Source organism: Pogona vitticeps, chromosome 2 (genome assembly GCF_051106095.1).
Source record: "Pogona vitticeps strain Pit_001003342236 chromosome 2, PviZW2.1, whole genome shotgun sequence".
In the NCBI taxonomy this organism is placed as follows: domain Eukaryota; kingdom Metazoa; phylum Chordata; class Lepidosauria; order Squamata; family Agamidae; genus Pogona; species Pogona vitticeps.
Window position 1 is genome coordinate 26,987,369 of NC_135784.1, and position 61,036 is coordinate 27,048,404.

The window sequence follows — 61,036 nt, forward strand, 5'->3', positions numbered from 1 at the left end:
TAGCTTGAAAAATACCAGCAAGGAGACTTTGGCTACTGTCCTCGAGTTTATTGTGAGAACCAGCCCATGCTGCCTATTGGTGAGTATAGGTCTATTGGAAAGGCAAAGGTTTGGAGCTAGGTAGGTTCTAATGATAAAGAATATTTGAGAATAATTGAGTTAAAAAACAAATCAAAAACAAAAGCTAAAGTTCATTAGAGGACATAGTAGGGGAGGTTTGAATACAATTTGGTTTAAGAATTAATTCTGTTGAGTCACCACTCAAGAAAGCTTGCTGCTTGATATATCTTGGGATTGAAGTAGGAAGAAACATTGCTGGGTCTCTTCCCAGAAGCCCCCCAAGTCCTGGCTTCTTTGAATCACCTTACTTCTGAGTTTTAATCTCCTCTTTCATTTTTAGGTTTATCTGATATCCCTGGAGAAGCCATGGTTAAATTGTACTGTCCCAAGTGCATGGATGTGTACACCCCCAAATCTTCCCGCCACCATCACACAGATGGGGCCTATTTTGGGACTGGATTCCCTCACATGTTATTCATGGTGCACCCTGAGTATCGGCCGAAGCGGCCAGCCAACCAGTTTGTGCCCAGGTAAGATTCTCTCAAAATGTGTCAAAGGGAGAAGATTCAGAACAATGTGGAAACACAGGTGTAGGATGTTGCTTCTCTTCTGTGAAAGTCATCTACCCAGATCTAGATTTTTCTGTTGCTTGTTAAACACATCCTTCTTAACTACGCTACTTGAGGGTCAGATTTGTAGTGATGTCACTTGTACCCACTTATGTCCCGATCACTTAGGTCAAGAAGGGTCAGACCCTTGAGGGTTGTCCCAGCACTAAAGGAGAGAATGTGTCGGGGTCTTCTGAGAGAAAGGAGAAACTGCTGGGATATGAGAAGGCTTGGAGATTAGGGATTTATATAAAAAGGGTCTGATCTGTCTTAGAAGGGGTTGTGCTTCCAGTGAAATGTCATGGCTGTCGCTTGAGATTGCTCCTTTGATTCTGTGCTTCTGTGGATTTTTACATGAAAGTGGCAACAAGTGTTGTGTTTGCATAGTTGGACTGAGTGCATCAACTGTGACTTTTTCTTTATGGGTTCAATATGGGAACTGTTATTACATAATATATACTTCAGCTGCTGCAGTGTACTGTAAGTAGGGCTGCTCCTAAAGAAGCTCCAGTTAATGCAGTACCAAGCTCTTATTACAGCAGTATTGAAAGACTTTGCATTTGTTATGGCAATATTCAAAGACCTGTTTGGTTGCCAGTTGTTTCCTGGACTCTATTCAAGACATTGAGTTATAACCTCTAAAGCCCTACATAGCTTAGAGCCTGGTGATCTAAAAGGAGGCTACCTGTCTCATTAGGAATTTATCTGACTTTAAGATCTGCCAGAAAGGCCCTCTTGAGGACATTGTTGGCCATTGTTGTGTGCGCGAAAGGGAGCTTTCTACTGCCCAGGTATTCCCAGATTTGGAACAAATTCCCTTCAGAATTACAATTGGTCCCCATTCTCTTGGCTTTCAGAAAAAAATGTTAAAACATGCCCTTTAACCTAGCATTTTGAGCTAATTTTAATGGGCTGTTTTAATGTTTTTTATTGTGGGGTTTCATTTTTAGATTTGTTTGACATAGCCTTGGTAGCTTGATGACAAAAACAATAATATAGGAAAAAAAAAACAGATGGCGTGGAAAAGGGAACCTGAAAGCTTTTGATGGTCCAGGGCCATCTGACTCTTTGCTATCCTTCCTGCATCACCAGTACCCCTTTTAATGCTGGAATTGAGAGATTCCTTAGCAGTCTCTAAATCAATCCCCCCCCCTTTTTTTTTGGTACTAGGAAGGCTGGATGGCAACTTTGCGTCTCACTCCATCTTATGTTCAAGTTGGACTGCCTTCTTCCCATAATTTCATTCAAAAAAACTATTGTAGGCCAGGCTCCAAGAGAGAGTTGTGGCTGTGATTTCTGAACTGGCCACCTATCTCAGAGCTTTTATAATAGTGAGAAAAAATTGAAAAATGCTCCATTTCAGAGGCTGCAGAGGTTGAGATTGGCTGCATAAGCTTGGGTTGAACCATTGCCTGAACAAAGCCTCGGGAGGCAGCACTGATCAACATAATAAAGCAAAGGACAAGGGTTGGATCTTCTCCCACTTGTGATTTGTAGGCTTTTCTTATAAAAATCTAAGACCCTCCCTGCAGCTCCACCCCTCCCCCCACGTGTTCCTTGTAAATGTTCCCTTTGGTATCAGAGAATCCTCCAGTTCTTTTCTTTTTTGGGATCAAGAAACATCCATTAGAAGGAAGGTGAACATAGTTTTAAAGAAAGCAAATGATAGTTTACAAAACTATTTTTCTTTCTCCACTAGCCTTTGCCGCATGCATAAACATTCCTGTTGGTTGTCAAAACTTGTACCAGGCAAAGATTATTTTCACTTGAGTTGTGAAAAAGTTTTGCTCATGTGTTAGATAAAGGTAAAGGTTCCCCTTGACATTTTTAGTCCAGTCATGTCCGACTCTAGGGGACGGTGCTTATCCCGTTTTTCAAGCCATAGAGCCAGCGCTTGTCCGAAGACAGTTTCCGTTGTCACGTGGCTAGCGTGACTAGGGAGCGCTGTTTTACCTTCCTACCGAGATGGTCCCTATTGATCTACTTGCATTTGCATGCTTTCGAACTGCTAGGTTGGCGAGGAGCTGGGACAAAGCGACGGGAGCTCACTCCATCGCGTGGATTCGATCTTAAGACTGCTGGTCTTCTGACCCTGCAGCACAGGCTTCTGTGGTTTATCTAAACAGAACATGTAATGTTTTTAAACACAAGGCTTTTAGGAAGTCTATACCTTTTATAAAATGGGAATTATTTGGGAGGTGCTTGGGGTAAGGTCTTTCATATTCCCCCTCCACTACCATTTTAACCCCACTGCTTTTCTATTTCAGACTTTATGGATTCAAGATCCACCCAATGGCTTACCAGCTCCAACTTCAGGCAGCCAGCAATTTCAAGAGCCCAGTCAAAACGATCCGTTGATCTTCTGCCTCCAGGGTCCTTCTCCAATAACTCCTTTTACTCCAGTCAGGGCTGTTCATACTTTGATTTTGGTGATGTCCCCTGTGGACTATTCTTTGTCACCTTCCAGCCTGATTTTAGTCTTATTTCTGGTGTGTGGTTTAAATTAACAATCAACAGTTTCTGTTAATTCCCAGAAACACAATGATACACAGATTCAGTAACCAACTTGAATGTCATGATTTTGTGGGGCTTTTTTTTCTTTTTAAAAAGTAAAACACATTAAAAATATAAGATGATTGTTGTGTGTTTTTCCCCACTGGCTCTGGAAAACTTGATAGGAAAAAGGGTGTGAAAGGAAAAAGAAGGTAATTCAAAAGAGAAGAAAGATTAATTTTGTGACTAAAGTGGAAATACATTCCAAGTTGGAGGCTGTGAATTAAACTGGTAGATTGCTAGCCTTATCCCATGGAAATGTAATATTGTTCACCATTACTGTGGTGGATGATATTATACCTCTGTTACAATGCTCAAACCAAACTGTGTAAGGGCAGGTTCTATTTTAAGTCAGTCCTTGAAAATAACAATACATTGGTCCATTCTGATATTCCAGCTTATGGTACATTTTCCAACATTTGCCCATTTGGAAAAATACTGCATTTTGCTAGAAGGGGAATATTAGCTAATTCTAGAAACCTGGGTGCTCTGAGAAAAGGATATGAATTGGAATGTGAGTGATGGGAATCAAAAATATCTTGGGAACGGATAATTATTTTTATTTGTAGACCAATGTATTTGTGGGCTTTTGATTTACTGAGAAGCTGAATTCACAACACAGAAACCACAACCGTAATCTTGGAACAGTAAGCTCTTCTCCTTAGCTTTGATATGTCAAAAATATATCAGATTTTAAGATATAAACAAGAAACACACGGCAACAGCAAAAAATTGGTGCCTTAGGTTCTAACTGCTGTATTTTAATGTAAGCTTTCTAGTCCTTCATTGCCTGACATTTCTCTCATTCTTAATGATGATACTCCTCTACCTTTGTAGCCTTTATCGTAAAAACAAAGCAAAACATGCTTATATATCTAAATAGGTATGATAGCATTTTCTCCCTCCCATGCAGGTGCTGGTATTAAGGACTCTTAGTGTCACAGAGGGAGAGAGAGAAGGGATTTTACCACTCCTTTCCATATCAAACACTGATGTGATGTGCATTGCCACTGCAGCCCGTAATGGGTGCCCTCATTCCCTGGGAGGAAAGTCTGTAAGAAAGGAGTCACAACCTAGGCGGGTGGATGAGTCTGTCAGGACTGAGAAGGAGGTGCAACCTACCAGCTCTCTCATTTTCTGGTAGAACAGGTGCACTTGAGGCTGAAGATGGCACACATTTCTTTTGTAATATTCTCTGCTAAGTCAGTGCTGACCTGGCTAAAAATAGACACAGCCAGGGAGGTGTCTTCTCAGCAAGTAAGTAGGTGCAACAGACATCCAGCCAATCTCTTATTTCTTATTAGGAGGTGCAGTGTAACAAAGGAAGTGATTCTCAAAGTGTGTCTTCATCTTTCTGATAGCCTTCCCTGTCCCTTTCTTCAGCTCATTAAGAATTGTGAACTCACCTTTCCTGTCAATAGCCTGAGATCATAGCCTGGAGGATTTGATCTTTGAGCAGCTTAGGCAGCCGGGATCTGCTTCTTCTCCCCACCTCTTTTACTTCAAGAAGCTGGACTCCCTTGACCTAAACTCTTGAAATCTCTCTCAGCATATTCACACACTTTGACATCATCTGTAGCAAAATCTATAACAAAACAGGTAGTGGATCCCGCCTACTTGCACTCTGCTATTTTCCAACATCTGGAAGCCTTGTCACTGGGGATTTAATAAAGAAATGTGTCGTTAGGACATCCTAGCTATTCTAGTGTTTCTAGCCCTGAAGGTTTCCAGTATTTATTTTATTTATTTATTTGATTTGTAACCCGCCCATCTGGTCTTCTGACCACTCTGGGCGGCAGTATTGAATGAAGCAAAAGATCAGTTTGAACCAAAGGTTCCTTGTTGAATCTTATGATTACAGATCACAAGGCTAGCATAGCCTGTGTTTTAAATGGCCTTAGAAGAGGACATGCATCGCCTGCTATTTCTCCAACTAAAAATGTGATGGAACAGAGAAAATAGGATTTAAAAATATCTTGAGGACAGAGAGATTTTCTAAGTTCAGTCTTCTCATCTATCATGTGAAGCTGCTGCTTCAGCCCTTGTTACTGAACTGATGATGCCAAGGAAAAGGAGAAGGAGGGAAATTTTCGTGGGAACTGATGGCACATCCCACTGAAATTTTGTTTTAAAGTAATTTCCTAAAACTGAAAAGTACCTTCACATTCAGGTTTATGTTGCTGGTTATGAATTGCCTTGAGGAGTGTAGGAAGATGATTTGGACTTGATATCTTCTTCCGACTGTACTATTCTATGAATACACAACAAAGCTGCGAAAGGTACACAGTTGTCAAATGCTGGACACATTGTACCCAAGCCATCTGACCCAGGCCATAGTTGCTGGGAACTCTATACACACTATATTCGCGAAGGCTTTCACAGCCGGGATCTAATGGTTGTTCTAGGTTTTTCAGGCTCTTTGGCCGTGTTCTGAAGGTTGTTCTTCCTGACGTTTCGCCGGTCTCTGTGGCCGGCATCTTCAGAGGACAGCAACCTGTGCTCTGGTTGCTGTCCTCTGAAGATGCCGGCCACAGAGACTGCCGAAACGTCAGGAAGAACAACCTTCAGAACACGGCCAAAGAGCCCAAAAAACCTGGAACAACCATCTATACACACTCATTACCATGGTACTGCTCTATAAACTTTTAACAGCGACAATCCTATGCAGTGGTTAGGAAACTCTGCTATCTAGTGGCTGAAGATAGTTCTGCAGGCTTAGCTAATGTGTGCTTTAGCGCAGTGATCCCCAACCTTGGGCCTCCAGATGTTCTTGGACTTCAACTCCCAGAAATCCTGGCCAGCAGAGGTGGTAGTGAAGGCTTCTGGGAGGTGTAGTCCAAGAACATCTGGAGGCCCAAGGTTGGGGACCACTGCTTTAGCACCCAGATGTGCCCTCCCCAGGTCCCTCTTAGTATGCACACTAAGTTTCAGGTACCAGAATTTCATGGTTTAGTTACTATTGCTAAGATACACCCTCCCCTCCTGCCTCATTTTATACAAGAGAAAGACATATTGCTTCTATTGATGTCCCAGCCATGGGACTGATCAGGTTTACGCTGGATTTGTTTCTGCAGCAGATACACACAGACCACTGAGTCCAAGACAGACTTTTCAGATAAAGTGTAGAAACATTTAAAGCCTTCTTTTATTCTTTACACTAATTGCTGCACAAGGTAAGAGAAAGAACATGTGTGTATGAATGAGAATGAATGGGTATACGGGCATTGGGCATTCCTTATAAGTAGCTGGTTTCACAGCCAGCACGTTTCCACTATAAACTTAATAATGTTCTATTTTGGCGTAAAATGTAGTTGAGTGACAAGAGCAAAAACAATAAACCTGGCAACTATACATTTCCATTTGGAGTTTGTAAACTGGATTTTCCATTTTTTCAGTGCCACAGATGGCAGACATTTGTCATGCCAGATGTTTTGGACTACAATGCCCAGAATCCCCGGCGTTTATTGCCAATGATAAAGAACTGTGGGCAAAATCACTGAAAATGTCTGGCTTGACAAAAGGTTTGCCCCCCACCCCGTGGCACTGAAGAAAGAACAAGGTTAGTTTACAAACTAATTTTTTGTGAATGTACTATACTGTGTTAGGCTGCAATAAGAAGTCACTTAAAAAACCTACCAGAACGTTGTTCTATTGGTTGTACAAGCAGTTCAAGGCCTTTAACCTCTGCTATGGCAACTCCAATAGTTTCAGGCAAAGTGTTGAGCTATCGCGACTTAAAGAGTTGCGGGGGGGGGAGGATTTGTCCTTCCCTTTAATGGCAACATTAAATAGCGACGGGACGCCTCCAGCAGCACCTTACAATTGAGTGGAAAGAATGACAGAAGGAGAAACTTACGTGGAACTACAATTCCCGGCATGCCCTGTACCCAGGTGGGCGGTGTGGTCGATGTCTCCCGTGTTAGCCAAAGTGACTACAATTCCCAGCATACTCCTGGGTCCCGTGGTCAATTAGAAGCTCTCTGTTGTTCCGAGAAGCCAGATCAAAACTGGGTTCCCGCGGCGAGGCACTGAGCAGCATGTGCCCTCCGGGGGCATTTTTGGAGCCGCCTGAGCAATTTTATTTTATTTGCTCATGAGGTCACCGTATTGGGTCAATTTTACCCCGTTTTGAGCGTCTCCCAGCAGCTCTGTTCCTCCACGTACAGTACCTCCAACTTTTAAAGATTTGTGTTTTGCTTCATTGTGGCCAGTAGGGGGTGCGGGAGAGCTTTTGCCAGGGCAGCAAACTGGTTTTAAAAACTAGGTAGGGTGATGCAGAGGCGCTGTACCTGATAGGGATTTTTAAAAAATGAGATTAAAGAGAGAAAAAGGAGAGAGACTGGGGCCAACCAGTGGAGCGTGTTTAATAGGAAGGCAGGGCTTTCCCGTCTGGACCGTGTGTCTCTTTTAAGGCGGTGTACATAAATGGCTATAATCAATCAAATCAAATCCATCAATCAATAAAAATTGGGAGAAGTGAAATCTTTTGTTTCATTTCTCTGGATGTTGCCTGATATACATGCTCGGCTTGTACATGCCCTTGCCTTAAACAAACAAACAAACAAAGACCAGGTGCTGCCAGAGTTTTGTAGATCACGGAAAGAGGCAAAGAAAGGGGTAGATCCTGCAAAATTGGATTAGGAGTACGGGGGGAGAGAGAGCGTTTTCCTGGCAAGGCTGAATTTCTATGCCGTGCATAGGTCCACCTGGTCTCTCTCTCTCTGATCTCTCCCCATTCCCTGCCATCACCATCCCAGCCCTGAGCAGGGAAATCGCCCCAGAGGGAGACCACAGCTGCGATACAAGGATATCTGCAAGTGGGATGTGAAGGCATTAGGAATGGCCCTCAAAAGATAGGAAACCCTGACATCTGAGCATTCAGCCTGGAGGCAAGACGGTGCATCATGGCCTCTCCCAATTTGAAACTTGAGTTTGCGAGAGCTAAGCAGGGTTGTTGCGGACAAGATCATTTGGAGATCTATGTGAGGCCCCCAAAATGGAGGCCTTGGAGGGAGTGCCGTTGCTCTCGAAGAGAACCCTTCACACTCAGACATCCCCACTTCCGTCCCCAACGCGCGTCGGGAAGAGAAAGGTGTGGAGACCCCAGATTGGGAACAAGAGGTCATCGAACCCCTTACCTTAAATAAGGGGGTAGATACGGGAGATTTGGAGGCGACTATGAAAGGGTTAACCCTTACCTTGGAACCCGGGGGATCTTTGGCGGGAAGACGGAGGGAGGAGATTGAGGCAGCGGCGGGAGATATAAGAGGGAAGCCGGCAGAGATACCGGGGGGATGGGAGTGGAGCTGGATGGAGGATCCCTGGACCCACAAGTGGGAGCAGGTCCGTGTCCCCCATGAGGAGGCAGAGAAATGCCGTCAGCTTGGGCTGAAGCCTCGTCCTTCGTATTGGGGCGAGACCGAGGCCAAGGAGTGGAGAAGGAAGCTCCGGGAAGAAAGGGAAGCTGTAGCCCGAGAGCTAGAAAGGAAAAAACAATGGCATATAGCCGAATTGAGGAAGCTGGGGGGTTACCCGGTCCCTGGGGAGTCGAAGGAGGAGACGGGTCGTCCTGGGGTGAGTGGAGCGGGGATGAAGAGATTTTACCGCTGATATCTCTGGACGAAGAACTGGACCATAGGCAAGGGACTGTGCCGTTATTAACAGGACCTTGGAACCCAGAGACGACAAACCCTTTTATAAATGGTTTATGGACCCCGTTAAAGCCGAGCAATATGTTGCAAGAATCTTTGAACCCCTTTTTAGTGGTGAACCCTGTTGGAGTTGATGTTGCAATAAATACTGAACCATTTGATTTACCTCCACCGACTCGTCCTTTATTTGAAGAACAGACAGCCCCGAAAACTGAATCCTCACATATTGGCACCCAACACGAGGGTGTGTGTGTCACAACACCAAAAGGAAAAGGACGGTTGGATAAGACAAATAACCGAGGGGCAAGAATCCCTGATGCGACAGTTGGCAGACCAGCAAAAGCTCATCATAGAACAATTAGGCCGAACACAACTAGGACTGTCCCCCCAACCGGTATCGACGGAAGGGAGAAACCCCATTGCGACGCGTCCACCAATCAAAATAGAAAAGATGGGCCCTCAGGACGACCCGGCGGCATTTTTGAATACGTTTAAAAGAGTAGCGGTATCGGCGCAATGGCTGAAAGAGCAATGGGCACTAATTATAACCCCATCCCTGACGGGGTTGCCTCAAGAGATAGTGGACACGCTGGACCCAGAGGAAGCAGGAGACTATGAGAAGGTGAAAACCGCAATACTGAACACGTTGAACTTGAATGAAGAAGCTTATCGCAAGCGCTTTAGAGAGTTACGATTGAAATCAGGCACTCACCCCCGAACCATAGCCCAAAAGATGAGGGTAAACGCCACGAGATGGATACAGCCAAAAGGGAAAACGGTGGAACAGGTGCTTGAGTTAATGATATTAGAACAGTTGATATCGACATTGAGTACAGGACCCAGGAACTGGGTGGTGAAACATAAACCCACCTCAGCAGAGGGCGCTGTCACCCTCTTGGAGGACTATCTAGGAGCTGAGGACCCATGGTTGAACCGCCCCTCAGTAGGGGGAGAGAAACCCTCTGGCAGAGAGAGAGTGGCAGAGATGGCGAGCGCAGGAGCTACGCGCGGAAACCAGGCCGTGATCCCCAAGAAGCAAGGCCCAGACCGGATCGAGTTCGTTAACCCGACCGGATAAAGGATTCCCCGTCTGATGATCATGACGGACCCAGCAAAGAGCAAGCTGGCTCCGACCTGGAACCAGGGCAAGGAAAAAATTGTGGCCTGTTTCGGGTGTGGCCAGTTCAGCCATATAAAGAAATTCTGCCCAGCGGAGGAATGCGCATGGACAAATATATATGCGAACATGGCCAAGGTGGGTGACCAACATCATCCCGGGTGGGTCATAACGGCTGAGGTCAATGGACGAAGAAAACGGGCCCTAATAGATACAGGATGCACCCGGTCACTGGTGAGGGAGTTAGAGGGCCCTCGGCTAGGAGAGACTGTAGTGGTAAAATGCATCCACGGGGATGCAAAGGAATACGAAACCGCCCCGGCGGATGTGACCATCGGAACCCAGAAAGCGGTGCTGGAGGTTGGAGTGGTCCCAGGCTTGTCCAGAGAGATGTTGCTGGGCAGAGACTGGCCAGGCCTAGAGGACCTAGCCCGAAAAGTAGAAGATGGATACCTTAGCGAAAAGGACAGGGAAAAGGGGGAGTGCGAAGTATTGCAGCTATCCCGAGATCAATTAAGGGGATTGCAGCAAGATGACCCTTCCTTGGGACCGTAGTTACAAAGGGCCACGGCGGGGGGTGAAATCCCTGTCAATGGAGAGGGGTTCGAATTGCGCCAGGGTTTGTTATACCATGTGTACAAGAAGGAACAGAGCGAAGAAGCCGCCTTGGTGGTCCCTGAACATTTAAGGGGCTGGGTGATGCACTGGGCTCACGACCTACCGGTAGCTGGACATCTGGCAATGCAGAAAACCCTGGCAAAAATTCGACAGAGATTTTCCTGGCCTAACATGGTGAAACAAGTAGAGGAATACTGCAAATAGTGCCCAGAGTGCCAGTTGACACAACCCAAGGCTGGTCCAGGGGCAGGGTTGGTGCCTATGCCCTTAGTCGACAGACCGTTCGACAGAATTGCCATGGACATAGTGGGCCCCCTGACCAAATCTGAAGGCGGCCACCAGTATATACTGGTAATCATTGACTATGCAACCCGATACCCCGAGGCTTTCCCCCTGAGGTCAACTACCGCTAAAGTGCTGGCGAAGGAGCTTCTGGGAGTTTTCTCAAGGGTGGGGTTCCCTAGGGAGGTGTTGACGGACCAGGGGTCCAATTTTATGAGTGTGACGTTTAAACAAATGTGGGATATGTTGGGGGTCAAGCCCCTACGAACCTCAATTTACCACCCGCAAGCCAACGGCTTGGTAGAACGGTTCAACCACATGCTAAAGGGGATGTTGAGGAAGGTATCACTGGAACACCCCAAAAAATGGCATGTGTTTGTAAATCCTTTGATGTTCGCGGTGAGAGAAGCCCCTCAATCCTTGACGGGCTTTTCACCTTTTGAGTTATTGTATGGGCGACAGCCCAGGGGTATTTTGGACCTGGTAAGGGAAAAGTGGGAGGAAGGAGAAGATGCATCACGGACTGCCTTGCAGCAAATAGTAGAGATGAGGAACAATCTGAAGGTAGCTTGGGAGGTGGCTCACGATAATTTGGCCAAAGCTCAAGGGAAACAAAAAGAGCGGTATGATAAAAAGGTCAAGCCCCGCGAATTTGAAAGGGGGCAGAAGGTGCTAGTGTTATTACCAACTGAAACCTCTAAATTTCTGGCGAAATGGCACGGGCCATACGAGGTAACCCGAAGAGTTAGTGAGGTGGATTACGAAGTAGAGACCCCTGACAGGAAAAAGAAACTACAGATTTTCCATGTAAATCTACTAAAAGCCTGGGTAGACCGTGAATGCTTCTTCGATGGGGAAGCTGATGACGATTTGGGACCAGAGGTGGATGAAATGGAAAAGGAGGAGGACATTATGGTGGGAAAGGTGCTTACCCAAACCCAGAGGGGACAGGCCCTCGCCTTAAAGGAGTTTCCCCAAGTGTTCTCTAAGGTCTCCAGACAAACATCACTGGTGGAACATACGATAGAGATGGCACCGGGTGTTGTAGTTAGGGAAAGTGGGAGAACATGGCCTCACCATGTGGTATCAATTATGGAGAGGGAGATAGATGAAATGTTACGCATAGGAGTTATAGAACCGGCTAAGGGGCCATGGAGAAGCTTCCCTGTGATAGTGCCCAAACCCGATGGCTCCTTGAGGTTTTGTGCAGATTTCCGGAAGGTGAATTCAGTATCGAAATTCGATGCGTACCCTATGCCCAAGGTAGGGGATCTATTAGACAAGCTGGGGAGTGCGCGATACTTGAGCGCGATTGATTTGACGAAGGGGTACTGGCAAATCCCAGTGAGACCCCAAGATAGAGAGAAAACGGCTTTCTGTACCCCAAAGGGGCTTTTCCAATTTGTAAAAATGCCTTTCGGGCTCCATGGGGCGGCAGCGACCTTCCAAAGACTTATGGATAGGTTGTTAGAATCCCAGAGAGGTTGAGCGGCCGCTTACATTGATGACATCATTGTGTTTAGTTCTAGTTGGGAGGAACGTCTCGTACACCTGAGAAAGGTGCTGAGGGAGCTACAGAAAGCTGAGTTAACTGTGAACCCCAAGAAGTGTCGAATTGGGCTGGACAAAGTGGAGTACCTGGGGTTTAAAGTAGGGCAGGGGGAAATTCAGCCTCAAGAAGAGAAGGTCACCAAGATATCAAATTGGTACCGCCCCAAGACTAAACGAGAAGTTCAGCAATTTTTGGGATTAATTGGATACTACCGTCAATTCATTCCACAGTTTGCCTCAATCACTGCCCCGCTTACGGATCTCACAAGGAAAAGAGCCCCAGTAAAGGTTAGGTGGGCTGAGGTCCATGAAAGGGCGTTTGAGACCCTAAAGGGAATCATTTGTGAATTACCCATCCGTTTCTCTCCTGATTTCAATCTTCCCTTTGTGCTGTTCACCGATGCCTCCGACCGCGGGTTAGGGGCTGTTTTATCTCAAATCAGGGAGGGGATTGAGTATCCTATATTATATCTAAGCAGGAAACTCAAGCCAAGGGAAGAGAAATATGCAGTGATAGAGAAAGAAGCCCTGGCCATCAGATGGGCAACCCATGCTTTAAGATATTATTTGCAAGGAGCCCCATTCACGTTGATAACGGATCATTCCCTCTTACAATGGTTCAACCGTATGAAAGAAACTAACCCCAGGCTCACCCGCTGGTACTTGGCTCTACAACCTTTCTCCTTTCATGTAAAGTACCGTAAGGGTCTAGAACATGCTAATGTCGATTATTTTTCCCGGCAGGGTCCATGGGCGTGGAGCGAGGAGGAGTGAGCGGCACTCTTGGATGGGGGGGGTATGTGAGGCCCCCAAAATGGAGGCCTTAGAGGGAGTGCCGTTGCTCTCGAAGAGAACCCTTCACACTCAGACATCCCCACTTCCGTCCCCAACGCGCGTCGGGAAGAGAAAGGTGTGGAGACCCCAGATTGGGAACAAGAGGTCATCGAACCCCTTACCTTAAATAAGGGGGTAGATACGGGAGATTTGGAGGCGACTATGAAAGGGCTAACCCTTACCCTGGAACCCGGGGTATCTTTGGCGGGAAGACGGAGGGAGGAGATTGAGGCAGCGGCGGGAGATATAAGAGGGAAGCCGGCGGAGATACCGGGGGGATGGGAGTGGATCTGGATGGAGGATCCCTGGACCCACAAGTGGGAGCAGGTCCGTGTCCCCCATGAGGAGGCAGAGAAACGCCGTCAGCTTGGGCTGAAGCCTCGTCCTTCGTATTGGGGCGAGATCAAGGCCAAGGAGTGGAGAAGGAAGCTCCGGGAAGAAAGGGAAGCTGTAGCCCGAGAGCTAGAAAGGAAAAAACAATGGCATATAATCGAATTGAGGAAGCTGGGGGGTTACCCGGTCCCTGGGGAGTCGAAGGAGGAGACGGGTCGTCCTGGGGTGAGTGGAGCGGGGATGAAGAGACTTTACCGCTGATATCTCTGGACGAAGAACTGGACCATAGGCAAGGGACTGTGCCGTTATTAACAGGACCTTGGAACCCAGAGATGACAAACCCTTTTATAAATGGTTTATGGACCCCGTTAAAGCCGAGCAATATGTTGCAAGAATCTTTGAACCCCTTTTTAGGGGTGAACCCTGTTGGAGTTGATGTTGCAATAAATACTGAACCATTTGATTTACCTCCACCGACTCGTCCTTTATTTGAAGAACAGACAGCCCCGAAAACTGAACCCTCACAATCTATCAGAGGCAACCCAATGGTACATAACAACAACAACGGCAACAACCAAGAAGATGACATGGGACATGCACTAACAACTAGCGTGTCTGGAGGCCAAAATATACAGTTCAAGATCCCAGTGTTCTTGGAGGTCAACTTATCTAAAGTAAGACAAAGACAGGAACAGGCAATACCTTTAATCAACCTTTAAAAATAAAAAATAAGCAGTGAGCTTTTGATAATAAATCATCTTCTTCAAGGCTGTGCATCAAATTCTTATGGGTAGTTTGAAGTTGTGTTTCTTCTGCAGCACTTACTGTTTTTATTTTGTGGGTTTTTTCCCCTGTTATATATTTACTGCTATATATTTACTGCATTTCATCAAGAAGAGGTGGTAAGAATACACAGAGGAATTATACCAAAAAGATCTGGATATCCCGGACAAGCCAGATACTGTGGTTGCAGACCTTGAGCCAGATATCACCTGTATCTACCCTATGTTTTCATTCGACCTCCTGTTACCAGCTCTATCTTGTAAGTAGGAATGACCGACATTGCATTCTGCAATCGTCCTGTTTTGACACGGAGGTCTCTGTGTCTTGCTCTGGTAAATCATGTACTGTACGTACTTCTTTAGTTGTGTTTTTACCTTAGGGAAATATTTCTGGGAACAAGAGAAGACAGTTAAGGTGCCTCTGACTATTTCAAAGCCTGTGAAATGCTACAGCATTTGAGGTTAACCTTAAAACACTTCAGACACTTTGCAGGCCGTTACAAGTCCCTCTTGCAAACTTTGCTCCTTTCTCTTCGCTGTCTAAAGTTGCAGATTCTTCATCACAGGATTCTTCTTCAAAAGAAACTATCATCCTTGCCTCATTCTGTATAGTTACTCAGTATGTTTCCATCTTCTCTTTAGTTTAACCTGCTCAGAAACACATTTCTCTGTTCAGTAACACATTACATTTCAATCTAGCTTCAGGCCTGATTATGGGATTGCGACTGTTGGGTCACCCTGGCAGATGATGACCATCCTGAGTGTGTCCCTTTTGGTTCTGCTGGACCTCTCAGCAGCTTTCGATACCATCAACCACAGTATCTTGCTGGGCCGTCTTTTTGGGATGAGACTTGCAGGCACTGTCTTACAGTGGCTCCACTTATTTTTCTACAAGTATTGACTGTTTCTGTTACTAATTTCTTCCATTTAAAGAGTAATGTACGAGATTGTTAACAAGATATTTGTAAAGTATGGCTTTTAAATCGATGTTTTTCCCCCCAAAAGAAATTAATTTAAAATATCCAAAATGGCCCAATACAATCTATCAAGGATCCCTCCCCAACAATGTGCTCAAATACGAAATAACATTATTCTGAAGAAGTGGATGATAATCCATAACAGCTCACACTGAAGTACATCATTACTCTTAAAGCTATCACAATAATTGTGCTTGTGTGTTTGTTTTTATTTTTGTTGTTGCTTAAACAAACAACCTCTCTGAAAATTATTAGTCCCTCGTTATGTCAATGCTATTGTTGTTATGATGGTGTGTGTGTGTGTGTGTGTGTGTGTGTGTGTGTGTGTGTGTGAGAGAGAGAGAGAGAGAGAGAGAGAGAGAGAGAGAGAGAGAGAGAGAGAGAGAGAATTTAGCCCTTTCCCGTCCTGGTCACAAGAAAAAGCCATCTCCTTATGCTTTTTGTGGTGGAAGAAAGCTCTAGTTGGCATTCATTCAAAATAAAACTGCCTCCATTTTCTTGCAGCACACGAGGTATGGAGTTCTGGCACATTCTGCCTTTCTTGTTTACCATTCAGGAAATCAACCAGAACCCGAAGCTCTTGCCCAATATCACCTTGGGCTACAACATCTATGAGAGCGGCTTCAGTCCAAGAATGGCTTCAGAAGCTTTGGTCGATCTGCTGAGTGAAGAGCAGCAGCATGTTCCAAACTACAGGTGCGGAAGGCAGAAAAATGGCCTTTTGGTGGTTCTGGAAGGGGCCAGCTCTGAAATCTCGACGCAGATTTCAATTGTGTTGGACATCTACAAAATCCCACAGGTAATGAAAGGGGTGGAGGATGTTCAATTTCCACTGTTCAATTTCTCCAGAGAAGTCTAGACTGCCATACTGGTGGGCATCACCATATAAGGCTACAGACGGACGACCATTATTAAAATAACGGGCTTTGTTTTTCTTAGTGTTTAATATACACATTTCATTCCCCCCTCCATCATCTTTGCATGGCATTTATATGGCTTTTATATATTTTGTGGGTCAAATGCTATAGAAATAAGAAATGTATTTTAGGCTGAAAAAAATAATCATCCAACCCACTTCTGAAAAGTAAGAAGATGAATTATTTTACAGTAGCTAAGAGCTTGTGAACAGTAGAATTAGAAATAATATTAGATTAGTCTTATATAACTTTTGTCCTTAAACAGCAGTCTCTCTCTTTCTTTCCTGACCAGCTCAGTTATGGCTTTCTTAGTCAAATTCCTAACGATAGACATCAGTTCCCTTTTTACTACCGGGCCGTCCCGAACCAAGAAGCCCCTTACCTGGCGATGGTCAAACTGCTCTTGTACTTTAAGTGGACGTGGATCGGCCTTCTGGCTCCCGACAATGACAACGGACAAAGATTCTTGAGGACTTTTCCATCGGTGGCCACAAGGAATGGCATTTACATCGCTTTTTCAGACATGACCCCTACTGTCAATTTTTATGGAAGACGCGATTTCAACTTGCTGTCCAGTCTTTTGGAGACCAAAGCCACTGTATTTGTTTGTCAAGTCGACTCTCAGGCCATGATCGCCCTGGGGGTCTACCTGCGACTCGTGGAAATCATGAAAAAATCGACGGCGGGAAAAGTTTTGGTTGCAACCACTCTGCAAGACCTGAGCGTGAGAATGTTGTACACGATCGTTGACATACAGCACAGCCATGTCTCTCTGTCCTTCTCAACTGGCGCAAGCAAAAGGACAGGGTATGACGATTTTGATGAGTTTTTCCTTGACGTTGAGTGGTTTGGCGAGGCGGCTTTTCACTGCTTATATTCCAGACATCGGTTGTCTGTGAAAGTATGGACGAGGTGACTGGAAAAAGAGACCTGGGAGGATTTGCCCCAGGATATGATGGAGAGGATCGTGTCTCAAGACAGCTACAGCATGTACAAGGCCATCCAGGCTGTGGCACAAACCTTGCATACGGCGCACCTCTTCCGATCAAATTGGAGGAAGGAGAAGGGTGGGGACAAGCTGGCCCCTCTCAGGATCCAGCCATGGCAGGTATTTCTTTTCTTTCATGGATGGTTCCAGGGGGAAAAAATCACTGTCAGCTATTTACATCTAGATTAGGGAAGACCCTGTAAGTAGCAGAGCTGCTATGCTGGATCAGATGATTCACTTATCCGTTATGTAATTTCAAATGGCTGGACTATACAGTGGTGCCCCGCTTTACGATTACATCGTTAAACGACGAAATCGCTTCATGATGATTTTTTTGTGATCGCTATTGCGATAGCAAAACGATATTTCAAAGGGCGATTTTCGTTTGACGATGAACGGTTCCCTGCTTCAGGACCCGTTTCTTCGCATTATGACGATCTAAAAACAGCTGATAGTCGGGTTTCAAAATGGCCACCCACTGTGCAAAATGATTCCCAGCTGTTTTTAGGACGGATTTTTCGCTTAACAGGGATCGGAAAATGGCCGCCCTATGGAGGATCTTTGCTGGACACTGAGGTATTTCGCCCATTGGAATGCATTGAACTGGTTTTCAATGGGTTTTTTTCTCTCGCTTGACAACGATTTTGCTCTACAGCGATTTTGCTGGAATGGATTATCCTCGTCAAGCGAGGCACCACTGTATTGGAAAATGTGCCTGTGGCGAAATGGTGTGTTTGTGTGTGTGTGCACTGCTGATTATGTTGCAGAGTTTTGCATTTTGCCATTAAATTCCTCTAGTGGCACAGCAGAAGTGTAGAGAGTCACAAAGCAGAATACTGTAGCTTCAAGTTGCCCAGAGGTCGTCCACCTTTTTTTTTCTCATTAACTGGCGCTTATAGATTCAGTAACTCACTCGGAGAAATCAGTAGGAGAAAGAACAGTTTCATAACTTACAAATGAACCAGTCAAACTGACAAAACATGACTGCAGAGGTGGGATTGACCCGGTTCGCACCGGTTCCACAGAGGTGGTTGTTATTTTTTATTTTAGTTCGGAGATCCGGTTACTGGCCTGAGATGAATGAAGCCGGAGGAGCCAGGTGACCAGCGATGAGCGGGGGAGGGAGGGGGGCTATGTGTTTTTTTTCAAGTTAAAGATAACTAAGGCTGTTGCTCTGACAATTTGAGGAGACAAATGGCAGGCAGATTGTTTACTCAAAAACAGGAAGACAGCTATCAGTTTTTTAACACTAGTAAGATTTACCATCAGGCCAGGGTTGAAGAAAGCAGATCAACATATCAAAGGGGAATTGAAACTATCCAGGCTGGGGGCTGGAGGGACTGCAGGAGGAGGAGGGACTAAAGCATACTAATCAAGGATTTGTGACCAGCATCTTCAAGAGGACTGTGTTGAGATAGGTTTAAGTTTCAAGCTTTCATTTTTGAGATTATTCAAGTAAGTAAGTATAATACATAAAAGGCAAACTATGTTTAAGTATAAAGCTGGCTTTTTATTAACTATTTCCCTGCCTTAGCTGTTTGCCATGCAGTCTTGACTCTGGCAGGCAAAGACTTTTGTGGTAGGCTTTTTTAACATGCAAACTGCTGTGGAGAAATGGAGGGAGGGAAATGAAATGGGATTGCTTTTTAAAATTTTTATCATGTAAAATATATTTTCAAAATTATTTCAACAGGATTCCCTTTAGAACCTTTTAGCATTTATGTATTATTGCATCTTTATGCTGCCTTATAGTGGGATGTAAAAAAAAATATTTATCATTGTGTCAGGGTTTGTGAACCACTGGAGACACTCTGCAGGGAGAAAGATGGGTTAAAAATAAATACAAACAAACAAACAACCCAAGGCTCCAGGGTTTTAAAAAAACTGATACTTCTATTTTTTGAAAGAAATAAATACCTGAACTTTGGAGAAAAAAGGTCAGAAGCCTGTTGGTGATTAATTAGTTATTTAGATTTTCAGGGAGGGAACATGCCACTTTTTCCATTGGTATGCAGAAATCTAGTATTTAGGATCTATGGAAAAACTAATGGGGAACCAGGCTCTATCAGGTATTATATTTTATTATTATGATAAAAAATTTAAAAGTGGCTAAGGGCATCTATTTGCAAAGGCTTTCACGACTGGGATCTGATGGTTGTTGTGGGTTTTTCGGGAAGAGCAACCTTCAGAACATGGCCAAAGAGCCCGAAAAACTCACAACAACCAATTAAGGGAATAACCTTTCAACTTTTTTCGAATTGGCAGTTAGATGCAGGGAATCCATACAAAGCCTGTGGTTTCTACTTAGGGTGACCCCAGGAATGAGCAATCTCCAACATGGCCTGGCCTCAACAGCCCTGCCCATCTGTTGCAAACTCAAGCTTGTGGTTTCCTTAGGGAGTAGGTCTATCTTGCATTTAGCCTTCCTCTTTTCCTGCTGCCTTCCACCTTTCCAAATATTATGGTCTTTTTCAATCTATGCCTGCCTTCTCATGATGTGCCCGAAGTAGGACAGCCTCAGGTTTGTTTGTTTGTGGTTTTTTTTCTTTTTGCCTCTGGAGATAATTTAGGCTTAATTGGATCGAGAACCCACTTACTCATCTTTTTTGGCAGTCCAGGGTATCTGCCATACGATCTGATCAGGCCAAGGGTGTCTGCAAAGATGATCGTAATTTTGTTAATTGGGACAGTCCTCTTTGTGTCAGCAAGCTGTTTTAAGCTTCTGTTGTTGTTACATGCTATCAACATTGCCCCTTTGTGCTGTCCTCAACAGCCCTGCACAGCTGCTGCAAACTCAACCCTGTGGGTTCTCTGATGGTGTCAATCCATCTCACATTTGGTTTTCCTCTTTTCCTGTTGCCTCCAGCTTTTCTGCAGAACCTGGAATGGGGAGGGATTAAATGATTGTGACGTTGTTCAGAGACCAGTTCCAAATCCCAGGGTGGCAGCCCTCTCTTGCTTGTGCTACAGAAAAAGCTTTGTTACTGTTGCTTTGTGGTAAGAACTTTTTCTTCAGAAGGGGTCAGAGAATTTGAGAGTTATTCTCAAGTTCATCTTTGCTTTACATGTGTGTTATGTGTCATTCAAGATGACCCTAATGGGCCTTTCAAGGCAAGTGAGATATTTAAAGATATTTGAGATATCTAAGGAGTGGCTTTACGTTTTACCAGTTCCACGCCCTCAGTGAGTTTCCACGCCTGAATGGGAATTCGAATGCAGGACTCTGGAGTCCCAGTCTGTCCCTCTCTGAATTGCATTACTTAATGTTAAGGGTTGTTGTGAAAGGCAGGATGTTATTATTTGCAAGCATATAAGCATGTCCTATTTTGTCTCTGTGAAAAATTTGATTTCTCTTGAAAAATTTCTCTGGAGAGAATTCTACTTCACTGTCATCATTAATACTACCAGCCTACAATTTCGTTACAAATGTGGTAGCTTTGGGGCATGAAATAGGAGCAGTCTAGAGGTAGCTTCCAGTAAACATTTATGGAAACAAGTCATTGATAATGTTAAACTGCAGTTAAGAGAACAAAAGCCAGAGGAACTTCGACAACCACATTGTTGGTGAATTGGGGGGTGGGGGGAGGAAGTGTCTGGCAGCCTACTGCTGAGTCAACATGTTTTTACATCCCTGTCTTGTTCCTTTTCAATCTGTATATTTCCATAACTAGATAGTGCTGTAGTAGATAATAATGTACTGATGAAGGTATGTGAAATCATTCAGGGCCACCCAAAGACAATTTGTGAAGTAGTGTTAATGACACATGAAGCAGAAAATCCCGCAAGCACCTCTCCCCAATCCTGTCAGTAAAAATACAACAAGTAACCCTAAGTTACTAATAATTTCCTGCCATTTCATGACATGAGGTAGTTGTCACACTCTGCATAACTACAGGCTTGACCCTGAGGCAGTGGTTGCTGAGGTCTCCAGGCTTAAAAGGAAGGTCCTTTCAAATTCCAGATGCAGGGAAGGGGGATCAGGAGACAGGAGTCTAGTTGTCTCTTTGCTCCCAGAGGCATCTGATGGGGCCACTGAGAGATCCAGGATGCTGGACTGAGATGGGTCCTTGGCCTAATCCAGCAGGGCTCCTCTTAGGTTCTTATGCGGTTTTACTATTTTCCCATGTGTGCAGATATGGGGAGAAAAATGTGTCTAATTTTCTATATTTTAGACACAGACTGGGTTTTAGCAAATTAAAGTTTTGTGTAGCACAACAGCAGTTTAAGGAAACTTATGAGAAGCATAATTCTCTTGAATAATTTAAATATAATATCTATATACAGCAGGGGTGAGCAACGTCTGTTGCCCCTGATCTCAATTTTTGCCGCAAAGTCTGTAAGTTGCAAAGTCCACCTCCTCCTTCTTCCCAAAGTGGCTAGAATTCTAATTCTGGTTTTCAAAAAGAGTTATTTTTTTTGTGTGTGTGTGTGTGCGCGCGCATGCTCAGTAATGCCAAAGGGCCCTGTAGATATTTTGTAAGTTAAATCCCTACACCTGGAAGAGCAGTTGTTCACATTCTTTTCACCAGGAATCTTCTGAAGTTTTAAATTTCTGGTCAAATTCCTTTGTGTGTTGCAGTAGAAGTACAGAGATCCACAGAGCAGATGTGACAGGGTTCGTCACTAGGGTATGACAGTTCCTTGATTTTTGATATGGGGGGAAATGGAGAGGTCGAGTTCTTTGGAATAGAAATTTGATTAACAGCTTTAATGGATTTGTCAGCAACAACTTCTGCAGGTGTGCAAAGGTGGCCTCCAGTTAACAACAAACTGAGCTATCAGTCATTTCAGGAGCAGGAAAGGGGAGGGAAGCAATTTTTACTGGTGAGCTATAGGGCGAAATTGGAGGTAAAGGAAAGATGTGTCAGTTCTCTGTCAAACTTGGTCATAAGCACTCACTGTGAGGTGTGTGTGTGTTTGTGTGTGCGTTTTTGGCACAAGCCCATGATGAGGGTAACAGTAGTGGTATGCCCAAAGAGATACAGTACAGTTATCCAGATGTCTTAATCATGTGAGAGGTAGTTGTGATAATAGGCAGTAGGGAGACCACTATGGAAGAAACCCTCATCAGATCCCACAGTCCTGGGCATTTATTTATTTATTTATTTATTTATTTATTTATTTATTTATTTATTTATTTATTTATTTATTTATTTATTTATTTATTTATTTATTTGTTTGTTTGTTTGTTTATTTGTTTGTTTATTTATTTATTTATTTATTTATTTATTTGTTTGTTTGTTTATTTATTTATTTATTTATTTATTTATTTATTTATTTATCAATCAATCATTAGGACATAGAACCGGTTGTTAATTTATTTGAATCCCACCACTGCATGACTGCTTTTATCAACAGATTAGAGCAGACCCAGTGATTGCTTCCAACAGACAAAAGATGAGGGGAAAAGAGACACAGAGGAAAGATTTCTCTTTGAATCCAGAGGCAGGGAAGGAACGATTCATTAGTGCTGCATAGATTGACAGTCACCCCAGCCCAGAAAGGTCCCTCCCAGCCAAACCTACTAAAGGCAGCATGCGAGGTTGCAAAAATGTCAAGAGTTTATGTACAGTTCAACAATCTGTTGTCCAGATTTCTTTCAGAAACAGTGCTATAATATCCTAAAACGGTTATGTCAGTTCACTTCAGCATCCATGGCAACATCCATTACCAGTGTTTGACTTGGACCCAAGGGGTTGACATTTAGAAGATGCAAAAAAACCTGCTAGGTGGTAGGAAGAGGGCCTGCAGGCTGTAAGTGCGTACAGTATATCCCTTCCACCAGCAGCCTCCTCCCCAGGCAACAGGAAACACAAAACAGGTGGGCCCATAGCTGATAGGATGGTCACGCCCTCAAAGTCAGATGTCCCTCCTCATTTCTCCATCATCTCCCCAAGTACAGTGCTGCCTCACTTAACGATTGCCCCGCACTACGATGAATCTGCTTTACGACGATCCGCCGTATGGAGGATCTTCGCTGGACGGTGAGTTTTTACCCCATTGGAGCACATTGAATGGGCTTCAATGCGTTTCAATGGGGTTTTTATTTTTGCTTTACGATGTTTTCGCTTAACAGCGATTTCCTGGAACGGATTATCGCCGTTAAGCGAGGCACCACTGTATACTAATCTCACATGTCCCAAGCTTAACCAATCGGAATGTGAAGCCTCCGACACCAGGTTGCTAGGGATGGCTCTGCATTCATGCACTGGCTTCCCTGCAGGGAGTGGTTTGGGGCTTCACACAAGCCACCATGATCCTTTCTTTAGCCTGAGGCAGGCAGCAGGACATAATGTGTTTTCCATTGGTGAGGACCACTGGCCCCTGATAGTGATCTTGGTATGGTGGCCATTCTATCATAATAAGAATCTTAGAACGGCACAGCTAGAAGGGATCCTATAGATCATCAAGTCTAGCCCCTCCCAAGGAAGCAGAGTGGGGGAATCAAACTCCCAACCTCTGGCTCCGCAGCCAGAGGCCTAAACCACCGAGAGATCCAGCAGTTCTTTATGGTTTGCTTGTCACATACATACCGATCACTAGGGGATTCCATACAGCACAATGTGGAAAAGTTAATCTTTGGCACTGCAACTCCCAAAGCCAGTCTACTAGTTTTTCATGTTTCAGTTTTGTGTGTTTTAAACTGTTCTAATTTTATATTTTAAAACTGCCTTATAGATCTCTGTCATCTGCCCTGAGATCTTGTGATACAGGTCGGCCCTATGTAAGAGCTAGTCTGCTACTCTGGGCAGAAGCACAGTCATAAACAATAATGATAAGGATTTAAAAAATGGTAAAAATTAATGGCAGGCTACATCCAATTAGGGGCAAACTATTGAAAGACTTGGGAAAACAAGTATTTTAAATACATTAAATAAATTAAATAGTCCCAAAGAATAATGTTATGTGCTGTCATGCAGTTAGACTTGCAGATTGAACCAGTGTTTCCATTGGCCAGTCACAATCCAAAGCATGTTAAATACAAGATACATAGGGGAGGAGAGGTCCATTTTCACTACTTCAGGGAGCACCTCTTCCAAACATGGGCTAAGAATTTTGTCATGTGTGGCCCCGTGAAACAACAACAATCACTAGAGAATTGAGCTTCAGATGGACAGGACTAAGATGGACACAAGGATTTCCTGTTTATTGAACGTTCTGGCTTATTATTCTAGCTTCACCCCTTCCTGAGAAACTCCTGGCTTTACAATATTTCCATGAATGGAATTTACCTGGACGAGAACAGAGATTTGGCAGCTGACTTTCATATTGTGAACTGGGTCATGTTTCCTAACAAGTCCACTGCTGGAATAGACGTCGGACACATAGAGAGACAGGACTCCTCCGAGATCAGAGTCACCACTGATGAGAACGCCATTGTGTGGTCCACGTGGTTTAATAAGGTGGGAAATGCTGGAAGTTCCCAGCCCTGCATCTTTCGTTATCTGGAGGTTGGGAATTAAGTGCCCCACTGTGTCTCATGTTAATAAAGCCAGCCTGGGTGGCCTTGGGCAAGCTGCACAATCCCAGAATTACCCCCAGAAGAAGGAGACGGTACACCTCTTCTGGTATTTTTTCCTTGGAAAACCCTGAAAACAGTCACCATGAATCAGAATTAATTTGATTGCACATGATTATTATTATTATTATTATGGAAGACTACTGGTTCAAACGCACTCGGCAGCTCATAAGCAGTAAATTATTACTCTTGGGTCTAAGTCAGCAGGATATATCTCCATTTCCTCTTTGAGAAACAGGATCCTGGATAAGAGGAGGTTGGGGGCACGCTGGGATGTAAAGCTAAGAGTAGGATTAGAGGCTCCCCCTTTAGGCCTTTCCTAATTCAAGAATTCATTTCCAACTGTACGAAAAAAAACACGTCCCAGCTAACCCATTTTCTCACACATTGTTTATGGTTAGACAGTGCCATTTTCTCGATGTACCCAAAGTTGCCAACTTGGGTCGGTCAAGCTGATTCGGGAAGGAGAGCCCATTTGTTGCTACGATTGTACCCGGTGTCCTGGAGGAACAATTTCCACTCAGGAAGGTAAGTGGAGCAAAGAACTGTACTTGGGGAAGAGGGAGGACACTCTCTCCCATGTGGTCTGGGTGTCAATACCCTGTCTCCTCAAAAATAAGACCTAACCTGAAAAGAAGCCCTAGCAGGATGTTTCAGGATGTTCGTAATATAAACCCTACCCCCAAAATAAGCCCCAGTCAAGTCAAACCCTGCCATCCACCCTTGTGCAGCAACCAGAAAATGACATGACTTTATTGGAATAAATGTAGATTGCTGTACATGATAAAAGCAATACATCCCCTGAAAATAAGCCCTAATGCATTTTGGAGCTAAAATTAATATAAGTTCCCGATACAGTGGTGCCTTGCTTAACGAGCGCACCGTTTAACAACGAATCCGCATAGCAACGTTTTTATTGCGATCGCTAATGCGATCGCATTGCAATGTTTAGATAGGCTAAACATCGCATTGCGATGATCAGTAAGCGTTTCGCTTACCGATCTTCGCATTGCAATGTTTAGAAAACAGCTGATCGGCGGTTCCAAAATCGCCGCTGGGTGCAGAAAATGGCCACCCACAGTGTTTTCGCACCCTGTCCTTGCTTACCGGGCAGCGAAAATGGCAGCCGGATGGGGGAATCTTCGGTTACCTGTGAGCTTTTCCCCAATAGGAACGCATTAAACGGAGTTTAATGTGTTCCTAAGGGTTTCCCCCCCGCATAGCGACGTTAATCCTGGAACGGATTAACGTCGCTATGCGGGGCACCACTGTATATGTTTCCCCATATGTTTCCCGCTCTATAAGACTAACTTCCCCCCCAAAAAAGTGGGGGGAAGTGTCTGCATCTTATGGAGCGAATACTGTAAAACAGCGCTCTCCAGGGCCCATTGGGGGGGATGGTGGGGGGAGCCTCGGAAGGGTCCGAGAGTGCCTTCCAGGACCCTTCGGAGGCTCCCTCCACCGCCCCCAGGGTCAGCAGGGGTGAAATCGCCAGCTTCCAGGACCCTTCTGAGGCTTTCCTGGAAGCCGGCGATTTCGCCCCTGCTGGCCCCGGGGCGTGGGTGGAGGGAGCCTCCAAAGGGTCCTGGAAGGCACTCTCAGATCCTTCTGAGGCTCCCCCTACCACCACCACCTCGGGCCCAGCGGGGCGAAATTGCCAGAATATTTTTTCCTGTTTTCCTCCCCTAAAAATGAGGTGCGTCTTATGGAGAGGTGTGTCTTATGGAGCGAAAAATACAGTATATATGTATGTATATGAATGGGAAGAACTCATATTTAAACCTTCCTTGTCACCTGTATTAGTTTGGTTCCAACAGGATAAAGGAGGCAGGATGTAGGATGCCTGCAGAGAATTTTATCTGGACTGTGGACACAATCTGTTTTAGGCCAATGTCATAGACTAGGAGTGCCTTTGGCATAGCCCTTCCCGTGGTCGGCTTCGTAGAGCCTCCCGGGAGGTTTACAGGGCTCAAACAGGTGTGATGTTGTGTGTCCTACTGCTGCCCCCTGCAAAGAATTGTGTAGGTATATACAAAGCCAGAGGCCAGAATTTCTCTAGGTACAGATTAGGTGTGAGAATTCTTCCCTGTAGCTCCCCCTTGTCCTCAGACCAAGAAGAATGAGGGATGTAGACCTTGTCTAGGGGGGTGGGGTAAAAATCTAATAAAAGTAAAAGTAAAGTAAGTAAAGTACTGTACGTGCTTCGGGTTTTTTCTTATGGGGAGATAAGGAAAGAGGAATCATGTTATGCTCCACCTGCATAACCCTAATAACAATTACTACTGTGCTGCTCTGAGTCAATTCCGATTTTTTCAGGGTTATTTACATAGACAGTACTCAGAAGTGGTTCCCCTTTCCCTTCTTCCTAGGGGCCACTCTGGGACTGTATAGCTTAGGCAAGGCTGCACAGACGAGCTATTCTCCGCCGAGGCATTGTGCAGAATCGGACTCTTCTCCTCTGGTAGCCAATTCGCTGACCTTTCCAGCTGGGTAGCTCTCTTGACTGTTGTTGGCGTGTGCTTCCAAGTGGCCTCCAACGTATGGCGACCCTATGAATGAGCAACCTCCAGAATGTCCCGTCTTCTGTCTACAGTCCTGCTCAGCTCATGTAAACTCAAGCCTGTGGCTTCCTTTAGGCAGCCAGTCCATCTCGTATTTGGGTTTCCTCTTTTCCTGCTGCCTTCCACCTTTCCCAGAAATACTGTCTTTCCCGGAGAATCCTGCCTTCTCATGATGTGCCCAGAGTAGGGTGGCGTCAGCTTCAACATTTTTTTGCTTCCTGCGATAGTTCAGGCTTGATTTGATCTAGGACCCACTTGTTTGTTTTTGTGGGGGTCCAGGACATCCACAAACCTTCTCCTCCAGCACCATATTTCAAATAAATCCTTTTTTCCCTTGTCAGCTTTCTTTACTGTCCAGCTGTCACATCCATACATGATGATCAAAAATACAGGAGTGTGGGTGGTCTTGATCTTGGTTTCCAGTGATGCATCCTTACACTTGATGATCTTTTCTAATTCCTCCACTGCTGCCCTTCTGAGTCTCAATCTTCTTCTGATTTCTTGGCTGAAGTCTCAATTGGGATTGATGATTCATCTAAGGTACACAAAAAAACAGTTTCTACTTCTTCAGTGTTAATGTTAAAGCCACGCAGTTCTTCTGTAGTCATGATTTTTGTCTTCTTGGCATTCAACTGTGGTCCTGCTTTGTCACTTTCACTAAAAGTCTTCTCAAGTCATCGCTGCTTTCTGCCGGTGAGATGGTGTTATCTGCAAATCTTAAATGATTGAGGTTTCATCCACTCCTCCTTTATCTGAATCTAATCCAGCCTTCTGTATGATATGTCCTGCGTACAGATTGAACCGATATGGGGATAAAATGATGTCCCTAAAACATCCTGTCCTGAACAGCCCTGCTCAGCTCTTGTATGCTTGGCTGACACATTTGCCTATAGGAAACCATTCTGTATGATGCGTTCTGCATCATACAGAACAGATAACAAATGCCCCCCTTTCCTGACACTTTTGCCTGTTGTAAAACCATTCTCTCTCTCTCTCTCTCTCTCCATATTCTGTCCTAACAATACAAGGGGTTGGAACTTGATGATCCATAGGGTCCCTTCTAGCTCTGCAGTTCTAAGATGATGATGATACCGGTTATGCATCCAAACAACCAAGTGCTGAGGCACACAGAAATCTTTCAGAATAGCCCATAGTTTGTCATGATCCACCCAGTCAAAAGCTTTGGTGTTGCCTATAAAGCACAGACTGATCTTCTGAAATTCTCCGATGCACTCTAGTACGTAGCCAGATATTTGCAATATGATCTTGGGTGCCTCTTCCTTTTCAGAATCTAGCTTGAACATCAGGCTCTTCTGACCACCTCCTCAAATTCCAGACCACATCTGACAGAACTTTTCTTCTTTGACTAGCAAAGACTCCCGTGTCACCAGAGGAATGATATTAAGACATATCCCATACAATTAAAAGATCCCATACCATTACTTTTTAAAAAGAGGGACATTATCTGAATCGCGGATTCCTAGTGTGGTGTAGTCATGGACAGAGTGACGGACTAGGACTTTGGTGAGCAGAGTTTGAATTCCCCCTCAGCCATGGAAGCTCACTGGGGGAGTGAAACTCATTAAACCACTCCTTAAGTATCTCACTTACCTTGAAAGCCCTATTTAGGGTCATTACTGTATATCGGTTCCGAAGTGACAGCACTTAACATTATCTAAATGAAACCATCTTAATTAATTATATGTTGTCAATTCAGCTCTGATTTATGGTGACTCTTTTCAGGGTTTTCTAGGTAGAGAATATGCAGAAGTAGTTCACCACTCCCTTCTGGGGGCATCCTGAGACTTTGCAGCTTGCCCAAGGTCACACAGGCTGGCTCTTCTCCCAGAAGTCACAACGGGGAAATCGAACTCCAAGCCCCTGGCTCTCCAGCCAGATGCCTAAGCCATGGAGCTCTCCAGCCAACTATCTTAATCAAAACCACCACGAAAATAGAAGGCTTTTTAGATCTGGATGTTTCCTGAACTTGAACGGATGAAGAGCCCTATTGGTTCAAGTCAGAGGAAGGCCTGTTGAGTTCAGTGAACAGCCGGATGCCTGCCTTTCTGGGAAACCTCAATTGAGGGCAGGAAACTCAGTCCTTTGGCAAGACTGGGCCAGGGCTCCCAGTATATATATATACTATATAGTCACGAAACACAAAACGTTACAGTATATACAGTATATACAGTGTGTGTGTATGTATGTATGTATGTATATATATAGAGTCACGAAATACAAAACGTTACAGTATATACAGTATATACAGTGTATATATATACAGTATATACTGTATATACTGTATATACTGTAACGTTTTGTGTTTCGTGACAATAAATGAAGTCACACACACACACACACACACACACACACACACACACACTTCTGAAAAAAATTAGATCTGCTTAAATTATTCTTTCCCTCTGGGATTAAAGCTTGTGTTATTTTTGCGGATCTAGTTCTCCTCTCGCCTTTAGCTGCATTTTCATTATATCTTTATAGGGTACTTTTTTTTCACCAGTTGATTTAGGGACTTCTTTTAAAGGCCAGAGAAAGACATAAAGAAGATTATAAATCAACCAAAAAAAAAGAGTTACCTTGTTTACCAAGTTCACTGACCCGAAGCACAGTTACACAACCAGATACTGGCCACTAGCTTGCAAAATTCAGGGACCACACATGGCATAGTCAAGGCAAGATCATTCACAAATACACTCCAGATCTGCCCCAACGTTTCTAAACATTTTATGAAATATTATACCTATGTCTAGGGGCATTCCAGATTCCAAATGGGATGTCAATAAGGGGTGTGACTCTGTGATGAGGTCCAGCAGTTATACAAGAGGCACCGTCAGCCCATCAGCCTGAGTTGTCTAAAATCAACCCCGAAATCTGGACATCTGGGTTCAAAGCTAAACTCAGGAGCATATCCATACTGAGAACCTTCAAGGCGAGTGGGATCCCATCCAGAACAATTTCCATCCTACTTCCCTAGGCTCCCTCCGTCAAGAATAAGATCCATCTTCCCATCTACCCAGTGTGATGCAGTGGTTAGAATACTGGGCAGGGACCTAAGAGATCCATCTTGAGCCATGAAATCCATTGGGTGCCCCTGAGCCAGTATGATCTACTTCATAGGGTTGCTGTGAGAAAAGGGGAAGAGAAGGGCAGAGATCTACTTGGCATTGAACTCACTGGAAGGAAAACAAACAGTTCAATGGAACTAATATATAAAATCTAGTAAAAACGCGAAGTTGCTCACACCAGACTGAAATCTGCTCACTTGAAGGGGAAAAGGAAACACTACTGCATGATGTACTTTGCCTTCTGTCCTGGTAGCTTGTTGTTGTTGTTGTTGTGTACCACCAAGTCACTTCTGACTTAATGGCCCCCCTTAATGTCTTGCCCTCAAATGCCCTCTTCAGCTCTTACGAATGCACGCCTGTGGCTTTTTTCAGGGAATCAACCCATCTCATATTTTGTCCTCCTCAATTCCTGCTGCCTTCAGCTTTTCCCAGCGTTATTATCTTGCCCAGAGAATCCTGCCTTCTCATGAGGTGCCCAAAGTCGGAGAACCTCAGCTTCAACATTTTTACCTCCAGAGATGGTTCAGGCTTGATTTGCTCTAGGACCCCACTTGTTTATCTTTCTGACAGTCCAGGGTATCCACAAAACGTAGTCTGTGGGTTTCTCGAGTGCCAACCACTCCAAGCCAAGGGCAAATTGGGAATTTATTCACTTTCTGCTTCTTGATGATCTGCACGGAAAACCAGGGCTTGGAAAATTTATTTTATTTCCATGACATATCCCAGTATCCCCTAACGAGCACAAGCACTGGCTGAAGTAACTAAGGGATTCTGAGAGGCATAGTCCAAAAAGTTCAAAACGTTGATAACCTTTCACCATATCAGCCTTGTCCAGACAGCTTGGGGGATTCTGGGATTTGTAGTACAAAAAAGGTAATGCCACAGACACACACACACCCCAGCTCTCTTGGCGACACAGACAGAGGCTATTAAAAGCCTAGCAAAGCACTTAACGCAAGACAAACTTCTGCTGTGATTATTTGATGCCTTAAAAAGGGCTGCGCAGAGTTGACAAAATCGCTTTACGTACTTTCTGTTGGACCCCTTCTGTTAATGGCAGGATTCGCATCTCCCGCTCTTTATTTAAAAAAAAAAACAGGAAAATTTCCTGAGCACCTCCTGCCCGATGCGATCCTCTCTTGCCAACCAATCGGAACAGCGATGCCGGCGAAAGCGATTTAAAAAACAACAACGATGCTGCAAGCCTGCTGGGAATTGTAGTCTCATCCGGGTGATCAAGAAGGATTCTGGGAGTTAAGAGCTCAAGAGGATTTTGAGCTGCAGGCGAAGAATAATCATCCTACCAGCGTTCCAATAAGTTGCGTTTTTGGGGAACAGAACACGCAGGGGAAACATGCTCCATTGCAAGTTTGCTGATGAGTGGATCGCCTCCCTCCTTCTTAGATCCCCCTTGCCTGCTGATTAATTAGTGATCAGGGCTTCCCCTCTGATTGGCTAGTCGGAGGAAACCGCTGCACTACTCGGGGACTATTCAAAGCTTGGGGGGAAAAAAGACGGAGGAGTTGTAGCGGCCAGGTTGGGAAAGGGTTGTGGATGGCGCTGGTGAGTTGTTGGATGGGGTTGCTGTTTCTTGTGCTGGCTGTGTGACCTTGGTTGCGCCGCTTTTGTTTTTATTCTGCTTAGTGTTGTGATGATTGAACTGGACACCTGTTCCGCCTATGGCTAAAACTCCCCAAATTCTCGAGCCAGTATAACCACTGGTCGTGTTAACTGCGGATTCTGGGGATTATTACCAAAAAAAGAGAGCAACTTTTCCAAGTTTTGGTTATGTTTGGGTTTTGTGTTGTTAGTAAGTCTCGCAGCATTTAATCTAGGCAAGTTATATCCTTAATCCTTGAACCTTTCTTCTCCAAAGGAAGCTAATGATCAAATCCAGTACAGTAGGATCCCCATATCTGCGGGGGTAGGGGTGGGTCGGTTCCAACCGAACCTTGTGCATGCCAGAAAACGTGGATGATAGTGAACACTACTGTATTAGGATAGCAAATGCTATACATACATAGCATGCTCTCTGCCTCCCTCTTGTAGCCAGTTTCAACTTGATTGTTAAAAATATATTTTTGGGGATTTTTCTTTTAGTATTTTTAATATTTTCAGACCATGGATAAATGAATCAGCAGATACTGATCCTGCGGATAAAGGGAACCACTGTATAAAGTCGGAAACATGCCCCATAGAGCTTCATAGGACTTTTCTCCTTTGCATCTGTACAGTCCTGCCCTTTGAGAGTCTCTACCTTTGAGCAAAACAAACTAAGGATCTTGTGGTATCTTGATGGCTGTCGCATTTTATTATGGTATAATCCAGCAATGGGCAACAGATGTTGCAGAACCACAAAACCCATTATTCCTCATCGCTGATGAGGCTAGCCTGGCCTGACTGAAGTTGTTTTTCAGTAACATCTGGAGGGCTCCACGTTTCACTTCCACCAGAATGTTATGCGATCATAAAACTGCGTGAATCTTTCATGAGGCGCTCATGGCACTTCTTGACACCGCTTCTCCTTAGGGTGGGGAGGATCCACCATGAGGGAGGCAGGAAACACCGATAATAATTTTTTTAAAAAAATCCTGACTACTCAAACTGCCTTTTCTGAGCAGTGTATCTATGGGAGCCACTGTTGCCTTGCTTGTGGTTACTTTGAGATAAGGTGGGTGGGATGTGTCAGTTTTTCACAGTTTCTCAGAGGTTCTTTGTGGGTCTGTGAGACTGCTTTACTGTTTTAAGTCTTCTGTTCTGGGTGAGGCATCCTTACACCAGTCTAAATCTTGGGGGGGGGCACTCCCACCTTACAGATGCTGTTTCATTTAGCTTACCTTGCATTCCGTGACGCACAAATATTTACTGTTAAGCTGAGTCTACAAGCCCGTATTTACGGTAAGCTGAGACATGAGAATTCTGAGTTCAAGGCCCAAATGTTGTGAAAGGACATGTACATAAGGACTATCGCACAAAGCAGTCTTTGCTGTTTGCCAGCTGTCATATGACCGATTGCACAATCTGTCAAGCAATGGCCAGCAACTTCAGTACATACTGCTGGCATGATTGCCCATTTCCACTCTACAGTTCCGATAGGATTGTTGTCTGGTAAACCTTCCAGTGATTCTACACATTCTACTGTGGAGCATTGTTGTTATCGCACCCACTTAAAGCAGTTGAGCAACTAACCCAGTTTGAAGGTGCTAATTTGAGGGTATAGATCTCTAAACTGCTTAGATCCTCTGTAGAAGACCACATTCTGAAGATTTAAGATTCACTGGGAAGACTCTGCCTGTAATACCCCATACTGTAGTGGGATTTCTACAGGGCCTTCTTGGTGGTAGTACCCCAGCTGGAACATCGTCTCTACAGACTTGTTAAACTGTGTGTAGAAAGCAACTAAAGACTGAGGAAGGGATAGCTGCTCCCCTCTAGGTGTTGAATTATGATCATGCTTTCCATCCATCAATATTTCTCAGATGTTGTCCAAATAGTGGTTTATTTTTCTGTTTAATTTATTCTCAAATTGTTGTTTTTTATATTGAGCCTTTGTTTCTGTTGTTTTCAAAATATTCTCCATTTTCACTGCCTTAAGTAATTTTTCCTCTTCTATTGATATAATCTTTTAGGCTTCTTTTTTCCTCTTCTTCCACCTGCTGTATTTGCTGTAATTCAAGGCCTCTGATTTTCCATGCGCTACATCACTTTTTGGATGTAGCGTGTGATACACGTTCATTAGTTTCTGTGTTTTTCAATTGAAAATAAGAAAAAGAAAATGAGAATCATAGAATAATGAAGTTGGAAGGGACCTATACGACCCTTGAGTCCAACCCTCCCTGCTCAGTGTAGGAATACAAATTAAAGGATATCTGCTAGGCGGGTGTCTAAGTTTCTCTTGAATACCTCCAGTGTTGGAGCGCTCACCACCTCTCGAGGTCATTGCTTCCACTGTCGTACTACTCTTAACAGAAAGTTTTTCCTGATATTCAACCGAAATCTGGCTTCCTTTAACTGGAGCCCATTGTTGCATGTCTTGCACGCTGGGATGACTGAGAACAGATCTTGCCCCTCCTTTGTATGACAGCTTTTCAAATGTCATCAATGTTTGGTCTGTTTGTTTGCTGTCCTTATCTTGTTTCTGTGTTTTCTTCAGTTTTTCAAAATTTTGTAATTTATGTATTTAATTGTGCGTGTTTGTGCATTTGTGAGCTATTATCTCTTGTATCTTTCCCTTTTCTTTTTAGCAACTCGTTGCCCACATGAGGGTAAAATCTGGGGAATGCATCAAAGTGAAAGGCAAGGTGGCACCTGAGGCCGAGAGGTTTGTATTGAGGGGGCAAACAGAGACTCAGCTCCAATGAGAAATGCCTTGCTGAGCGATTAGTTGATTAAGACAAAATAAAACCAGCAAATACAACATACCAGTCCCTCTAGCCTGTCAGGTTTCCGGGCCTCAGTCTTCTGAAAGAAAAGTCACATTACAGACTTGATAGCAGCTTTAAATCTCTCCATGAGTTTCAAAACTAGACTAAGCACATCTCACTGATGTACATCAGAGGTATAGTCTAAGACAGGGGTCCCCAACCCCCGGTCCATGGCCTGGTGCCAGTCTGTGGCCATGGCAAGACCAGGCCACGGAGACAGATCTCTTGTCGCCTCCCCCACAGACCCCACCCGCACGCAGGGCCCGCCCACCTGCATGCACGGGTGCCCCACCTATCTGTGGATGTGTGTGAGCATGCCCTGCGCATCTGTGCATGCGTGCGAGCATGCCCCGCACGTTCGTGCATGCTTGCAAGCGCACCCCGCCCATCCGCTCGAGTGCACCCCGCGCAAGTGCACCCCGCCCATCCACAAGCGCAGGGGGGTACCCCGGCCCCCCAACTGGTCTGCGGTTCAGAAAAGTTTGGGGACCACTGATCTAAGAGACCTCTAGTTGTCTGTAGATTGGCCTCGGAAACCTGATACAGTGGTGCCTTGCTTAACGATTGCCCCACATTATGACAAATCTGCTTTACGACAATCTTTTTGCGATCGCAAAACAATGGTCTAAATGGGGGAATTTCGCTTCGCGATGATTGGTTCCCTGCTTCGGGAACTGACTCTTCGCAAAACGATGTTTTTAGAACAGCTGATCGGCATTTCAAAATGGCCACCGGGTAATTAAAATGGCTCCCCGCTGTGTTTAGGGGCAGATTCCTCGCTATACAGGCAGCGAAAATGGCCGCTGTATGGAGGATCTTCGCTGGATGGTGAGTTTTTGCCCCATTGGAATGCATTGAATGGGTTTCAGTGCATTTCAATGGGGTTTTTATTTTCGCTTTACGATGTTTTTGCTTAACAGCGATTTTCCTGGAATGGATTATTGTCGTTAAGCAAGGCACCACTGTACTTTTCACCAACTACAAAATCCGTGCCCATGGGTCATACTGGCTAGGATCCCTGGAAGCTGTAGTCTGAAATACCTGGAAGGCAGCCGTCTGCCTTTCTGTGCCATAGAAGATGAGGCCGGCTCTCCAGCCAGTGGAGGAGTATGTGGGTGGGAAACGAGCCTCCCTGAGACTGAGGATTTAGAACAGGCAGGTGGACCTGAGGGGAGGCTCACACGTAGCCCTGTTCTGTCATGACCCGTTTCTCCTAGCTTTGCCCTCAACCTGGGCCAGGACGAGTCGAACCTGATCCTTCACTTCAACCCTCGATTTGATTTCCGTGGGGACATCCGGACCATCGTGTGCAACTCCAAGGCCGATGGAGATTGGGGCACGGAATTGCGAGAGTCAAGGTTCCCTTTCCAGCAGGGAGAAGAGACTAAGGTGAGTCAGAAGAGCTCCCCACCCCTCCGAGGAGACATCAAGGAAACTAGGCGCCTGGCGCAACACAGGGAAGGTGGAAAAGACCAGGCTGTTTGCTTGCCGGTGGCAGAACCTTAAATGGCTCACCCGAGTGGAGGTTGGCAACTTGGATTTCACAGAGGTCAATTTGAGTCCACTCTGAATTTTAGTCCGATTTACACCGGACCAATCCAAGGTACTGAAATGATCCATCAGGTGCAGCAGTGAGCCTAGGGCTCTGCCAGAATTGCTGCCCTGTTACCTGTCTCTGTCTCTCCCTCCCTCCTGTCAGCCTATCAAGAAAACAATGTAGGGTCGGTAAAGGTAAAGGTAAAGATTCCCCTTGAAAATTTGTCCAGTCATGTTCGACTCTAGGGAGCGGTGCTCATCCCCATTTCCAAGCCATAGAGCCAGCGTTTTGTCGGAGGACAATCTTCCGTGGTCACATGGCCAGTGCGACTTAGACACGGAACGCTGTTACCTTCCCACTGATGTGGTCCCTATTGATCTACTTGCATTTGCATGCTTTCAAACTGCTAGGTTGGCGGGAGCTGGGACAAGAGACGGGAGCTCACTCCGTCGTGTGGATTCGATTTTACGACTGCTTGGTCTTCTGACCCTGCAGCACAGGCTTCTGTAGTTTAGCCCACAGCACCACCACGTCCCTTAATGTAGGGTCAGTGGCTGTTTAATCTTTAAAAGAAGGGGCCCATTAAAAAAGCTTGGGAGTAACATCTTGTCTGGCTTTAAAAAAAAATCTACCTATTATTCCTGTTTTACTTTATTGTTGATTGTATTTTTATATGGTTTTAGCTGCTTGTAAACGGCCCAAAATGTTGCATATGCACTAATGGCACAATGTATATACATTGAATGAATGAATTCATTTTGGGTGGTGGAGAAGCCTGCACTATCTATTCTACATTTGGGGGGAAAACCCACTAATACATCAGAGGTCCCCAAATAAGCTAGCCATAAGGAATAAAACTCAAAACACATCGTGTCTTTCTTGGGAGTGTCTGTATTGTGTCTTCTCTCTTCCAGCTGTGTGTCTCTTTTGATGCCGAAGAAATAACAGTGGAGCTGTCCGAAGGGCAGGAACTCAGATTCCCCAATCGGTTGGGCCTGGAGGCTGTGGACTACTTCTCTGTTACTGGCGATCTTGATGTTAAGTCGATCAAGTTTAAGTGACCTTCCTTGGCATCATAGCTCTTGCTTCACATCTTAAAGGACAACTTACATGAGTAAAATGAGAACAGGATCCTCAGCCGATTGTGTCCTTCCAGTTTCTTTTTTTGTTTCAGCAGTTATATTAACTACAGTATAGCTTGATCATTTCTTGCCTGTTACGTTCCAAGATTTGTTTGCCCTCTGGATAACAAACCTCAAAGTTCCGACAACTGTGTAGAGTTCAGAACTTGGAAATGTTTTGGGATTTATTATTATTTTTTGAACTGCAGTTCCCAGGAATCTGGGAGTTGCTTTCTAAAAGTAACATTTCTATTCTTTAGTACAGGTTACAGTTGAGGTTTGGGCCATTGGGAACAGGCTGGTTGCTTAATACCAATTTGGGAAAAGTCTCAAGGACCACCTTTAAGCAGCGGATGAAGACAAGGGTATGAGACAAAGCTCAGAAAATTGGGCCGGGCTAGATGTAACTTTCACCGATTAAAGACATTCCTCTGCCCAAGCATTGCTCGGTTCTGTCCATAACTAGTACAGTGGTGCCTCACATAGCGAGGTTAATCCGTTCCGGATTAACCTTCGCTATGCTGAAGCATCGTTGAACGGGGCAGGGAATTCCATTGGAATGCATTAAACATGGTTTAATGCGTTCCAAATGGGCCTAATACTCACCGTTCAGCGATGCTTCTTAATGGCCGGCAGCCATTTTCACGTCCTCCCCTCGCTTAACGAGGGCCATTTGGGCCATTTCCGGGCTTCCGGCGGCCATTTTGGCCGCTGAACAGCTGATCGTCGGGGGTTCGTTTTGCGAAGATCGGTAAGTGAAACGCTTACCGATCTTCGCAAAGTGAATTTTGGCCTACCTAGAAAACGTTGAGCGATCGCATTAGCGATCCCAAAAAAGGGATCGCTATGCGATTTCGTCGTTGTACGGTGCGCTCGTTAAGCGAGGCACCAATGTAATGGGTAACCATTTCCTAGGCTGCAATATGGAGCTCAGTTGCATGCAATAATGTTATGGTCCTTAAATAGCCTCTTATTTGTGACTGTAAGTCAGCCTGTAGGTGGCATCCAATTCATAGGCCAGAAGTTCTCCATCTTGAGAGTGTGCTCTAAATTAAAGGAGTCAAGCTAGAGAGACGTATTAAAGGCAGTGGTCAGGTAGAGGGATATCAAAGTCATCTTATCTTATTGTGCTCCTCTCTGCCCCCTTACCAGAGGTAGAAAATTCTATAGGTGTGGCCACAAATTTTAGGGAAATCCTTCAAATTGGTAAGTGGGTTATTGTTTCTTCTATTGCTGTTAGCCGCCCAGAGTAGGGCTGTGTCACTGGAGGGGGTGAGATAAAAATGGAATGAATGAATCAAGTTTAAAACATAGAAATTTGAACATGTCTGTCAATGAATCAGGATAAATATGCTGAAAATGTAATTAGAGACATGATTATATTAATAAAATAACTTGGCCTCCATTTGTGTGGGTTTTTTTTAATTGTATATTTGCAGTACCTCCTTATTAGAAAACCCTCTTTATCCTCACAAATCACCACTAGTGACTAGTAACTCATTTCCAAGCAGTGAAATGAGGAACGTTCCTTTAAGAGATTGTAACTGACACTGACTACTTTGGGAAGCACAAACTATAATTATTTTAAAGTAACTTTCCATGCCCCCCCGTAACACCCCTGCAGTATATAGTTGTGTCATTTGCATTTGCTATTAAAGTGTGTGAGTGCACACGCGTGTGTGTATACACACACATACACATGCACATATTTGTTTCAATACTACATTGTATACACACACACATTTCAGCACTACATAATAACACAGAGGTATCTTCCCGTTTAAAAAGGAAGAAGGAAGCAGCCAAGCTTTCTTAAATTCAATCTTAAATTCACATTTTACCATCTTGGATTTATTGCATGTTTATGGGTTTTACTGTTTTTAAATTGTAATGCCGCCCAGAGTAGACTTTTGGTCTAGATGGGTGGGGTATAAATCTAATAAAATAAATAAATAAAATGCAATTTACCTCCATCCTTCCTTTATGCCAAGCTGTCACAAGATATAAAACTTGGAAAGCCTTGTTATCAGTTCACCTTTTCACCAAATGGGGAAGGAGGGTGGGTCACTTGGGGTGCTCTGATTAATGATGGGGTTGGTCCAGCTTTGGTGGAGGGGACGTCCTGCAGCTGCTCTCCCTGTTTTTCCACAGCACCTTGTAGATCACAGCTGCTGTGTCTCAAGGGGTTGTGGATCCTTGGCACTAGAGGGGTGGAGGGTTGTAGGGCACCAGCAGGTAAAACAAAGGTGTGGAATTGCAGCTACAGATAATGGCTGAAATCCAGCAATAAGTCCCAGTTACAGTAGTGCCTGATCCTCTGGAACTTGCAGAGAAAATGACTCACCCAATTCTCCCTGATTCAATGTGCCTACTCTAGTGGTGACCTTCCTACTGGATTTCAGCCATTCATTTACAGGAGAAGCTACAAAGACAAGTGGGGAGTCCTTCAAGGAATTGAGGTGGTGGAGGAGGAAGAAGAGGGAGAAGACACACAAGTGTGTGCTCCTTTCCTATTCCTCAGCGGATGCTGTCATGTTTGGGGATGGGGGGGGGGACGCAGCTTTATACATCGGGACTACAGTTCCCAGAATTCTTCCTGCAGAACAGGCTCCGGTTGCAGGGCTTGGTGGACCTCATTTTCCTGTTGCTGTTCTATGCAGTAGAGCACAAATCTCAGTTTTATTTCTCTTAAGGAATTGTTTGTTTATTGGAACATCCGTGCTATCATGGTTTAACAAAAAAGACTCCAAGAAGAGCAAATTAACCCAAAGAGGATAGTAGTCACTAGTGGCTTAAGTTTAGATTCTAGGAAGACGCCACATAAAAGGAAAAGGGCCGTGGAGGGAAAAGGAAAACAAATGAGTCCAGGCATTGAGGGGGTCTTACAAGTATCAGCTGGAAGGGAATCTCTGCTCTATTTATAGCAATCGGGAGGAGGCAAAAGTGTTCACACCCAGGAGCTGAAAATAGTTGCACCCCTCCCAAATGAGCAGATATTTTTCCTGCCTCCCATCTTACCTTTTGCTGCAGCCTGAAGAATTAGCAGCTGGATGGAAGCCAGTTGTAGAAGAGGAAATGTCCTGATCGTAGCCCCGGCTTTACTTTTCTGCCCCAAGTGCAGTCTGATGGAATCACTGATGGCCCCCTCCCTGAAGTTCTTGAATGAGGTATCCCATCATCCCCTGACATTGGTAATAATGGCTGGCACTGATGGAACGTAGAGTCCATGAACATCTGGAGGGCTGTGGCACGCCCCTCCTTGTTTCAGATGCATTGAATGGGTCGCCACAAGGGGACAGGAGTGTAGGAGTAATGGGAAATTAATGATCCCAGGCACACAGATGTTATCACTTCAACCAATCAGAATGGCCAGAGCCACCCTTCACATAGAAGGGGGAGGAGCTATCAATTTAAAGTGACAGTCTGCATGTTGCAAAAAGAAACATTATTTATTTATTTATTTATTCATTCATTCATTCATTCATTCATTCATTCATTCATTCATTCATTCCCCGCCTATCTGGTCAAAGGACCACTCTAGGCGGCTCATGAGGCCCTTCTGTAAAGGGCCATGCTTGAAGAGTGAGATGGGGCTGCTGAGGATGTTGGGAGCTGTAGTTCAGTATTCTCCTCAAGGTCTGTCGGAGGCCAGTGGGAGGGCCTATAAAAAGGGAAAGGCTTACCTAAGAAGGAACAGGTTTGGCTGAGCTTTTAATTTTATTGGCATCACTCTCCTGATGATTTTAGTAACTCTTGAGTCTCTGAAGGGGACTGTTTCTGGGTCTGCACTCTTTCTATTTTAATTGTCTTTTTCTGGTTAAGCTGAGCCTTTTTTGATCCCGCTTGGTAAGTGTTTTCTGCCTAAGCTGCTCTGTGAACAACCAGAACTGAATTATGTTATCCTTATATAATGTTTTATATTATCAATAATTCTACCTAGCTATCTGTAAAGGAACTGAAGCTGGTTTATGTTATTCCCCCTTTATCTTCTCAAGAGCAGCAGCCTTGTGAGGTACCACTCAAACAAAAATCCTGTAGTACCTTAAAGGCTGCTGTATGTATTATGGGCTAACGTTTACTGTCCCTGCATTAAAATTACTTGAGTTACTTTTTTTTGAGGAGAAACACAAGTTACAAAAGTTGTTAATTAATAGGTCCCAGTTGGCAGGTGTGTATAAACTGTAGAGACAACCCACACCATGGAAGAGGAATGAAGATGAAAAAGGAAAACTGCAGTTCCTTAAATCTTTCAACCAAATTGGCTTCTGGCGGGGGGAGTGTTGGAATGGTAGTCCCAAAGTTAATTCTTCCAAGCTCTGAAGAATGCATGCACACCCTTACCTGTATTTTTGGAGGGGTGTGTGTTTGTTATTGGAGGAAAATAGTGATAACGTTGAAGCTTGAATGCAAGCAAAATGGTTACCGCAGCTCTTGAAAAAACCAAGGTTGTTAATAAGACAACTCTCTTTTGCGTTCGTTCTTAGGTGCGGGAGGGTAGTTGTGTTACTTTGTGGCAGCAAAAATAGCAGACAGTCCTGTGGCACCCTAAATTTTGGCAGGTTTTATCTGAGCTTTCGGGAATGGTAAACAACTTCTGAGTATGTATTCTCTATCTGGAAAACACTGGAAAAGGGTTGCTGTAAGTCTGACTTCTCCTGCCAACCTAGCAGTTCGAAAGCATGTAAAAATGCGAGTAGATGAATAGGTACCACCACGGTGGGAAGGGCATGGCATTCAGTGTTTAGTCACGTTGGCCACGTGACCATGGAATCTTCGGACAAACGCTGGCTCTACGGCTTGTGGATGGAGATGAGCACCGCACCCTAGAGTCGGACACTACTAGACTAAATGTCAAGGGGAACCTTTACCTTAAGTCTGACTTGACTTGATCCCACGTGATTATTGTTAGAGAAGCTATTAAGGTGGTGGTGGTGAACCTTTTTTCAGCACCATGGTTAGCTCCCATGCAGTATGAACTAAAATCTGGACTGGATTCTGTGTCCCTTCAACATTGGAGGCACTGATCTCCTTGGGATGCGGACCTGAATGCTCTCCCTCGATGTAACCTCCACATCTCACTGACCATTTTGTAAAAGGTGAAAGACTTAGACAATCCAAATAGAAACCACCAACCATTTTGGACTGTGGCAAAAACTCCAGTTTGTACCGGGTGGTTTGGATACAAATATCACTCACCTTCCTGCCTTTTCCTACTCATGCTCGCCACAGCATATTTCTCCTTTCCCCTGTTTCTTCCTCCTACTGATGCTTGCTGCCAATATCCTTACCTCTTCTTTGCTTTTTTAAATGTGTGGGTGAAAGATCCTTAGCTGCCCCTATGCTTCAGTGTATAACTTCCAGAATCTCTCATTGCTGAGTGTGCTGCTCAGGGTTCCTGGGAAGTATCATTCAAAATGTGCACTTTCCCTGTTTTAATGTGTTCCTAAAGTTTTCCCTGTCCCAGGGAGCAAACCACATTATTTTCAGTGCTGAAACTTAGACGGAAGTCTCCAGATTGCTAGTTGCATGCAACAGCTCCCCTCCATGTGCAACTGCAACTTCCCACATAGTTTCACAGTATAATGACTTCATCATACAGGTACACTGCAGACATGTGTTGTGTTTTTGCCATCAAGCTGGAATTGACTTATACTGACTTAGATAGTGTTTGCAAGTTAAGTGAGATGTGTTGTTATGCGCTGTCAAGTTGCCTCTGACCTCTGGTGACCCTATGAATGAGCAATTTCCAAAATGTCCTGTCCTCAACTGCTCAGCTCTTGTAAACACCTTTAAGGAGTCAACCCAACTTGTATTTGGTCTTCCTCTTTTCCTGCTCATTTCAGCTTTTTCCAGCATGATTGTCTTCTCCAGAGAATCCTTCCTTCTCCTGATGTGCCCCAAATAGGACAGCCAGTTTCAACATTTTTGCCTCCAGATACCCAGTGAGATCCTTAAGGAGTGGTTTTACCAGTTCGAAGTCTACCAGTGAGCTCCCATGACAGAGGGAGATTCGAACTCAGGTCTCCTGAGTGCTAGTCTGTCACTCTATTCACTACATACCAGACTAGGCATTTTTGCGCGTGAATTCTTAAGCTTAGAAAGGTTCCTCTTTTTTTGAATGTGAACTCCCCAAATTAATAGGAAATTTTGGGGGTTGAAGTCTCCAAAGTAAACTTTTCCTAAACTCTGGCCAAATGGGCCTAACGTTTAAGTCGGAAGATATTCCTACTCACACGCAGTGTGCCAGTTTCTCTTAAGTGAGGAGCTGTCGCTTGGATGCACAGAGAAATTCCCAGTGGTACTGTTACATAATTTAAGACCCCATGGTTATGTAAGGCAGCAGTTCTCTTCAAATGGGAAGCTAGGTCTGTTGAGTAGAGACAGTGTTGTGGAATGGTTAGGTTTGGCAAGGTGGGAGTTGCAAGATTCAGGTTTCAGTGTCCACTGAGCCATTACATTCACTGGAGGCTTTTGACTGTTTATGTCTCCTCGATTTAACCCACTGGTTCTTAACCTTGGGTTACTCAGGAGTTTTGGACTGCAACTCCCAGAAGCCTTCACCACCAACTGTGCTGGTTGGGGTTTCTGGGAGTTGCAGTTCAAAAACATCCGAGTAACAAAGGTTAAGAACCACTGATTTAACCTAACTCACAGGCTTGATAGGATGATAGAGTGGTGAGGAAGAAAGTCACACATGCCTCCTTGAACTCACTGGAGGAAAAGCAGTTTGTACAGGTCAAGCAAATAATATATAAACTGCAAAATTGTAATATCTATATTAATACTTTGCAGTGTACGCTTGTGCCATGGCTGATGAGGGCACTCTGAAGACCTTCCAGGTGCAAGTTACTTGCACCCTTTGCATGGGATATTTCGATGCTCCAAAGGTCCTAGACTGTGGCCACACTTTCTGTCACAATTGCATCTCCAAGTATTGGACAGAATTTCTGTCCACAAGCAATTGCCCAGAGTGCAAAGAGACAGTCCAGTCGGGAAATCTCCTTCCAAACCGAGGCCTGGAAAGCCTAGTGGAGTTAGTCAAGCGGCTGGAGGCAGACCTCGTCTCGGAAAAGGAAAGAGTCTGTGAGGAACACTGGAGGCCGCTGACGTCTTTCTGCAAGGGGGACAGAACCCCCCTTTGCACCCTGTGTGTGGAATCTGGGGAGCACCAGAATCATGACATGGTTCCTTTGGAACAAGCAGTTGAAGAACTCAAGGTGAGAGCGAGCGAGCACTCCCTTTCTAGCATTTCGGAAATAAGAGGGAGATAATTCAAGGAGCGAGGTCACTGGCTACAGAGCCAGAGGTTGGGAGTTCGATTCCCCAATGTGCCTTCTGGGAGAAGAGCCAGCCTGTGTCATTTGGTAAAGTTGTTAAAGTCTGAAAATGAATCAAAGATGGCTTTATTTACTGAATCTCTTGAGTGCTGTTCATATTTAAAATCATATTTTTGTGATTTAAAAAAAAGTTTTAATCAGTTTTAGATTTTTCATAGGGTTATTCTTAATTCATGGTTACAATTGTTGCTTTTTAAATTTCTATTGTTGTTGTTTAGTTGTTAAGTCATGTCCAGCTCTTTGTGACCCCATGGACCAGAGCACGCCAGGTCCTCCTGTCGGCCACTGCCTCCCGGAGTTGGGTCAAATTCATGTTGGTAGCTTCAATGACACTGTACAACCATCTTGTCCTCCGACATCCCCTTCTCCTCTTGCCTTCACACTTTCCCAAATCAGGGTCTTTTCCAGGGAGTCTTCTCTTCTCATGAGATGGCCAAAGGATTGGAGCCTCAGCTTCAGGATCTGTCCTTCCAGTGAGCACTCAGGGTTGATTTCCTTCCAAATGGATAGGTTTGTTGTCTCTGCAGTCCAGGGGACTCTCAAGAGTCTCCTCCAGCAGCACAATTCAAAAGCACCAATTCTTTTAATTGCTATGCTGTGTTCTTTAATTGTGTTTTTTGTGGCGGTGGTGGGCTGAGGGTTTGTGAGTTTTCAACCCTGTATAAACCACCCACTGTAGTGCTTGCACTAGGGAGCATAATTTAAATTGAATGAATAAATAAATAATATTGGACAAGGTATCGCTGTTTGTGGGAGAAGAAGGGAGTTGCAGTGAAACTCTTGTGAATGCCTGCTTTGACTCACTGGGGCTTTTTTTCTGGGCAAACAGATTTAGGATTGCAGCTTGAGCCCAATTCCTCCCTCACAGGGAAAGATCTTTTTTTTTAGGTGAGTTTTTAACAATAAAGCTACCTGGATAATCCTTTAGGTACATGGCTGTGGAGCCAAATTAGAGCCAGCATGGGGGGCTTTGGGCAAGCTGCACCGTCCTCAGAAGAAGGGAATGGAAAACCATTTCTGTGTATTGCCGGTATCTACCTGGAAAAACCTGGGAAAGGGTCGCCATAAGTAGGAATCAACTTGATGGCACACAGTTATTGTTGTGATTTTAAAGAACAGAGCTGGACAAGAGGCTTGTATGGTAGGAAACTGTATATTTTTACTACTTCTCCCATGCCTGTGTTTTATAGTGTTTTCAAATTGTGTTGAATATTGTAACAAGTCATAACACAGAGAAAACTCATGAAGTGGCATTGTTTTACCATGGAAGACAAACCAAGCTACGAGTCCCACTCCTGGCTGTGCTACTCGGACAAAGGGTAGAGGTAGGAAATAATGCTCTTAGAATAATAATAACAATATTAGATCTGCAGAGCTGGAAGGGACCTTGTGGATCACTGTGTCCAGCCCCTGTCAGGGAGGCCCGGTGGGGAATTGAACTCCCAACTTCTGGCTCCACAGTCAACGACCTAAACTCCATGGATGGAGAAATGCTCACCCAAGAAGGACAGAGAGGATGGAACAATGACCAGTCTCCACACTGATAACTGTCTAACCTGGTCATTAGGGAGCTGTATAATCATCTTCTAAAACAGTTTCTCTTTTCAGGAATACTTTCTCGCATGCATCGACACCGTAAGGAGTCGGACGGAATCGGTTCTGTTCCACAAGACGGATTTGGAGAGCGAAGGAGAAGTCCTGCTTGTAAGTGTTAGCTTGCGGGGCGAGGTGTCCCTCTTGCTCGCAAGCTAACAAATATAGATCTGTTTGGTGGGATGCAATAACGAGACCTGAAAACAATGACTTCTGAAGTTTGGGTATTGTGGTTCTAGGTCTGCGCCCTGAGGCAGGGAGTCTTGTTTTAAAGTGACCTTCTGGGCATGAAACTTACGTGGAGGCCTTAAGCTTCAAAATCACCTCAGATGCTCAGCTTGCAATATAGGGGATGGTCATGCTTGCTTGGGTTGAGATCCCTGCTTGGCCATGGAAACTCAAGAGGGTGTGTGGCAATAGCAAGCTGCTCCTTGAACATGGAGTAGCTTAGACAGGACTTGACAGACCAAAGCAACAAGGATTTCTAACAGGGATGGAAACTCGAGTGACAGGACTCGCTGTCAAGCTAGACTTAGGTTGGGCCCGTGACTCAACTCTGATTTGACTTTGCGTGTTTTTTTTTTTTCTCAATTACTCAGACTCAACTTGCAACTCAGAACTCACCCATCCCCCTCTTTTTCTTTTCCTGGAGAAAAATGTTTGTTTTTCATAGGGACTCAGACTTGACGCTTGGGACCAAAAATTCAGGTCCAAATTCAGACTTGTCAACATCCCCGATTCCTAACAGTAAAGACCAGAAACCCTTGGCCGTCCAGTTATATCAGACTATAACTCCCCTAGTCCCTTGCTATGGGTCATGATGGCCTGGGGATGGTGGAAATTGTAGCCCAAAATACCTAGAGGGCCAGAAGTTCCTTATACCTGAAAAGGCATGTGAGTAAAAGCTATGAAATCCAGTGGGTGATCTTTAGACGCTCAGCCTGGCCTACTCCACAGGGTAAGGTGTGAGGTCAAAATAGCCGTGTATCTTGCCTGGTGCTCATTGCAAGCGTATAGTATAACAAATAAAATAACACTGATGATATGAACAGTGATAATTATGGCCAGAATATTCAGATTTTAGGCATAGGCATCTCCTGAGGTGGTGCCCTGGAGATGTGTTGAATCACACCTTTGACTAGCCTTTGCCAGATGTTCTACATGTAACCATGTTGTTTGGCTTCTGGGGATGATGGGAAAGGCAGTCCCATGCACCTGAAAGGCACTAAGCTGAGGAAGGCTGAGTTGGCCATTTTTGTAATAAAATGTTCTGCCTCCTCCAGTGTAAGGATGTGGCAAGCGTTTGACTCCAACGTTTCTGTCTCCCCTTTTCCCACCGGCTTCTTGAAGAAATCAGCACAAATAGCGAAAGAACAAATGGTGGCCAAATTCCATGATCTGCATAAGTTTCTGCTGCTCCGAGAACATTTCCTGACGAGCAAGATCGAAAGCACGGAGCAGGAGATCATACGGACGAGGGACAAACACATGGAGGATATCTTTCGGCAAATCTCATTCCATCAGAAAGTGGTGCATGACTTACAGGAGAAACGTTATCAGCCACCAACTGAACTGGTACAGGTGAGAAACCGTCTCCTTTCCCCATGCATTCCAAGGACCTTCGGAAGGTGGGTACCAAAACTTCATGAATAGACCAACTACTTGTTACTTTGGATTGACTGACTGTACATGTACTGTGTATCTCTTAACATAGTAAGATCTCTAAGGCTGCACACAGTGCATCCAAGCTCAGAACGAATGAGTTATGAGTCACATGCTTATCGGCATAAAGTTACTTTTTAATAACAAAGGCAGAATAGAGTTACATTTCCAAAGGAACTTAATACTGGGAACAAAACTGCCACTTTGGAATTGGTGCATATAAAGGTTCATGCTTTTGAATAAACGTTAAGTTACTTTTAAAGGAATCAAGTGATTTCAGACTCTTCCAGAGTTTAGGGAGTAGTCTCCTTCCAACAGAAAAGTAACAATCAACAAGTAATTTAACAGTTCACTTAATGGAAGGAGCAGTAATTATTTGGGAGGCGAGTACTAAATTGTATAACAAATTACACTTTAGAAGTAACTTTATAAGCTTTGTTGTGTACCAAATATGTACTTTATGCACCAGATATAGTATGTATATACTGTATGTGCTTTTCCTGGTTTGTAGATATTCAGGCACTGCTGTGTTTTACTGTTTTAAAACTATTAATTTCTAATGTTTACATTGTGCCTCCTGTGAGTAGACCCAGCCTGTGTGGCTGCTTCTGAATATTCTCTACCTGGAAACTCCTGAAATGGGTTGCTATAAGTCAGAATTGACTTGAGAGGACATGAATATTTTATCATTATTTCCAGAGCATGGGGACCGCCACTAAAGCCTGTTTTCAGGATGTTACCTGGCAGTGTTCTTTTGGTCACAAAATACCCGTGTCTGTAGATCTCAAATGTTGGAGATGTATCTATATAATCCCTATAAAAGAGTAGTGGTGATGTGCCAGATCTCCTGGTTCTGAGCTGCCAAAAGTTTGCTGGGATGGTTTCTTATAATGGGAATCTTTATACAGAAGAAAGTTCACCTTTGTTCAGTGGGTGTTCTCTGACGAAAGAGTGTGTGGGACTGTAGTCTTAGATCTGTGATTAAAAAATGGGTGCAGCCGTCCAGATATTATTGTACTGTTGACAAAAGCTGATACAAGACGCAGCCCTAAAAAATCTGGTGGGATGTTCTTTATCCACCTCTGCCTGAAACACTGCTGGAAATCTCTGGAGATGGTGATTTTCCCCACCCAGCTTTCTTCAAGCCCCGGTCCCTTGTCTAAATACCTCTCCTGTGTCCTTGTGATCATGTGTATCACTGAAAAGACTAGGCCAGCCTTTGACTTTGCATTGCCTGGCGCCCTGTGTGTCGGTCCGTCCCAATCAGAGTGGTGTGTGAAATTCTGCAATGTACATTTTAATCCTACCTCGCAGGGTTGTTCTGAAGGTGTTTTCCCCCATTAGGGGACTACTCACTGCATGGGAGAATAGGATATCCGTGTGACCCAATCTTTAAAATGCCCTGGAAGTCTATTTTGGCTGTGTTTGTTCTTTCATCCAGTTCACCCAGTCGGCCTGCGTGTTAACAAATTTTCCTCCCACCTTGGGTGGCAGGGTCAGGACACAGTCCAGAAAAATTCCCGAATCTCCTAGCCAACCATGGTGTAAACTACATAGTCTGACCCAAGGGGATCACAAGATATCACTCTCTGGGTTTTAAGTCCGTCGTCCACCATCTGATACCTCTTGGGGTGTTGGACTACAAATCCCACCACACTACAGAATCATGGGTGTTATAGTCCAATATCCCCAGCAGGCATCAGATGGCAGACGGTGGACACCAAGCTTCTCCTCAGTGTGACCTGTTCTTGTTGTGTACAGTAAAGTGGTCCCTGACCTATGGAGACTCCATGAATGAGTGACTTGCAGAGGAGAGCCTGTGATAATGTCTTCATTTCTCTCTTCCTTTCAGGATATAGGAAGCATGATAGGGAGGTAAGTGGCATTCACGGCTTCGGGATAGCAAAGTGGCAAAGCATGCTGCTTATACAGTATTCTGCCCCATCTCATCTCATCTCTCTCTCTCTCTCTCTCTCTGTTTGTGTGTTTGTAACTGTATGAGGGAAAACTTCATTTTGAAGAGGTGGCCCTAATGCAGTAATAGTTCAAAAAAGGAATTACCTTTCCTGGCCAGATGCCTTTCAGAAGCATTGAATTATTTACTTAGTTACTTCTGTTCCATTTCTGTCAAACCATTCCTTTAGTGAGCTCGGGGCAAAATACAAAGCTCCTCTCTTCCCCACTTTGTATTCATAACGACTCTCTGAGGTAGGTCAGGCCCGTGTCTGTCAGTGAATTTCACAGTTCACTGGGACTTGATCTCCAGCATTTCAATCCAACATTTTGTAATTTTTTTTCAGTAGTCAAGGTCCTGATGTGAATTATTTTTTGGTTTAAAGGTATTTTTTTAAAAAAAAATCCAGTTAAACCTGAGGATCCTAGATTTGGGCCTCGCCGGTAAAACAGCAACATATCCAGTCACTATTTTCTAACTTTTCTTTTATGTCTGACTATTCTCTGAAAGGATAGTTTACCAATTCCTGATGCCCTTCTCTTTCCTTTCTTATTGTTTCCTCTATTGTGTTTAATGTTCTAGTTATGTAAAAATTGTTTTTATTTACATTTATTGTATTATTTTATGTTGCTAGCCGTCAATATGTGGGAAGGTGAAAGCAGCTAGAGCAGCGATGTTGAGTCCCACTGGGGAACAAATGTGGCTTTACCACCCACTTCAATGACAAGCGGGTGGCTGTGGCTCCCTGGATTATTTTGGACTAATTTCTGATTTCTGGCTCTGCTGGATTGGCTTGATTGGGAGCTGTGTACCAAAGACGTCATGGTCAGTCACAGTTGCCCACCGGTGATCTAAGAGAACATGGACTTGTGCTTCATTGTCTCCATAAATAGCCTCTTTACAAGAGCTCAGAAAAGTTGCTTTATTTACCCCCAGGGTACCCCAGCCAGCAGGATCAGTCCTTATGCCTATTTTGGGGGAGCATTTAGGGTAGTGGTTCCCAACCTTGGGCCCCCAGGTGTTCTTGGACTACAACTCCCAGAAATCGCAGCCAGCATAGCGGGTGGCTTCTGGGATTTATCATTCAAGAACATCTCGGGACACAATGTTGGGAAGCACTGGTTTAGAGGTTCTACAGTGGTGTCTCGCAAGACCATGTTCTTGCGAAACATCGTCTTACGAAACGCAGTTCCCCATTGGAATGCATTGAAATCTATTTAATGCATTCCAATGGGAAAAAATCGTCATCTTGCGAAAATCATCCATAGAAAACATAGTCTTGGGAAGCGCAACAGCAATCACAAAAACTAATTGTCTTGTGGATTAATCGTCTTGCGAGGCACCACTGTAGTTTGAAGAGAGATTTTCCCCAAGCTGAGTAGAGAGCACCCCTACTCCCATTTCTAGAATGAGGAAATAGGATTGTAACTGGACAAAAAAATAGGGTGCTCCATCTCTCTCGATTTCTACAAAGCACAAACAGTGTGGGGTGGAGGTTAGGGAAAAGCATGTGGTCTCTGGCCACAGTTTGTGGTGAGCTGGATGTGATCTTTATTGCTTTCTTGGAGTTCTGGCTGGTGGTGCTTAAACATCTTGTTTCCCTTACAGGTACGAGCACACGAATGTAGCTCCATGCCCAGAGCCTTTTTCATCCAAGGAGAGGTGGCAGCTTTGGGATTTGCTGGATGTAAATACTTTTCTGGACTGTGCCATCAAGCAATTCAAAAGTAAAGGGAACCACAATAACACAATACTGACCATTTGTGGTGTGCCTAGCGGGGTGGGTGGAAAAGTTTGAGTTGCAGCTCCCTGAATTTTTCAGCCAGTTAGGCTGCCATGTACCCCAAAGAGGTACATCTCCAAAACTGGAGATGTGACAAGCGTACCTTGGAAAAATTATATTTTGGACCATGAAGCTCAGCATTGCAATACTGACTGGGAGTTGTAGTCTCCTCCCTCCACCATTCCAAAAAAAACAAAAAAAAGGGGGGGAGAGAATATTTCCAACCTTTGGCCACAATAAGGCAGGACAACTGCTGGTAATGTTAACTGGATACCCAAATGGGGAATGTTTGAGTGCTGGTGGGAATAATACAATAGATAATTTTAGTTCACTATATAAAATGTCTGTAGTCAAATAAAATGTAGAGTTTGAACATGTGCGAATGGAAACCAGCTCCTAGTTAACTAAATCCCTCCAAACTCTTCACGTAAACTTGCATTGTATTTTTGCTTCCGCCCTCTCCTCTTTTTGAAAAAAATAACGATTAGGAGTTAGGAAGCTGCCTTATGCTAAGGATGTGACTATGCTGTGAGGGAAATCCAAGTCCACTCACATTTACTTGCTGTGAGGTCATACTAGAGAATTTGGGTGTGTTTGATTTAAATGCCTACACAGGAAGAGAGGAGAAAAGCCTTGTTTGCTGCTTTTTTGCAGTTCTCTTGAGGTTCTTAGGAGGCATGGTTAAAAGGAACTGCCTCATAAGCTGTAACAAGTGTTTTCCATTAGCTTTTGTGTGTGTGTGTGTGTGTGTGTGTGTGTGTGTGCGTGCGTGCGTGGGTGCGTGCGTGCGTGTCTGTGTGGTGTGCACAAGAGGATAGGTATTTAAAATAAATAAGGAAAAGTCTTGCAGGTTTTGGAAGCTGAGAAAGACTTGGGTTCGCTCTTACAGTAGCTGTATAAAAAGAGAAAAATCTTGCTCAACATTCTGAGTGAGGCCTTGTTCTACCTTTAACTGTATATAAAACAGTTTTGCTGATGGGCTTTGCTCATCCTTCCTGCATGAATGCTGGTGCAGCCACTTTTCTGCATCAGTTCAAGCAATCACATGTTTGAACTGAGGCAAATCGATCTTTTTTTGATTAAAAAAAGTAGAAGCCCAGTGATAGAGGGGAAAACTTTGGATTTTTGGGGGGGAGGGGGCAGGGGAACAGCAGGCTGAATTGCATTCCCCTTTGTGTCACATGATCAACAGAAAAAAATGTGGGTCTGTCTTTCCTAGCTCCACTTGGCAATGCTAGAGATTCAGCCTAATAGTGTTACCTATATAGAGTATTACTCAGTTCTAGCAATGCCATGCCACATTAAGTGCTGTGGGTGCATCCTATAGAATACTGGGATTTGTAGTTTGGTGAGGTGCTTAGAATTCTCTGTCACAGAGCTCTGGACTACAGCAGAGAATGCCTGAGTGCATCAGCAAACTACGAATCCCACATTCCATAGCATGGAACCTAAGAATTACTTTGGTGTCAAACTATACAGCTGAATAGTGCAGACACATTGTAAGACCTTATGTGTACAAAGCGTGATCTCTGCCATGACAGATCCTCCTCCTCTTCTGCACTAATTTCACCTGCGTATATTCTGTTTGGATCTTCAAGTCAAACAAAGTGTGTTTATAAATTTGGGCCAAATGAATGGGAGAATCTCATTTTATTAAACTGTAGTTCAAGAAAGCTCTGTGTTTTAGCACTATCCCCTAAAGCAGTGGTCCCCAACCTTGAGCCTCCACATGTTCTTGGACTACAACTCCCAGAAGCCTTCGCCACCACCTCTGCTGGCCTGGATTTCTGGGAGTTGAAGTCCAAGAACATCTGGAGGCCCAAGGTTGAAGACCACTGCCCTAAAGAGTGAAACAGGTGAATGATGATCTTCATAATCCTCTCAAACCCTCCACCTCCTTACTTTGTATAAATGGGGATGGAGGAGGAAGGGAAGTGTAATACTTTTGGCAACAGTATGGTGGTTTAGCTTTGTTTCTTTTCCTTTCCCAGCCATTCTTGAAAACCAGCTATCCTTGCAAGAAGGTAGGTTTCTGAGAGTGAGCGTTGGGCAAACTGTATTCATGGGTGGAAAATGTTTGGAAGCCATTTTGGTGGAACTCCCTGGAGCTCAGCGGTGTTGTCCTGGGAACAGTTCGTTCCTTTTGGTTTCCCCATGAGAAGCGGGAAAAGGCAATGAGGGAGAATTTCCACAACTCATGCCTCACTGGAGCCAATTCAGGTATCTCTGGGAAACCACCAGCAGCAGTAGTTGAGCAGAGGACCACTCTCCCACTCATGCTGCCAAGGAAGTGGTATTCAGAAGCATGCTGCTCCTGACACTGGAGATGATATTATTTCTATGCAACTAAGACATGGCTCTTCTCCAACCCCCCCCCGCATGTTATCCTCACAACAGCTCTGCGAAGCAGGTAAACAGTCATTGACTAACCGTATCTGGCACATGTTCCTTCAGCGAGGAACAAGAAGGAGCTTGAACCCATGTCTTCTGAGTCTATTTATTTAGTTTCCTTTATAAGCCACATTTCTCCCCATAAGAGAACTCAAGGTACTTCCCAAGTAAAATTAAAAATGTAATTTAAAAAGATAGGTTAAAAAGAACAAATTAAACTATCACAGTAACTTTTTTTTAAAAAAAGCATTAACTTTAAAAATAAATTAACAAGCTGAAAAGCTAAAAACCCTCATCCAGGGACTCACTTTAAAAGTTACATGTTAAAAGTCTGCCTGAAAAGGTAGTTCTTCAGCTGCTGGCGGACGAATAAAAGGAAGGGAGGCAACCTAATTAACCTCTCGAGGAAGAGGATTTCACAGTTGAGGCTGCCACTGAGGAAGCCCTCTCTCGTATCGCCACCAAGTGGACGTGGAAGGGCAATGGGATTGAGAGGAGGGCCTCCTCGGAGGATCTTAAGGGCTGAGAAGGCTCATGCGAGGAGATACGGTCCTTCAGATCGTCTGGACCCAAGCCGTATAGGGATTTATAGGTAATGACCAGGGCTCTGGCCCTGAAAACAGACTGGTAGCCAGCGCAGTGATTGTAGCAGGGGTGCTACGCATGCCCTATAACTGGCCCCAGTCAGCAGATTGGCTGCAGCATTTTGAACCATTTAAGTCGTGGTCCAACCCTGTCACCACTGGCTGCCACCGATCCACTGATCGTTTCACCCTCCACAAATTTATCCAATCAACTTCTAAATTCTACAATTTAGCAGCTATTGCCATGTCTTGCAGTAGAGCGTATCCCACAGTTTAACCGTGCACAGAGGAAAAGCTGGGTGTCCTCTCCCATCAGTGGATGGGGCTAGGGTTGGAATAGTTGATTATAATTTCTGTTTTTGTTGTCCTCTGTGGTTTTAAAATAATCCCCCCCACACACAATCCATTTAAGGTAGTGAGACTTCAAATCTGTCGGATTCGAAGTCTTCATCTAATCTACCCTACCAGAGCAAGCTTGCGTGAGGGAAATTGTCAAGGAAAAAACTTGTCTGAGAATGAAGAACTTCGTGCGTAAACCTCTGACCCAATTTCCATCCCTCACTCTGGGAGCCTTTCAGTCATCCATGGGAGATGTGTGGTCTTCCATCTTTTGTTGAACTGTGATATGTCAGTTTTCCTCTCACTGGAGATATTGCCTTAAAGCCTAGTGGAAGACATTTTGGAGGTCCCTCCTTCATAGAGGCACCATATTCTGAGGCAACGTCACGGCATGTGACAAACTCTCCCACTGTTCTGTTTAGTTCGTGATGATTCATCTCTTTCTCCTCTTCCCTTTTTTTTAGCAAAAGTGACTCTGGACCCCCAGACGGCACACTCCCAGCTTCTTCTTTCTGAGAACTTTAGAAGTGTGAGGTTGAGAGACGACCCTCAAGAGATGCCCCAGCGTCCCGCGAGATTTGATGCGAGTCTGTCTGTGCTGGGACGTGAGGGGTTTGGCACAGGCAGAAACTATTGGGACGTGGTTGTAGGAAGTGAGGGCAACTGGGCTGTGGGGGTGGCCCGAAAATCTGTGAAGAAGAAGGATCAGCTGGCTAAACAACAGTCCGGAGCCCAGGTCTATGCCTTAGGGAAGCTGGACGGCCATGTCCACTTTTTCTGCCCCCCTGGTGACTCCTATGTGAACTATAGCGGAGAGCTCGGGAGAGTCCGGATCTCTCTCAACTGTCTCGGGAGAAATGTGGCTTTCTTTGATGGCGACACGGGAGGCCTGATCCATCAGGCCGTGATACCAGCGGCCTGCAAAGGAATTCTTTTCCCCTTCTTTCAAGTGAGCAAGAAAGCCGTCCTCACCCTGGTACCTTAAGGCAATGCCAGAACCTTCTGATCAGTGGGGACTCTTGACCTTTTTAACCATAAATTTGCTTTTAGTTTTCACTGCACAGATGTGCCTACGCCACCCTGTTAGAGCAGTTTGAGTCCACTTCAACTTCCTAGTGCACCATCCTATGGAATGCTGGGATTTGTAGTTTGCGGAGGTACTTAGCAGAGAAATCTATAGTTGAAGGGCACGGTTCCCTTTGAGCAGAGAATTCCAAATATCTCACCAAACTACAAATCTCAGGACTTCAGATGACTGAGACAACCTGGAGCTTATAAGTGGTCATAACCGGCAATTACCAAATGAGATCATACATCTCCTTGGTTGGAGACAGGGCACGATCGAGCGCTACCTGGTTTTTTTTGTAACTGTTCAAGGAATGTGGAAGTTGAAGTGCCCTCCTAGTTCAAATCTAGAGCACCTATTTTCTTGCTTACTTAACCCTGCCCAATTAGAAGTCTTTTGTGGAAGTCTTTCTGAGAGAAGGGGACACCGGGGTAGTGACACCCCAATTTGCACCATTATTCTGCAATCCAACACTGAGCTCAAGAATCACGTCAATCTTTATTCACTTATCTTTTTTTAACTGTATGCAGTCTGTATGGCTAAGTAAATTTATGGGAATGCCTTTATGGGAATGCCAACAAGTATTAAAGGCATATTTTAATAAGGTATGTATGTGCTGTTCTACTCAAGGACTTGATTTATGTTTATTTGTCAGTACTCGGGTTTGTGAACAGACCCTGCAAACAACCAGACCAGAACGAGGATTTTGGCTCTTTGCACAAACTATTCAGAACGGATAGGGCCAAATATTTTACAGTGGTGCCTCGCTAGGTGATTGCCTCGCGGGACAATTAATCCACTAGACCAGTGGTTCTTAACCTGGGCGATAATGCCCCCCAGGGGGCGATTTCATTTTTCAGGGGGGCGGTAGAACGAAAAGGGGCGGCAAGGGGGCGCTGGAGCAGAAGGGGGGCGGTAGGGGGCGCTGGAGCAAGCCAAACCTGTGAAGATGGCTGCAGCCTTTTTACAATGTGCATGAACATATATTTTCCTCCTATCTTAATTTAGTTTCAGAGTTTTTGTCTTGAAATTTTTAGTTCCTGCATTTTATGCCCTTTTTATATTTCTTTTTGAGTCTTAAAATTCGCTTGCAACGAAATCATTAAATGTTACTTTTTGGGGGCATTTCATTTTCTTGGAATTGAATTTTGTTTTCAGGGGTCAGTGGATTTAAGTGTCTTAAACAAACAAACAAACAAACAAACAAACAAACAAACAAACAAACAAACAAACAAACAAGATATAATAAGAAATAAGAGGGGGGCGATGATAACTTCCTCAATGGCTCAAGGAGGCGTTTCTTTCAAAAAGGTTAAGAACCACTGCACTAGACGATGAGTTTTTGCAATCGCTGTTGCGCTTCGCAAAATGATGGTTTCCTATGGATGATTTATTTATTTATTTGATTTATGCCCCGCCTATCTGGACCACCAGACCACTCTAGGCGGCTAGACGACAATTTTTCCCCATTGGAACGCATTGAATAGTTTTCAATGCATTCCAATGGGGAACCACCCTTCGCAAAACGATGTTTTCTATGGATAATTTTTGCAAAATGACGATTTTCCCATTGGAACACATTAAATAGATTTCAATGCATTCCAATGGGGAACCACGCTTCGTAAAATGATGTTTTCGCAAGACAGCATTTTTCACGGAACGGATTAATATCGTTTAGCGAGGCACCACTTTATTTCTAACTGTTGGCATCAGATTGTGAGGTTTCAGGATACCTGTTGGGAGGAACTGCTGCTTTTCTAGGTGGAAATAAAAATGTTGTGGTGAGCTGAATGGGGAGGTTTACGTTTGAGAGATGCCTTTAAAATCTCATCCCCAGATGATGTCAAGGCTCCCTGGCTCAGGGCCTAGGATGGTGTGTCTGTGTGCAGGGATAGCACATCAGAAATCCGGGAGTGAGGAGAAGAGACAGGGAGGGAACTGGTATGGTTATGCATGAGGCCCATGATGTAACCTGAATAGAGACAAGAAGTTGAGCACCCATGTTGTGACTCATGAGCCTTCTTGTGGTTCAAGTTGAGCCAATTCCTGAAAGCATACCTTTCCCCTGATCCTGGCTTACTGTCTTAATCAATTTGCAATGTTCCAAGGATGGGAACTTGAGTCACAGGAATAATTGTCAAGTCAGACTTAAGTTACACCAGTGACTCAAATTGGCTTTTTAAAAAAATGACTTGGACTCGACGTGTGACTCAGAACCCACCCATCCCTCCCCCCTTTTTTTTCTGGGGGAAAGTTTGTTTTTAATAGGGATTCAGACATGGGGTTTGGTACCAAAGATTCTGACTTGGGACTTGGAGCCAAAGATTTGCCAACATCCCTGCTATGTTCTGTCTGAAATCTGGGCTTATCTATACATCATCCCCTTTGTGCCTGTCCCAACAATCAAAGGGCCAAGAGGTAGTTCTACCTCCCGAGTTTAGCAAGTCCCACCTCTGTGACATCGCAAGGACTTTCACCTATGAGATTTCAAGGGACTGCCTCTAGAAATCACAGATAATGGGGTGCTATTTACCTGAGAACCCTATAATAGCTGCATATTGTAGGTTGAAATGGTACTGATGTAGAGTGTGACAAAGTGGCAAGAATCTTGCCTAGCCTGCATAAAACAAGGCTAGCCTAATTCAGTGGGGCTACTTGAAGAGCTAACTTTCACTGAAGTCACCTTATGGTAAAAGACCCCTCAAATGTGAGAAGTATCTTGCGCGCGCACACACAAGGTCTTGATGATGAAATTATGGCTGCTGCCTGTTGTACTTTGAGCACCTCAAGGGAAGATTTGCTGAAAATACAGTAATGCTAGGCAACATTTTAGGCAGCAGGAAAAGAGGAAGACCAAGGATAAGATGGGTTGATTCCACAAAGGAAGCCATGGGTTTGATTTTGCAAGAGCTGAACCAAGCCTTTTAATAATCGGCCATTTTGGAGGTCCCCTGTTTATAGGGTTGCCATAGGTCAGAGATGAGTTGATGGCACATAGTAATAACACGCACAAGATATTATCTGAACTCACAGCTAATGTGAAACTTTGGAAATAAACTTGTAGACTTTACGGCTCACAGGATCTCCCATCAAAGTCCTCCTGGCTGGGAAATTCTAAGAGTTATACTCTTTAAAAAAATAACATTTTTCTAAGCTTTTTTAGTGGTTTATGAAACTGGGCTCAGCCCCACCAAACATAAGCAGAGTATATTTTGAGCAAGTAAACAGAAAGATGCCTACAAGACCTTTCTACAGTGCAGACTTGTTCTTTTGTTCAGGCAAATACAGATTAAATGGAAAGAAAACTTCCTTAAAAAAAAAACAACAGTTACAATTACCGAGAAATACTTGCTGTCAAACGTACAGCATTAGAATTAAAAAAAAAAGGAGAAAGAATTCTGCAAGGTGATATCACAAAACTCATGGGCAGGTACAGAGATGGGGACTTGAGTCGCAGGACTTGCTGTTAAGTCGGACTTAAGTCACACCGGTGAGTCGACTTGATTTTTCTTTCAATTATTCAGACTCGACTCGTGACTTGGAACTCACTCACTCACTCACTCCTCCCTTTTTTTCTCCGGGAAAAAAAATTGTTTTTAACAGGGATTTGGGGCTCAGTACCAAAGACTCAGAGACAGACTCGCCAACATCCATGAGCAGGAATATATTTAATGAAGGTTCCCACTTTGCACAAGAGCTGTAAATCATAAGGAAAATACTTAGGGGCAGGTACTGGGATAGAGGGGATAGGGTGGCGCTGCGGGTTAAACCGCAGAAGCCTCTGGGCTGCAAAGTTGGAAGATCAGCAGCTCGAATCCATGTGTTGGAGTGAGCTCCCGTCGCTTGTCCCAGCTCCTGCCAACCTAGCAGTTCGAAGTCACATTAACATGTGAATAGATAAATAAGTACCACCACAGTGGGAAGGTAGTGTCTAGTTGTGCTGGCCACGTGATCACGAAAGATTGTCTATGGACAAAATTCTGGCTCTACATCTTGGAAACAGGGATGAGTACCGCCCCCTAGAGTCAGACATGACTGGGCAATTGCCAAGGGGAACCTTTACCTTTTACTAGTACTGTATATAACTATGTACCCTGTTTCACCAAAAATAAGACCTAACCTGAAAATCAGCCCTACTATGATTTTTCAGGATGCTCGTAATATAAGCCCTACTTAAGTGAAACCCCACCCTCCACCATTGTGCAGCAACCAGAAGATGACATGACTGTATCTGAATAAATGTAAATTGTCGTACATGGAAAAAAAAAATCCCCTGAAAAAAAAACCTACTGCGTTTTTTGGAGCAAAAATTAATATAAGACCCTGTATTATTTTCAGGGAAACATAGTAGAATAGAATATGGAAGTCATATACCACTTAGTACCCTTCCTAAATATCCCTAAAGGCAAAAGAGAATTTATAATGAATATATAATGGAAATTTTGGAAAGCAGAGAAATCTTGGGACTATGCTAACATTAGGAACAGTCAAAAATATTTCCAACTATTATGCCATTAGTAATTTAATGGCAAATCTGGAAGTGCTTGTGCTCATTGTGACACTCCTTATAGCCACTCCTGCAAAAGGAAAGTCCAAAAATACAGGCATCCGGATTTATAAACACAAAAGGGACTGGTCTTCTTAAATGTTTGATCAAGACCAAATCACATACAAAACCTTTGCATTTTAACAGGGCCAGTTTGCAGTAATATATTATTCATGGGCAAATCTATTTTGGTGACAGTTCCTATGAAGATTGCAATGCTTAATAATAATATAATTTATTGTCATTGTAAGTATATACACAG

At 44.3% G+C, this 61,036-nt stretch overlaps 3 protein-coding genes across 5 annotated transcripts in view; all 3 read left to right on the forward strand.

Moving 5' to 3' along the window:
• The window catches only part of CSNK2B (casein kinase 2 beta), a 6,630-nt gene extending 3,336 nt beyond the window's left edge, over window positions 1-3,294 (forward strand). For all 3 annotated transcript variants that reach the window (XM_020778388.3, XM_078388643.1, XM_072989051.2), the window contains exons 5-7: window positions 4-79; window positions 401-590; window positions 2,936-3,294. In XM_020778388.3, coding sequence (XP_020634047.1) covers window positions 4-79; window positions 401-590; window positions 2,936-3,026 — 357 coding nt within the window. In that variant the 3' untranslated portion in view covers window positions 3,027-3,294. The remainder of the gene's footprint in view (window positions 1-3; window positions 80-400; window positions 591-2,935) is intronic.
• Window positions 3,295-31,659: 28,365 nt separating this feature from the next.
• LOC110070676 (galectin-1-like) lies at window positions 31,660-38,924 on the forward strand. The gene is made up of 4 exons (XM_020778382.3): window positions 31,660-32,000; window positions 34,682-34,758; window positions 36,079-36,250; window positions 37,313-38,924. Exons 1-4 carry the CDS (start codon window positions 31,992-31,994, stop codon window positions 37,457-37,459), a joined length of 405 nt encoding a protein of 134 aa, XP_020634041.3. The 5' UTR covers window positions 31,660-31,991; the 3' UTR covers window positions 37,460-38,924.
• Window positions 38,925-41,191: 2,267 nt separating this feature from the next.
• On the forward strand, window positions 41,192-56,836 carry LOC110070837 (zinc finger protein RFP). The gene is made up of 8 exons (XM_072989052.2): window positions 41,192-41,365; window positions 44,312-44,736; window positions 46,465-46,560; window positions 47,800-48,030; window positions 49,964-49,986; window positions 51,674-51,792; window positions 53,840-53,872; window positions 55,627-56,836. Exons 2-8 carry the CDS (start codon window positions 44,326-44,328, stop codon window positions 56,145-56,147), a joined length of 1,434 nt encoding a protein of 477 aa, XP_072845153.2. The 5' UTR covers window positions 41,192-41,365; window positions 44,312-44,325; the 3' UTR covers window positions 56,148-56,836.
• The last annotated feature ends 4,200 nt before the right edge of the window (window positions 56,837-61,036 follow it).

Excerpts from the sequence above, each read along its gene's own strand:
- LOC110070837 (XM_072989052.2), top strand. The coding sequence starts at position 44,326 with ATGGCTGATGAGGGCACTCTGAAGACCTTCCAGGTGCAAGTTACTTGC. Across the intron at positions 44,737-46,464 it reads AAGCAGTTGAAGAACTCAAG|GAATACTTTCTCGCATGCAT; the intron begins GTGAGAGCGAGC and ends TTCTCTTTTCAG. Across the intron at positions 48,031-49,963 it reads CACCAACTGAACTGGTACAG|GATATAGGAAGCATGATAGG; the intron begins GTGAGAAACCGT and ends TCTTCCTTTCAG.
- LOC110070676 (XM_020778382.3), top strand. Across the intron at positions 34,759-36,078 it reads GTGGCACCTGAGGCCGAGAG|CTTTGCCCTCAACCTGGGCC; the intron begins GTTTGTATTGAG and ends CGTTTCTCCTAG. Across the intron at positions 36,251-37,312 it reads AGCAGGGAGAAGAGACTAAG|CTGTGTGTCTCTTTTGATGC; the intron begins GTGAGTCAGAAG and ends TCTCTCTTCCAG.